Genomic DNA, 65,741 nt, shown 5'->3' with positions numbered 1-65,741 from the left:
ACAGATAAAATGCAATCCTGATCCAAATTCCAATGACATTTTTTAATGAGATAGAGAAACAAATCACCAACTTCATATGGAAAGGAAAGAGGCCCTGGATAAGTAAAAGATTGCTGAAGAAGAAGAACAAAGTGGAAGGCCTCAAACTACCTGATTTTAGAACCTATTATACTGTCATAGTAGTCATGGTACTGGTACAACAACAGATACATAGACCAGTGGAACAGAATTGAGAATCCAGACGTAAATTCATCCACCTGTAAGCAGCTGATATTTGACAAAGACCCAAAGTCCATTAACTGGGGAAAAGATGGTCTCTTTAACAAATGGTGCTGGCATAACTGGATATCCATCTGCCAAAAACTGAAACAAGACCCATACCTCGCACCATGCACAAAAACTAACTCAAAATGGATCAAAGACCTAAATATAAAATCTAAAATGATAAAGATCATGGAAGAAAAAAGAGGGACAGTGCTAGGAGTCCTAATACATGGAATAAACACCGTACGAACCGTAAGTAACAATGCACAAACACCAGAAGAGAAACTAGAAAACTGGGAGCTCTTAAAAATCAAACACTTATGCTCATCAAAAGACTTCACCAAAAGAGTCAAAAGACAACCTACAGACTGTGAAAAAAATTTTTGGCTACGACCAATCCAATTAGCGTCTAATCGAAAATCTACAAAACATTAACAACAAAAGGACAAATAACCCAATTAAAAAATGGGCAAAGGATATGAACAGGCACTTCATCAAAGAAGACATTCAGATGGCTAACAGACACATGAAGAAATGCTAGCGGTCATTAGCCATTAGAGAAATGCAAATCAAAACTACAATGAGATACCATCTCACCCCAGCAAGGCTAGCAATAATCCAAAAAACCACAAAATAATAAATGTTGGAGAGGTTATGGAGAGACTGGAAAACTTATACACTGTTGGTGGGAATGTAAAGTGCTACAACCACGATGGAAATTGATTTGGTGCTTCCTTAAAAAGCTAGAAATAGAAGTACCATATGACCCAGCAATCCCACTCCTTGGTATATAGCCTAGAAAATTAAGAGCCATCACATGAATACATATATGCACACCCATCTTCACTGCAGCATTGTTCACGATAGCTAAAATATGGAAACAACCTAGGTGCCCATCAACAGACGAATGGATAAACAAATTATGGTATATTCACACAATGGAATATTATGCAATGATAAAGAACAACGATGAATCTCTGAAACATAACATGGAAAAATCTGGAAGGTATTATGCTGAGTGAACTTAGTCAGTTGCAAAAGGACAAGTATTGTATAAGACCACTATTATAAAAACCCAAGAGAAGGTTTAAACACAGAAGACAACATTTTTTGATGGTTATGAGGGTAGGGAGGGAGGGAGAGGGTTATTCACTAACTAGAAAGTAGACAAGAATTATCTTAGGTGAAGGGAAGGACAGCATACACTACAGAGGAAGTCAGCACAACTGGACTAAACCAAAGCTAAGAAATTTCCTGAATACAACCAAATATGTCAGGGGACAGAGTCACAGGGGCGCGGGTCTGGGGACCATGCTTTCACGGTATAGGGACATGTAGGTCAGTTGGCATAACAAAGTTTTTTAAGAAAACGTTCTGCATCCCACTTTGGTGAGTGGCATCTGGGGTCTTAAAAGCTAACGATCGGCCATCTAAGACGCATCAATTGGTCCCAACCCACCTGGAGTAAAGGAGAATGAAGAACACCATGGACACAAGGAAAGTATTAGCCGAAGAGACAGAAAGGGCCAAATAAACCAGAGACTTCATCAGCCTGAGAGCAGAAGAACTAGATGGTGCCTGGCTACCACAATGACTGCCCTGACAGGGAACACAACAGAGAGTCCTTGATGGAGCAGGAGAAAAGTGGGGTGCAGAACTCAAATTCTAGTAAAAAGACCAGACTTAATGGTTTAATTGAGACTGCAGCAACCCTGGAAGATGTGGCCCCCGGGCTCTCTGTTAGCCCAAAACTAAAACCGTTCCTGAGGCCAACTCTTCAAAGATTAGATTCCTATAGGACATAAAATGATACTCGTGAAGAGTGTTTCTTAGCTCAAGTAGATACATGAGATTAAATAAGCAGCTCCCATCCAGAGGCGAAATGAGAAGGCAGAGAGGGTCAGGAGCTGGTTGAACGGACAGGGGAAATCCGGGGTGGAAAGGAAGAGTGTGCCGTCACAGTAACAGGGAGAGCAAGTAGGGTCACAAAACAATGTATGTATAAACTTTTTTATGAGAGACTAACTTGAATTGTAAACTTTCACTTAAAGCACAACAATAAAAAAAAAAAGAAGAAGAAGAAAGGCAGATTATTAAGGAGTGTGTGAGACATCGGGTAAATTTGTAGGATTTTGTACCCCCAGAATTATTCTTTCTCAAACACTACCTTGCTTTTGGCTCCCTGTCTTGATTTCTTCTACTATGTCCACCGGGAAAGCTGCTTACCCCTCATTCTCTGTACTCAACTCTACAGCCCCTACCATTTTGCTATTGAAATTCTGCTCATCCTTTAAGTCTGCTATATCATCCATGAAGTTATTCCTGACCCTCCCTACAGGGATAGAATTTGTTCCTATAGAACTTCATTTATAGTTCTTTTGGGCCTTGACCTTCACCGTACACCATGCTGTCTTAGGTCATTAATAGAGCTGTGTACCAGGGTATAAATTCTCCAACAGGTGGGATGGAGCCTTCCCCAACTCTATTCTAGGTAGCACAGTGTAGTAGAAAACACACAATAAATGTCTGCAAATTGCATTGAATATTTAAAGAAAGGAAGGGTCTATGTGAAGGAAGAATAATAAGTTTTTGTACCCTTTTAGGAATGTGCTAATGCATCAATTGCAATTTCCTGAATTTCCTAAATATAAACTCATTTCAAAACATTTGAACATTGCTAATAATGCAAACCCTTTTGAGAGGGCTAATTTGGTGGAATTGTTTTGCTGAACAAATCTCGGTTGCTTCTCATTTCCCAGGTCTTCTTAAAAGCTTTTGCTAATAAAACAAATATTAAAATTATTAAAACAGACAAAAGCCAACAATAATTAATATCAGCCAACATGTAATGAATGCGCACTCTATGCCAAACACAGGGTTAAGCATTTCACATAGTGTCTTAGGCATCTAGTGCTGCTCTAACAGAAATACCACAAGTGGATGGCTTTAACAAAGAAAAATTTATTTTCTCACAGTCTAGTAGGCTACAGGTCCAAATTCAAGGTGTTAGCTACAGGGGAAGGCTTTCTCTCTCTGTCGGCTCTGGAGAAAAGTTCTTGTCATCAATCTTCCCTTGGACTGGGAGCTTCTCCAGGCAGGGACCCGGGGTCCAAAGGGTACGCTCTGCTCCCAGCACTGCTTTCTTGGTGGTATGAGGTTCCCAACTCTCTGCTTGCTTCCCTTTCCTTTTATCTCTTGAGAGATAAACGGTGGTGCAGCCCACACCCCAGGGAAACTCCCTTTACATTGGATCAGGGATGTGACCTTAGTAAGGGTGTTACAATCCCACCCTAATCCTCTTTAACATGAAATTACAATCACAAAATGGAGGACAACCACACAATACTAGGAATCATGGCCCAGCCAATAGATACACACTTTTTTTAGGGGGGACATAATTCAATCGATGACACATAGATTATTTCATTTCATCCTTTCAACAACCCCCATCAGGGGGGACTGAGGCTTAGAGGGGTTAAGTAACTTTGCCAGGTGAGCATCAGGGTGGAAGTACGGAAGTACGGAATAGGAATGTTCATGTGACTGTAAATCTATGTACTAATTCTTTTTTCATAAAATCTTATGTAAATCATCTTTTTCACCTCTCTGAAGTCTCCTTTGGTAGATAAATCCTGATACTACCCTCATTTTATAGAAGCAATGGAAAGCCTCATTAAAAAAAAATAATAACTATCCTCAATCCACCATCGGAAATAAATAACACTTCTATTGTTTGTGAATTATTAATTTTGTACACTCTATATTTGGCATTAGTGGCATCTTAGAAAACAATTCCTACTGTATAACTTTTGAATAGGAAACCCTGGTGGTGTAGTGGTTAAGGGCTATGGCTGCTAACAAAAAGGTTGGCAGTTCGAATCCACCAGGTGCTCCTTGGTAAACCCTATGGGGCGTTTCTACTCTGTCCTATAGGGTTGCTATGAATCAGAATCGACTTGATGGCAACAGGTTGGGTTTTTTTGGTTTTTTTTTGTATCTTTGATTAATCCATGCATCAATTTAAGGAACTCATTTGTAGTTTTCTGTGGATTTTTTTTTAACACAGTGGCACAAACCCTATGGGTTTCTGGTAATCAACACTGAAAGATGATGATACTGACATTCTTTTTATTCAAACAAAGAAATAAAAAACAATCCTTTCTCGATATTAGGTAAGGAAGATAATTTGAGTGTGTATTCTTTGAATAGATCAATTCTATTGTATCGTATTTGTCACCCTGTATTTGGTAACACCCAGAGCACTTTTAAGGCTCAAAAAATGTTTGTAAATATTGATCATGACATGGATTCTTTGGCCCTATGAAATTAGAACCTATGCCTATATAAGGTATTGGATTTCATAGTTTGGGATGTTTTGCCTTACTTTGCCTTGCAGAGGCCAACACAAGTACGCCCAAGTGTACAGCAACTTTTTCTATTGCTAGAGCCAAATTTAATTGTTAGATCACTCTCGACACAGAATTGAGCAATGCCAGCACTCCATCAGTTATCACCCACATCTCTTAAATCTTCAGCTTTCTCTTCTCTAGAAACTCTTTTACCTCTATCTCTAAACATCTTAAAGTTTCTCTCACCCTTAAAAATAAAAATCACTTCATCAGTGCTGCAATTCCTCTTTAGCTACACTTTTTATCTTCCCTTCTCACATTGGTCAAGCATCTCCACTTGAAAGAACAGCCTATGCTCTACTTTCACCTCTTCTTTCATTGCCCAACTCAATACTCTCTGGCTTCCACATTCAACCAAACCACAAAAGTCAGGAAAACCACCATCTCTCTACCCCTACGCACTGCCAAATCCAAAGGACGCTTTTCACTCCTTATTTTAATGGTAGTTCGAACCCACTCAACAGTACTGTGGAAAAAAAGGCCTGGCAATTCCATTGAGATTATAAACAAGAAAACCCTATGGAGCAGTTCTAGTCTGCAACACATGGGGTCACCATGAGTCAGAATTAATGGCAATTAACAACAACAACAGATGCATTTGACATTTGGCTCCTCTTTCTCTAGGTCTTTGTATTAAATTCTGGTATTTTCCCAGCTTCCAATCTGTTTCCACCGCTCTTTTTTCTGAACACTCTTCCTGGGTTGAGTTTATGCACTATCATGGTTTCACCCACCAAAATATGTAACAGCTGTCATATCTGACAGTCTCCAGAGCTATGGACTTCAGTATCCAACTGAATCACATGGACATCTCCACTTTGACTCTCAGTTCTTAAACTCCGTATGTCCAAAATTCAATTTAGCATCTTCCCACCTAAATCTGCCCTCTTCTCATAATTTCTGTCTCTGATTAATGATTACCCAGCCACTGCAGCCGAAAACCCGAGAGTCATCGTAGCCTCCTTCTCAATTGCCAGTTTCTGTGAATCCCACTTAACCTCCTAAGCAGTACTTCCATCTATCATTCCCACTCAATCCTTACTTCCACTGACCTAAGTCAGGCCCCCAGCATTGTCTTCCTGGACCAATAGTTTCTTAACTCTCTGGTGTTGATAGGTCATATTCATTCACTGAATTGTATTTCCCTTTGTCTTAGTCATCTAGTGCTGCTGTAACAGAAATACCGCAAGTGGATGGCTTCAACAAATTTATTCTCTCACAGACCAGTCGGCTACAAGACCAAATTCCGGGCGTCAGCTCCAGGGGAAGGCTTTCTTTCTCTGTCAGCTCTGGAGGAAGGTCTTTGTCATCAATCTTCCCTTGGACTAGGAGCTTCTCCAGGCAGGGACCCCGGGTCCAAAGGACGCGCTCCGCTCCTGGCACTGCTTTCTTGGTAGTATGAGGTCCCCAGCTCTCTGCTTGCTTCCCTTTCATCTCTTTTATCATAGAATTTTCTTATTACAGTGTATTGAAATAATCTGCCTAAACTGCTAAAATGGGAATGTTGCCTTCTTCCTTTGTAGATCCCTAACGCCTGGAAATTTACGTCATAAGCACTGAATAAGTAGTTGTTTAACTGACTGAACTCAATTCACTTGTACTGAATTGGAGACATGGCAAGCCAGCAACAACGGTTTTTATAAATATAAATCTTACAGATAACTTGAAGTTGACTGACTATTCTTTCTCATATTAGCTTTTTAAAGGTTTGCATGAGCATTTTTATTTTCGATTCACTTGTACCGAGTTGCAGACATGGCAAGCCAGCAACAAGTTTTTATAAATATAAAGCTTACAGGTAACTTGAAGTTGACTATTCTTTCTCATATTAGCTTTATAAGAAGTTGCATGAGCATTTTTATTCTCCAATTTATGAAGTAATGAAAGAAAATATTCTGTGGGCCTCCCCGTCGGGGAATCGAACCCCGGTCTCCCGCGTGACAGGCGGGGATACTTACCACTATACTAACGAGGAATTGCACGAAAAGCAGTTTCCTTAGAAGACTCTTATCTATTTTCACCCCTCCTCCTCCTATCTCCAATATTTGACTTTTTTTTATTATTGCAGCTTCCACTGATGTTAAATGAAAGTAAAAGAGAAACGTTCAGTAAGACCTCCCCGCTCCATTTATCATTTCCCTCAGTACACCCTTTCTCTAACTGCGCGCGCGCGCACACACACAGACACACACACACACACACACGCGCACACACACAGACACACACACAGACACACAGACACACAGACACACACACAGACACACACACAGACACACACACACACACACACACAAACCTGTCTCTCCCCCCTCTCCCAGGTAGCAAAGCGCACTCCTTGTCGCGCTGCACCGTGGAACTTGTAGTTCCATCCATCGCGCTTCCCAGTGTTCTCTAACGTTAAGAAACTTCCTTTCCCAGCGTGCACTGCGAATCCCTCCGCCGCTTCTTTACCTCCCTCCGTCCTACTGTCGCTCTCAATCGTGTAGTTTGGCAGCCAAGTTGGGGTGCGGATCGGTGTGCAGCGGAACTTCCAGAGCCATGCCGGAGGTAGTGGATACCTGCTCTTTCGCCTCTCCGGCTTCTGTCTGCCGGACCAAGCACCTGCACCTGCGCTGCAGCATCGACTTTACTCGCCGGGCGCTTACCGGGACCGTGGCGCTCACTATCGAGTCTCAGGAGGACAATCTGCGCAGCCTGGTACAGTGAGGACGTGAGCCCCGTGCCCTCTTCGCCCTGGCCGCCAGCCTCTCGTCCCTCGCCCGCGGCCCCGGGGACCCCCGGCTCACCCCGTTGCTGCCCCTTCTCAGCCCCACGCATGCTTCGTTGCCGCCCCGCAGCCCGCAGCCCATGTTCTGCGCCCAGTCTTCAGACCTCACTCTTAGCGCCCTCTTCTCCACTCCACTTAATGTCTTTTGCATCCCTTCCCTCAACCATCTCCTACGTGTACTTAAACGCCCTTACTCCCCTGTGACCCTCTTCCCAGCCCCTGAACACGTCCTAGCGCCCCATCCAAGCATCGCTCCTCACCCAGCCCTCACGCAGGTTTCATTTTTGCACCAATTCCCCTTCACCCTACAATCCTAGTTCCCAGCGGTAGCCCCAGAGTAGCCTCCTCATTTCCTCAGGCCGCAGCCCAGAGCCCCCTTCTCAGGCCCCAGACTTCTCTCAGACCCCGGCGCACCTTCCTTAGTTGGCAGTCTTAGGCAAATCTCAGATCCTATATTTTGCTCATCCCTGACCCTCCTCTTCCCTCCTGGGCACCTTTATTTCATTCCGCAGGTCTGCAGGAAACGACAGATCGCCCTGTTTTCTCGACTTCAATGCTAGTCGTTCTCCTCCTCTTAGAATTCCAGCCCCAAACCCCTTCCCTCTGCCCTGCTTTAATACTTCCATTCTCTGCCGTCTAACTCTGGCTGCAGCTCTCTCTCTCTCTCTCTCTCTCTCTCTCTCTCTCTCTCTCTGTCTCTCTCTCTCTCTCTGTCTCTGTCTCTGTCTCTGTCTCTCTCTCTCTCTGTCTCTCTCTCTCTCTCTGAGGTTATGGTTGTTCCAGCCTTTGAGTCTTATCACCCTTATCCTCTATAATTTAAGGGTGGGTGGGGCACTCAAAAGGAGCTAGTGGCTCAGTGGTTAAACACTTGGCTTCTAAGCTAAAGGTGGGCGGTTCGAACCCACCAGCCGCTCTGCGGGAGAAAGATGTGGCAGTCTGCTTCCGTAAAGGTTACAGCCTTGGAAACCTGTCTTGTAGGGTCTCTGTGAGTCGGAATCGGCTGGATGGAAACGCATTTTTGGTTTTGAGGCACTCAAGCTTTCTAAGGATGACTGAATACGATTTATTCATACTTGGTGTCAAGAAGCGAGTAGTTACTGTGCTTCTTAGATAATACTCCTGCAAGCTCTCCAGCCATTTGAATAACTGAAAATTTTAGATTCATGGAGTGTTATTCAATTATATTATCTGTACACCATAACCTGTTTTCAGTGTTCTTATTCAAGTTGTCTAGTAGTATTTGGATTGTACCTTTCACCTGAAGAATTGAATGAGGGACATGAAAAGACCAACCATAGTTGGTCTCCTCACCAAGTCAGGATGGGGTTATTTTGCACAGTGTAGCATGGTAACATCTACTAAACCACGGCAATAAACAATGGGAAGATCAGGTATGTTGTAGGCTTGACTGAGAGAAATTAAAAACCCATTGCTGTAAGTCAATTCCGACTCTTAATGATTCTATAGGACAGAATGGAACTGCCCCATAGGGTTTCCAGTGAGTGACTGGTGGATATGAACTGCCCACCTTTTGGTTAGCAGCTGAACACTTAATCACTGTGCCACCAGGGCTCCAAACAAGTTTCTGGGAGGCAATACCAGACTCTCCAACCGGTGACATCAATAAATTACCTTTCCAAACAGGAAGGGACAAGAGAAATTAGTGGGGTCAAATAATTGGGCGAAATAATAAGTATAGATAAGAATTGGTGGCTTTCATACCTGTTTTTCTTACTTGTGCAAGAGGTCTGTATTTTGAGTTCAGCAGTGTGAACTAATATAGTACATAACTTACTCTTTGTCCTTTAACATTTTATTAGACTAATTCTCATTTAGAAAATAGGTTGACCCCTCTAGTAGTCAACGAAAATGCTATAAGAAAGAAATAAAAGTATTATAAGCAAGAATGTAAATGTTTCCCTGTAGGTTGTACTTTGGTCCACTTGAAGTACCATGCTATCTTTTATTGCAGCGGCAGCTTTTCCTGGGCAGGGCTGAAGTGAAGTCCTGTTCCCCTGCAATCTTTCCTTTTATTAAAAGAAATTCAATTTTGATAGCTTTACACTGTTTAATATGACGTTGCACTCTCATCTGTTTTTTTAAAATGAAAGCTTTACATCTGTTCTATGAATAAGTAACAGTCAGAATGCTTCATTTTTTAAAGGAATGTCCTTTCAGTGTCCCCTTTACTCTAAAAACCTGTGCATTGTTTTTACATTCTCCAAATCTAGAGAAAAATAAGATATTTAAAATTATTATTTCTAGTTGGTATGTTTGTTTAGTAAATTAGAGTCTGGAATTATAATAATATTAGATTCTATACAAGAAAGGCTATTTTTCATACAAAGCAGTGTTTGTTTATAATTGCTTGCTTATTTTATGACAATAACCCAAGCCCAAGAACGTGGATTTATTTATTTTTATTTATTTGGAGTTAGCTTGTTTCTTTCCTCCACTAGATTATGGACTCTTGAAGGTAGGGACTCTTTGTATCTCCAGTTCTTAGTATTGAACCTGGCACATAGAGGACACTCAGAAATTTGATGAGCTGATTAATGGATGAATTCAGTTAGAAAACAGTGCCTATGCTTAATGCCATCTACACTGATAATAGTTCTAGCTGTATCTTGGAGGTGAGATAGCAACATACTTAACCACTAATGATAGAGAAGACCCGTGCCAGTGCTGGCTGAGGAGACATCCTGTGTTCCTTTTCCTCTCAATTCTTGGAGTTCATGATGCTGGGGAATGCCACAGGAGCTCTAATAGGACCAAGTTTCAGATATTTGAAAACTTCTTTTAAAGTGTTGGTTTATTTACACTGAGGTTTGGTAGTCAAATTTGTGATAACTCTCAAGCATTTATTTCCTTTATTGAAAATTTCATTTTTTTTTTTAAGTTATTGGCTTGAAGAAGTTTTAGTGACTTGCTCAAAATCATAGAGTTAGTAAGTGGCAGAAGCCAGGAATTGAACACACAACTTTCTGACTACAAACCCTTCAGTCTTCACTAAGCTGAGAATCAAATCAAGGTAGGTGTTTTTGTTTTTAATGCATAAGCCCGCAGTTTTTCTTTTTTTTTTTTTTCATTACAGCACCCTGCAAATAACAAGTAGAAAATGTAAATAAGGATATAATAATGAGACATAAGGCTTTTTTTTTTTTTTACCCTGCTTTGTTCCAGAAAGTATTTGAGACTGCTGAAAACAATATATATAGTATAACAAGATTAAAAATAAGTAAAGAATTTGAAGGAAGAGAGAATAAGGATAGGAGAAACAAAACACATGATATAAAGTCCTGTTTATATACATAAAAAGAAGTGGGCCAGCAGGCTGACATGGAATTTCCCAGAAGGCTGGACAAAAAGGGAATCAGTTGTGTATACGCCATAGCAACAGTTCAGCTGTTTAGAATTACAGCCCATTTTGGGGATGTTATTCAAAAAGAATACCATGAGATGCAGTAAGTTATATTCTCAGTAGCTTCCTACTGTTAGGGCTGTTTCTTATTTTAACTGTGTGTGCATATCTTGACCTTACACATAGTTGATACTCACTCAGTAAATGTTTTTTAAAAAGTACTAACTTTAGACTATCCAGGTCCCTTACATTTTTCTTTCTGATTACTGTTTTTGAGCAATTGTTTAATAACATTAATCAGTGAAATTTGAAGGGAAATTTTGCAAATAATTTGGAAATCATAACTGAGGCTTAGGACTTGAGATATGTAGCTTAAACATTGCATTTTTAAATTTTCTCTTGGTCCAGGATTTGCTTCATGCATTAATTGACACCCACTATTTTTCAGATATTGTGCTAAGCCCTATGAATGCAAATCTGAGTAACATCTCCTGTCTTTTTAAGAACTCTAGTCTTGTGGAGAGAACAGATCATTATAATGTAATACCATAAGTGCTGTAGGAGAGGGTTGGACCAACTGCTGTAACGTATACCAAACCCCAGAACCCATTGCTGTGGAATCGATTCCAACTATAGTGACCCTACAGGACAGAGTAGAACTGCCCCATAGGATTTCTAAGGAGCAACTGGGGGATTCAAACCGCTGACCTTTTGATTAGCAGCCGAGCTCTTAACCACTGTGCCACCAGGGGTCCATAACATATATAGGGATTAGGAAAAAGGCTTCACAAAGGTAGTCAAAACAATAACTTGACTCCTTACTCTGAACAGATTGAAAAGTTTAGACAATACAGAAAATAGAGTATGTTCTGCAAGGAAATGACCCAATTAATTCATCTTTATAGCTATAAAATCAATGTAAACATGAGTAGTAATAAACATGTATATTCAAATCAAATTCTTAAAACAAATCAGATATTCAGAAATAGGTGCTAGAATATGAAGGAACAAAGGAGTAATTATTATTATTCTTGATAAAATATAAACCTAATAAAACCATATTCTAAATCTGTAAGTGCAGAAAGATAAACCAGTTCTACTAGTTTAGAGCAAGGGCAACAACTGAGGTACTCCAAAGGAAAGTAAACAGAAAATGACTGCACATTAGGAAGGAAACAGATGGTACCCATAACTGCTGTTTTAAAAAAGAGAGAAAAAATTAAACCAGGATGGAAATTTCTTACGAACCAAAATTTGTTGAATCCGGAGAGGTTAAGAGCAGTTGGAATCAAATTAGTGATTGCCTTTGTGACATTTTCTGAGTTTATCACCTAAACTTAATCTATCATAAAAGGAGGTGATTGGAAAACAGGGCTTCCAGCCAGTTACTCCCGGTTCAATCATGGCCGAGGAAGCAACACAGGAACAGACGCGAATTTTTTTAAAATTTGAGTGAACAGGAACCATTACTGGAACGGGAAAAATTACGAGTGGAAGCCCTGATAGAAATTTAATCTCCCTCTTAGAAAACAAGGGCAGCATACACTTTGCAGAGCAACCAAATCTCTTGCCCATTGGATTTTGCACAGAGGCAGAAACAGTGGTGCCCCATTCAAAGATGGGGGCTGACCACACCGCTTCGAGTGTGTCGCTCTCCTCAGTTACGGCAATAATCCAGTCTCAAGCATCAGGCTCCTCAAAGGGCTCGCTACGCCTCTTCTGAGTCTTCTATTCCAGGGCCTCGGCCTGTAATTTTTCCTGTTCTGGTTATGGTTTTGGATCACCCAAACTTAAAAATTTGGATCTGTTCCGGTTTCAGTTTGTCGGCCGTGATTGAACTGGTTTGAACCAGTTTAAAGCCCTCCTTGAAAATGGCTGTTTCCTGGCTTTCTACCTCCTCCTGCTGTTGAGGCCAGAGGTAGGGAGAACAGATAGTAGGCATTTGTAACAGTGGTCCTGATCTAGGGTGGTAGCAGAAGGAAGGAAACCAAAGGATGAAGATAGTGTAAAAGAAAAATTTGCTAATTGGCTTGGTAGGATAGGTGGTGGGATCCACTGTGGATTACTTGAATGTTTCAGACCTGAGGTACCTGGAGGATGGTAGCACTATTAACAGAATAGAGAAATCAAGGGCATAATGATGGATTCCTTTTTCGAAATTTTAAAAGCCTATTGAATAGGTGATATTTCCCTTGAAAATGTCTAGCAGGCAATTAAAGATGTTAGGCTTGTCATAGGAGAAAAGACCCCAGACTCAAATTTGATTAAAAGATATATTTATTAAGCCAAGACAAAGACAATCGTTGCAGTGATGGTTCTGCTAGTGTGCACCAGGCACAAGAGACTAGCAGAGTCCATTGAATCACAAGCAGGGAGTCTTTAATATACTGTTACAGAAGGAAGTAAAGATATATCATTGTCAAAGGTGTGATAACAAATGGGACCTTAACAATGATTGGTTTACAGAGTTTTGTTGACTAGTTACCTACTTACTGACATTATATTGATTGGTGGCTTACAAGTTTTGTTTTAAGATTCCTTAGGAACAAAGCATAGGGACAAGCCGATTGGGTTAAGGTTCCTTTGGAAACAAGCTAACAAAATTCTCACTGGTGCTTGGTGAGGTAAGGTAGCTACTACTTGGTGATATCGGTACTTTGTTGGTTAGTTACCACTGAACAACCATAGGAGTTCACAGAGTGGTCACAGGACATTCTTCTCTGGAACTGTTGTTGTTAGGTGTTATCGAGTCAGTTCGGACTCATAGCAACCCTACGTACAATAGAACACTGCCCAGTCCTGCGCCATCCTTAAAATCCTTGCTCTGTTTAAGCCCGTTGTTGTAGCCACTGTGTCAATCCATCTTGTCAAGGGTCTTCTTCTTTTTCTCTGACCCTCTGTGTTACCAAGCATGATGTCCTTCTTCCTCCTGATAACATGTCCAAAGTACGTGAGACGAAGTCTCACCGTCCTTGCTTCCAAGGAACATTCTGGCTGTACTTCTTCCAAGACAGACTTGTTTCTTTTTCTAGCAGTCCATGGTATATTCCGTATTCTTCACCAGCACCGTAATTCAAAGGCACCAGTTCTTCTTTGGTCTTCCTTATTCATTGTCCAGCTTTAGCATGCATATGATGTGATTGAAAATATCATGGCTTGGGTTAGGCGCACCTTAGTCCTCAAAGTATCGTCTTTTTTAACACTTTAAAGCGGTCTTTTGCAGCAGATTTGCCCAATGCAATACATCATTTGATTTCTTGACTGCTATTTCCATGGGCATTGATTGTGGATCCAAGTAAATTGAAATCCTTGATAACTTCAATATTTTCTGTTTATCATGATATTGCTTATTAATTCAGTTATGAAGATTTTTGTTTTCTTTATGTTGAGGTGTAATCCATATTGAAGGATGTAGTCTTTGATCTTCACCAGTAAGTGCTTCAAGTCCTCTTCACTTTCAGCAAGGAAGGTTGTGTTATTTGCATATCACATGTTGTTAATGAGTCTTCCTCCAATCCTGATACCCTGTTCTTCAGATAGTCCAGCTTCTCGGATTGTTTGCTCAGCATACAGATTAAATAAGTATGGTGAAAGGATACTACCCTGATACACACCTTTCCTGATTTTCAGCCACACAGTATCCCCTTGTTCTGTTCGAACAACTGCCTCTTGGTCTATGTACAGGTTCCACAAGAACACAATTAAGTGTTCTGGAATTCTCATTTTTCCCAATGTTATTCATAATTTGTTATGATCCACACAGTCGAATGCCTTTCCATAGTCAATAAAACACAAATAAACATCTCTCATGGATTTAATTATATCCCACCAGAAATGTATGTATCAATTTGGCTGGGCCATGATTGTATTGTGGTCCTCTATTTTGTGATTGTAATTTTATGTTAAAGAGAATTAGAGTGGGATTGTAACACCCTTACCCAGGTCACATCCCTGATCCAATGTAAAGGGAGTTTCCCTGGGGTGTGGCCTGCACTACCTTTTATCTCTCGAGATAAAAAAGAAAGGGAAGTGAGTAGAGAGGGGGGAACTCATACCACCAAGAAAGCAGTGCCAGGAGCTGAGCATGGCCTTTAGACCTGGGATCCCTGCATGGAGAAGCTCCTAGTCTAGGGGAAGATTGATGAGAAGGCCAGCAGAGAGAGAAAGCCTTCCCCTGTTGCTGACACCCTGAATTTGGACTTTTAGCCTACTTTACTGTGAGGAAATAATCTTCTCTTTGTGAGAACCATCCACTTGTGGTATTTCTGTTATAACAGCACTAGATGACTAAGACAGCATCTTTCTGGTATTCTCTGCTTTCAGCCAAGATCCATCTGATATCAGCAGTGATGTCTCTGATTCTACATCCTCTTCTGAATCCAGCTTGAATTTCTGGCAGTTCCCTGTTGATGTACTGCTGCAACTGTTTCTGAATTATCTTCCGCAAAATTTTAGTTGATTGTGATATTAATGATACTGTTTGATAATTTCTGCATACTGTTGGATCACCTTTCTTTGGAATGGGCACAAATATGGATCTCTTCCGGTCTGTTAGCTAGGTAGCTGTCTTCCAGATTTCTTGGCATAAATGAGTGAACACCTCAAGCGCTGAAATGTAGAAGTTTTATAGAGGCTCTCTGGCTTTATTAAAAGGAGCAACCACAGTCTATTAGATATCAGGTAACAGACAAAACTACCCTAACCAGTTTAGCTTACTTGTTCTACAGGTTTTCTACACAGAGTGAACTCCAAAACAAGACCCTACTTTAGCTTTGCTTACACAGATTGGATTTTAAACCTGAACCCTATTTTAGCTTCTTTTACTCCGGTCAGATACTTCTTTATAGTTTTTAGGATCTCTGTATCATTCCCTCCTTTAGATCAAGATTTTAATGGAACATCCTTATGGGCATGCTTTCTTCTGCATGGGTTATTGATTTGCTGCCCCCACATGGTGACTCCATCTTTATGGTTTATGTTTGTTTTATATCTGGTGTTAAACCTCTTTCTCCATAGTCAGGGACAACCAGTTCCCTGGTTGCCGGGCAGCTCTGGGAAATTTACAGTGCTGTGTGTGAGCAGCCATTTCAGTGATCTTATTATATGTCCTTATGGTGATCTTTATATCCTAGATGGCTGCTTATCCTGCTTCAGGCCTTTAAACTCACAACTTAGTTTCTTTGTTGAATACCATCTGATTCTCTGCCATGCGTCTTGTCTGGATGTTGTTATCTGGGAGGGAGGTAATGACTCAGAGACCTAGGCCATATTGGAACAATATTTGACCTTTTCATTGAAGCTAATCTGGGGTGCAGGATTCATCCACTGTGTTAAAAAAGTGAGTGAAATCAATGTATATAAGTTGTTTCAGTGGTGTTGAACTTCGTAATTTGGATATGCATTTGAAAACACATTTAATAATTCCAATAACAGTCACAATCAATGCTAATTAATCTAGTTTGTAAAAATGTTCTCAGTCATGACTCTATTCCTTGTGGTAACTAATTGAATAAATCAGAAAAAGAAAGTATAGCCATAGGAAGAATAGAGTGAAGCCAAACTGCTTGTTGATGTATTTTACGAATGTCTTCTATTTCCCCGGTGGTGTTAATCTAAGAGTAACAGAAGGTGTTTGCTATTGATTAAGCCAGTCTGACAAAGGCACTATCTTCTCAGGCCTCAGTGATTATTACGAGGTATAGTAGCAAAGAACTTAAGAAAGGCTTCATGATGGAGGAAGATTGCTCAGAAGAAATAAACAAGAGCAATTAACATACAAAGGACCAAGAGAAAAATATAAAGGGATGTTTTTTGGTTAAAACACACAGAAAGATTTACCTATACAAATCTGTCTTAACAATTAATAAAACCTAACTGATAGAACAAAGCTACTTTAAAACAATGAGGGTTAGGCACAAAGTAATAATTTCAATAACATTCATTCACCAAGAGAAAGTTACTAGTCTACAGACTTTAAAGCTATGTAAGACAAAAGGATAGCAAATATTAGAAAAAGAAATATGCAAAGTCCAAGAATTGTATTTCTATTTATGTGTTCCAGTGTTTGGGAATAAAGCGTTTACAAGCCTAGTCCTAGATCTTGGGATGAGTTGTCCATGCCAAATTTTGTCTTGATTTTTATTCTGGCGATTTTTGAATTTTAGTTTGAGTCTTTTTGCTGGTTGAACTATCCAAGTAGAAGCAGCAGCTTTCTTTAATTGAGAGAGGTGTTTCCCGGTCTTAACTCCCTGTAATTTAGCAGCACAGTGATTAGCAAGGAGAACTACATACAGTCCTCTTTAACGAGGCTCCAGGGAATCTTTTAACTGATGTCTTTTCTTATATATAGTCCTCTGGAACAATATTAAGCAGATTTTGGAATTTTGGTTGTCAAAAGTTCCTTTAACCTGTGAAAAAATTCTTTAGAATATTGGATTAAAATAACAGTATTTAACAACATTGAAGAATTACTTTTCTCATTATACTTATTTCAGCATTCATTTCTTGGAGTCCATGGGTGGAATCATTTAAGATATTCTGAATGTACTTAGTCCAAACTTTGACAAGAACCGTAACATTTCTTAATTCATAGGATATTCTGTAACTAACATTGTGTTATTAGTTCTTGAAATAGCTGATTCCTATATTAAAAGGGGGAAAGGAAAATAAAGTGATTTCCTATATGTAGAAATTAGAACATTGAACATGAGTAATATTTTCATAAAAACCTTATGGTAATTCTTTTAGTTTACTTAGTCCCATGTAGCCAGTTTTGGTTCCATAGTATTCTAGATCAGCAGCAACTTGAAAAACTCTGTCAATTTCTACATAAGAATTTTAAAATCTTGATTTAGTCCAATAGTAATTTATGTTCAAAATATTATAGTCCTCTTTATGAGTCTGATACAGTCTGTTGCGTTTTCAGTGAATTGGCAAAGTAAAACTTATTTGTGAGTGATAAATTTAAAAATGGCTATGGTTAATTTATAAAAATAATTCTTAAAAGTAAAAAGATTTGATGAGCATTAATTACAAAAGTAATATAAAGCCAAATAAAGTTAAATAAAAAGTTTAGATAAAAATATCTTCAAACATAATAATTATTATCATTCCCAAAGAGCTTTAGATATAACACATAATAATTTTGAGACATGGTGCCATATAGTCAGGATATAGCAAGAATATATTAAGCTAAATATTTGAATGGTAATTTAAAAAATTATGGTTAAACAGTGTGAATTCTTTAGTTGAAATCATTGGCTTTGATGATGCTAGATTTAAAGGAAACAAAGTTTGGACCAAGTTAGCAACTGAAATAATAAAATTGTGATGTAGTATGTGCTTGTTGTCCAGCATTAGATAAACATTATTGACATATAAAATTTTTTTAATTTAAAGTAAATTTGGTACTTCTCCTGATTTTGACAATATATTTTATGTGATTTATAACATATTGAATAAATCCTTTTTTGCATTTTTTTTTTTACAAAACAAGCAAATTGTGGCTTTCTGTGGAGTTTCAAAGTGGTCAGGAGCTTATGAGAAACAATACTTAAGTTATTTAAAGCAAAAGTTTTAAAAGTAAAAACCTTATTTTTTGTTTTATAACTATGTGGCTGTTTTTAATTCAGGAATTTATTTTATTGAACCTTTGTTTTTGAGGCAAATTGTACAAAAAATAAAATTAATCTTTCAATCTAGTAATTAAGGAAAATTGTTATTTTTAACAGTGAGAAAATTAATTCTTTGCTTTATATGTTATTTGCCATTAAGCTTTTTAAAAATTCTGATGAATTAACCCATTAAAGTTTTAGTTGCAATAAACTAGAAGCTTGATTATATTAAACAAAAATCTTTAGTAAGCTTTTTAAATTTCTTGTCTTTGTTACATATTTCTTATAGTATAACTCTTTAAGTAACATAAAATGAACATATTTATTATCAAATCTGAATATATGTATATATATCCTTTTTCTGTGGTATACAAGTAAGAGTGTATAAACTTTAATGAATCTCTGTTAACTTAGTTTAGTATTAGAAGTCAATTTAAGTATATAATATATTACTAATATATGATGGGCTCAAGCATAACAATTATGAGGGTGGCACAGGACTGGGCAGTGTTTCATTCTGTTGTACATGGTGTCGCTATGAGTTGGAACTGACTTGACTGCACCTAAGAACAACCACAAAACAATATATAATGTTATATATTACATACTAGTAATTTAAGTTTATATATTACAAAATTTAATTACTGTAAGCAGTTTAACCTTCTTGTTTTTATTCCTTACTCTAAATAAAACATTTTCTATACTACTCAGCTTAAGTTGTTTAGAAAGCTTTAGTTTTTAAGATCTTGTTTTTAAAGTTGGCATAAAAATATTTGTTGGAACAAAATTATTTTTTATTCTTGGGAATATTAGGACTATTTAATTTTCTAAGCACTTATTTATCATTAAACCAGTTAGAATGAGTTCTTAAAGAAATATTATAATACCCTTTGCTGTCGAGTTGATTCCAACTCATAGTGACCCTATAGGACAGAGAAGAACTGCCCCATAGAGTTGCCAAGGAGCACTTGGTGGATTCAAACTGTTGACCTTTTGGTTAGCAGCTGTAGCTGTTAACCACTATACCACCAGAGTTTCCTAATAATATCAATCAGAGGTAAGAAATTATTATATTTCCATAATTCCATTTTTTTTGCATGTTTCATAGGATCCTTCAGAGAGAGGAGTCTAGAATAATTTGATTCTTTTTAAGGCGTTGTTATATCAATCAAAATAATTCACCTTTTTTTCAGTATAATTTTTTTAAATCAACTAGTTCATATTAAAGTTCTTTAGAGTAGCTATTGGAAGCCTAATTCATAAGACAGATACAAGAAGTAGTTTTATTTGGAGCTGAGGCTTAGAGTGACCTCATGGTGGCACACAAAGGGAAAAAGATCAAATGCTGTCTCTAGATTAAAAGTGAAGTCCACAAGACAGAATCTTATTCACCTTTCTAGCTGACTTACCGCAGATTTTGTCCAAGTGGACACCATCTTGGGTGAGAATCACACACTCATTGGGTCTCTGGAGCCAGTTCAAATTGCATTATAAGGTCTCCGCTTGTATTTTTCCTTATGATTTTCCATTTTATGATGATCAGCAACAGCATAACATTCCTAAAACAGCACAACATAAAACAAGGCAACACATACATACACACAAGTAGCTATGCAGTTTCCAGCTGTTTCAGTCAGGTCGACCTATCTCAAAATTACTGGAGCTCTCCCTTGGATCTAGTCCAAGAACCCTTGCCTGAAACTTGGACAAGTAACCTTTACCCCACACCTGGAATAAATAAACCTGGGACCAAAACATCTGCAAGAGAGCAGCTAGAAAGGGAAGCCAAAAATGTTTGCTAGAAGCACAAACAAACGAAATCCTCCTTAAGCTGTACTTGCCTCTCGGCAATCAGAACAATGAGAAATTACATTGTTGGTAGGTTCAAAGAATTCCTTACTTTACTAGTATTTTTCTCATAAGAATTATTTTCTGTCTTCTTAAATGCAAGGGTAAATGTAAATTCTGAATTATGGGATGATGTAAAAAATATGGTAAACAATTCTGCTATTAGGACTTCACTAATGTTTAGTTGTTGGGTAGTGGTAGTATCCAACTTCCTTCTAACTTACAAGTTCTTTAGGGAGTGTTTGTTGATAATTTTTAAAAGGATCCAGCTAATTAAAGCCAAATTAATTAGCTTAGTAATGGGGAATTATTTCTTAGTCTACTCTGTAACGCTTGAATTAAACTAGAGTTATCAATAAGCAGTTTGGCTAAACTATAGACAGTTTTCCTTTTTTTCTCTTGATTGCAGCTCTGAACTTTTGTCCATTAATTTTTCTTTGGGGGAAGAAAAAAACCTTAGGGATGGCATTTTAAAAACTTAGGTACTGCTTTTGTTTAATCTATGAATTCAATGCCTATAGCATTGGGTTCAATCATTAATGACTTTTCAGGGTTGTTTCTTTTCAGTGTGTTTCTTCAGACTATTGTTGGGCTTTCCTAGGTCCTACTAACATATTAATTAATGAAAACAAGCCTTGACTGTAGGAGGTTTATCTTTTCTCTTCAGGACATTTAATTTTAAAAGGTATTTCAAAATGAGATTTTCTCCTTCTTAACATGATGCTCAGGTTTAGAATCTTAAACAGAATTCCTTTATATTTCTAGAGCTTCTTTAAGTATTTCTTCAGCCATCTTATTTTAAAGCAAGAGTAGCCAGGGCATCTTTCTAGCCAATGTGTAGTTTCTTGCTTGGCTGGGTTTGTGGTTGCTGCACAGCTGTAAGCCATTAATTTACTTGTCAAGGAGTTTCTTTGGTTAGAGCTAGTTTATGAGTCAAACCTGTTAGTCTTAGCAGGAGGAGTGATTTTCCGTAGACAGGTCGAGAGAGAGAGAAAGGCCAGCAAAGAAGCAAAAGGGAACTTTCACTTAGTGTCTGAAAACTTTGCTGATTATTCTAGAGCCTCTTTTTTTTTTTTTTCCCAGTCCACTGCACAGAAAAGTTAATTTTTACTGAGCTCAAAATTTTCCCAGACTTGACACTTGGTCTCAAAATTTTCCCAGACTTGCTAACGCTATCTCTGGCAAGTGCATGCCATTTTAATGTGGCCCATAAGTGGCATGTCCCCATGTTACCAGTTTCAGCGTGTGTAACTCAAAATTCGGAAATCTGCAGATACAACCATGCATCACTAGATGGCATGCAAACTTCACCCTTGAGCATTACCAGAAACAAACCACTTGTACAGATAATTACTTTCAGCTTCTTTCTTACAAACCACAAATAAATATTCTTTGAATGTAGATTTACCCCTCTATTGACTGCGATGCTCAGATTTAGACAACACAAACAACGAAAGCTTACCAAACGTCTGAGAGACTCTGAACAGAAAAACAAGTGAAAGCTTGCTGGAACGTTCGAGAGATTCTGGACAGAAAACCACAACTGAAAGCTTGCTGAAACATCTGAGAAAAGCCAGACAGAAAAACACAACAAACGGCTTAGTAAAAAATCTTGGCAAACTACTCCATAAATTACAGGGTTCGAATCCAAGAACGCTTACCTCCCCTCAGTATCCATAGAAATGGTAGGGCACAAAGGGCCCTGTCGCTGACCCGCTCCAATCCTTGACCCCTCGAGGATCCCTCTGAAGGAAGACGGCTTTGAATCCCATCCTCATTGCCAAAATGTCGTAGGGAAAAAGACCCAAGACTCAAATTTAATTAAAAGAGATTGTTATTGAGCCAAGACAAAGACAGTCATTGCTCTGAGGCTTCTGCTAGTTTCTTGTGCTGGTACACATTAGCAGAACCCTCATTGCAATGATTGTCTTTGTCTTGGCTTAATAACAATCTCTTTTAATTAAATTTTGAGTCCAGGATCTTTTTCTTTATGACAGGCAGAAGTCCTAGGGAGGAGATACAACTATAGAAATATACTGTTGATCATCTGCACTGAGATATTAGTTGAAAATGTGGGAGGGAGGGAGAGCTAACAGCGAGGAGTATAGTAAGAAAATCAGAGGACCAAGGCAAGAACACTGGAGCTTATTCATATTTAGGAGTTAAAAAGAAGAAAGGAAAGGAAAAGCATTAGACAAGTAGGAAAACCATTTTGGTGTAAAGGTAAAGAAGCTACCTTAGTTACCTAGTGCTACTGTAGCACATACCACAAGTGGGTGGCTTTAAAGATCAGGGATTTATTTTCTCACAGTTTTAGAGGCTAATAAGTCCAAATCAGGGTCTCAGCTGTGTTGATTTCTTCTGTGAACCTCACTCCTGTTTCTGGTGTCTGCCAATGATCCTTGGCATTCCTTTGCTTGTGAATGATCCTCACATGTCGTTTGTCTTCCCTTGTGTGTGCATCTCTGTCCTGGTCTTTCTATAACTCAGGAGTGATTAAATTTAGGACCCATCCTGCGCTGGTATGCTTGCTAGATTACATCACATTGGATTGCAGGATGGAAGGTGGTTATATTACATTAGATTACATTATAGAGGGTGATTACATTACATTAGATGTAAGGTAATTATATCACATTACATTATGGAAAATAATCTGGTCTACCCAAGGCCAACTGATTTAATCACATGTAACTACTCAATGATAGCAACTACACTAGTGTTTGGACAAACAACTTGGAACCATAGCCTCGCCAAGTTGACACATAAAATTAACCATCACAGAAGCCAAGAAAAGGATTTCAAACAGATAGTGTGGGCCATAAGGGCTATGAGTCAACAGAGATCAAGATGATTGGACAGAAAAGACCTTGTTGATTAGGAAGACTGCCGTTTCAGTAGCAGAGGAGTGCAAAGCCAGATTGAAGAGGGTGAAGGGAGGAATGAGTGATGAGGAACTGAAAGCAGCAGCCATAGATTGCCCTTGGAATTTAAGAAAGGAAGGAGAAAAATAGAATAGTTGTTGGAGTGGGCAGGAGGATCAAGTGAAGTTTTAAAAATAACGTGCCAGTCTTGTTCAGGTTTGTTTGGAAACAGTCTTGAGGCATAGGAAAGTTGAAAATTTTAAAGAGATAAGTTGAGAGATAATGGAAGGATATGGTTTTTAGGGTTTAGATAGGGGATTATAGGGATGGAAAATATTCAGACACTCTTGCTGTCACTCCCTTACTGCACAAAACAATTGCCCATAATCGGCTGCAGTAAGTAGATACGATGTTCCAATCCTCCTTAGGGTCATTTGGTCAGAGTTGCCATACTAGGTTGGGCTTTTTCTGGATACACAACAGCGACGAATAGTATGCTTATTTGTCTAAAAGTGCCAAGGTTTGTTTTAACTTTTGGCTATATGGCAGTATGTAGCAGTTGGACAATATGAATTCTAGGGAGAAATGTATGATAAGATATATTGAGGAATCAGAGTGAAAGAAACTTAAGTTTTAGGTGAGGTTTTTAATAGCAGAGAAGTTAAGTTTTAGGAGACAGAAGCAAGGGCATTTTAATTTGACTTTTACTTAAAGCCCAAAATTTGTGTGACTATATGGCGCCTCAGAAGACAGGCCTGGTGACCTGCTTCTGAAAGATCACACCATTGGAAACCCTATGGAGCAGTTCTACTCTGCACACCTAGGCCTGCCATGAGTTGGAATCTACAACGGCTAACAACAACAACAATCTTAGAATTATCTAACAATATATATGCAACTCTTACCCTGTAGGACAGAGTAGAACTGCCCCATAGGGTTTCCAAGGAGTGGCTGGTGGATTTGAACTGCTGACGTTTTGGTTAGCAGTCAAGCTCTTAACCATTGTGCCACCATGGCTCCATGCAAATCTTAGGATCCAATGATTTTCAGGAAACTCAGAGTTCTGAGAGATGGACCTATGCCAGCTTTTGACTCCTTTTAATCCCTGTAACTTCCCTCTGTATTTTACTGTCCACGAGCAACTAGTTCTACTCTACAGTCACTGTGGTTAACTGATGTTAATTTTCTCTGGTGTATAAAACTATTTTCTCATCGTTTAAAAATATTAATTTAATTGTAGATTTTGGATACGAAGGACCTTACCATAGAAAAAGTGGTGATCAATGGACAAGAAGTCAAATATGCTCTTGGAGAAAGACAAAGTTACAAAGGATCACCAATGGAAATCTTTCTCCCTATTCCTCTGAGCAAGTATGAATCTTATCTTTCTCTTTTATAGTTGAATAATTGGGACAATGTATTTTTAATTATTTTAGAAGTTTTTCTTTCTCTTTTTTAAGTTTGAGTATATGTAGCAATGGAGTCCTTGTGGCACAGTGATTAATTGTTCACCTGCTAACCAAAAGGTCAGCAGTTTGAATCCACCACGTGCTCATTGGAAACTCTATGGGGGCAGTTCTACTCTGTCCTATAGGGTCACTATGAGTCAGAATCAACTCAACAGCAATGGGTTTGGTTTGGTTTTGGTTTATATGTAGTAATTGGTACACTGCTCCTACTGAACTTTTGTTCAGACTGAAGCTTATAATGAAAATTATATATTCAAAAAGGATCCCTGGTGGCTCAGTGACTGAGCACTCACCTGCTAACCAAAAAGTTGGCAGTTCAAACCTACTGGCCGGGAGAAAGATGTGATAGTCTGCTTCTGTAAAGATGACAGCCTTGGAAAACCTATGGGGCAGTTCTACTGTGTCCTATAGGGTCACTGAGTCAGAATCGACTCGACAGCAACGGGTTTTTTGTTTTGTTTTGCTTGTCATGGGGGGGTGGTAAATATCGAGAAGTGAAATTGTTGGGTCATAGAGTTGGTGTATAATTTTATTGTTTTAAAATATTGTTATTGGGGCATAATTTAAACACAATGAAATGCAGAGATTTAAAGTGTATAGTTTGATTAATTTTGACAAATGTCTATACCCATGTTTCCTTGTACACCTCCCCAGTAACACTGACTGATTTCTCTAGCTATAGCCTAGTTTTGCCTGGAATGAGACATTAGATAGACTTGTGTCTCACTGATTTCATGCAACATGTTTTTGAGACTCATCTATGCTGTTTATGTATCAATAGTTAATTTTTTTTTTATTTATGAGTAGTATTCTGTTGTAGGACTATGCCACAATTTATTTATGGACATTTGAACTGTTTCTAGTTTTTGACTATTATGAATAAAACAACTGTGAACATTTTTGGCTAGTCTTTCGTGGACATTTGTTTTTATTTTTCTTGAGTAAATACTTAGAAGTGGAATCATCAGGCCATAGTGTCGGTGTGTATTTATAATAAACTACCAAACTGCTTTACAAAGTGGTTTGTACAATTTCACACTCCCAGCAGCAATATATGAGATTTCCAGTGCTCTACATTCCCTGCCAACATGTGGCATTCCTGGCAGTAGCTCATAGTGGTTTTGATTTGCATGCGTCTGATGAGTAATGATGTTGTGTACCTTCCTCATGCTTATTGTTCGTTTGTGTATCTTCTTTTTTAAATAATGTTTTATTTATTTTTGGTGGCAATATACACAACTATATACCTTCTTTTTGAAGTGTCTTTTCAAACCTGTAACACATGTAAAAATTTTTAGTTCTCTGTCTTCTTCTTATTGAATTGTAGGTGTTGTTTATATATTCTGGATACAAGCCCTTTATCAGATATATGTAATCTCTCCCTGCCTATGGTTTGCTTTTCATTTTCTTAATGCGTTTGTTAATAATAGTGAATAATTCTTTCAATAAAAGGACCCCTACATGTCTAACCATGGAAGAAAGATGTGGCAGTTTGCTTCCGTAAAGATTTACAGCCTTGAAAACCCTATAGGGCAGTTCTACTGTGCCCTACAGGGTTGCCATGAGTTGGAATCGACTCGACAGCAGTGAGTGTGGTTTGGTAAGACATGTCTAACAATGTTAGGCAGGACATGGGAAAATGCTTATGACATATTATTGGATTAAAAAAGAAGGACACAAAATTGTACTTGCAGTCTTACCTTAACTGTTTAAAAATATGCATTAAAAAAACTGTAGGAAAATACACAAAATATTGCTGTGGTTAACTTTTGGGGAGTAAGGTTATACTCTCCTGCCTTTTTGTTATTGTTTTTTTTTTTTTTAAATACTAAAGAAATGTGTTGTATAAAATACTCAAGAATAGGACTTTAGGTAGCTGTTACTTCTTTAATTATTCATCATTTTATTAATATCTAGAGTGGTGATGGGGGCATGCCATTGAAGGAGGCTTTTCAGGATCACCTGGGAAACGTTTACAAGCTGCACATCCTTCCCCATTGCCCCAGAGGCCTGCGACTTTTATTAATGGAATAATAACAATGACAAACATAGAATGGTTACTATGTACCAATCTTAGGATAAGTGCTTTACGTGCGTTCTTCTATCTAACCCTTACAGCAACTCTGTAAAACCTGTGTTTTACAGATGAAGAGAGGGAACCTCAGAGAAATAATGTAACTTGCTTAAGAAACTAGTAGCCAGAATTGTCATGACCCATTGCCGTCGAGTCAGTTCCAACTCATAATGACCTTATAGGACAGAGTAGAACTGCCCCATAGGGTTTCCAAGGAGCAGCTGGTAGATTCGAACTGCTGACCTTTTGGTTAGCAGCCATAGCTCTTAACCACTGCACCACCAGGGGTCCAGAATTGTCACTCGGGGAGTATATCACACTCCTTGTGTTTATTGGGAGCCCTGGTGGTGCAGTGGTTGTTAACTTGGCTGCTAACCAAGTTTGAATCCACCAGCCGCTCCGTGGAAACCCTACGGGGCAGTTCTACTCTGCCCTGTAGGGTCGCTATGAGTTGGAATTGACTCGAAGACAATGGTTTTGATTTTGGTGTGTTTATTGGAGAGGGAAAAAGGGTGGAAAACCATTGGCCTAGAACAAAGCTGATCTACCCGTACCTTTCAGTGGCCAGTGTTTTCATGCCTTCTCTTCCCCTTTAATAAATGGAAAGAAACACCCCAGCATAACTTGGGAGGTAGATATTATTAACCTCATTCTGCAGATGGAGAAACTACAGTATAGGAAGGTCAAATAATTTGCCCAAGTACACAGCACCAGTAAGCGCTATTCGCAGGATTTAAACACAGTCAGCGTCTGTGGGTCTCCAAAGTTCTCGTTATTTCCTCATTATCAGCATTCAAAGATCTCTGGTGATGGATCAGTTTTTGTTATTTCCAATCTCAGGCTGATAACTTTTGCAAAATACAATGAAAATGAATTAATAAGAAGAGATTTAAAAAAGAGAAACAAAATGTAAGCACACATTTTTATTATTAGAGTCAACAGACATAAAAATGACTACAAAAGTTTCTGAAAGGTTACTCTCAGTTTCTTGACTTACTGCACACCAGCAGCAGTTTGCAGACCAGCACTGCTCTAACACCCATCACTGAGGTAGTCAAGATTCCAAAATTATTTCTTTCACTTTCCCACTGTCGAAAAGGTGTCACACAGTGGGGTACTTGACTGATACCAGTTCCTGTTATGGCTTCATTAGCAGTTAACACAATAGGGTAGAAGAGACACACAGGCTGACATTTAGGTACGAACACCAGGAGACAAACAGCTACATTAGAAGGCGGCCTTCCTAGAGCTCACTTAGTCAGTAACAAATGACCCCCAGCCTTGAGACCTCCCACAGAATTGTTTATATTATTTAGTATTATGAATGCAAATCTTAGCTATCTTTTAATTGTCCTCAGAGATGGAATTATATTCTACTAATATATTTATTTGTTTCATACAGAAATCAAGAAGTCATTATAGAAGTTTCTTTTGAGACATCTCCAAAATCTACTGCTCTTCAGTGGCTCTCTCCGGAGCAAACTTCTGGGAAGAGACACCCGTATCTCTTTAGTCAGTGCCAGGTAAAAAGGATTCTGGAATGATTTGTTATACAGAAAGTTCCCAAGACATGTAGTTTAATGAAGCAAAATGGACAGTGGTCTTATATGGATATGTGAGTCTTACCTAATGGAGTGTTTTATATTATGTTATAAAAACAGTATATATGTATTCTTTATCTATATCTCTCAGTATTAACACATTCATATATTGCATTAAAAAATAAGCTTCCTTTACTTTGAGAGTATGTCTACCTAGATTGGACCATCCAGGGCATGATGTGTATCTTAATCGTATTTATATCTCTGGCACCTGGCATAGAACCTGGCACAAAGTGGGCACTCAAAAAAATGGTCATAAAATGGAAGGAAAAAACAAAAGTAATATGTATTTGTTATAAAAAACGCTAGCAGCAAAGAAGCGGGAAGTGAAAAATCATATTCCCCAACCCTTTCCAGGCACCATTGCCCAGAAGTAATCACCACTGAGTTTGGTATATAGCCTTTCCAGCTTTTTTCTTACACATTTACAAATGTATATATTATTTAAATGTATTAAATGTGCCTTTAAAATGAGATAATTTAAACTATTTTTGTTTTCTGTTTAAAAACTAAGGATAAACAGTCATATAATTAGAGGTAATCTATTACAAGGATAAAAAGTATCAAACTATCTTCTGAGGAAAAAAAAGACTTCCGTTAAACCAAACCAAACCCACTGCTGTCGAGTTGAATAATGACCCTGTAGGACAGAGTAGAACTGTCCGTAGGGTTTCCAAGGCTGTAAATCTTTATGAAGCAGGCTGCCACATCTTTCTTCCATAGAGTGGCTGGTGGGTTTGAACTGTTGACCTTTCGGTTAGCAGCCGAGCACTTTTAACCATGGTGCCACCAGGGCTGCTTAATTCTGTTAATAACTGAATACTTTACAGTTAAAGAAGCTCACTTCATTAAACATTTACTATATTTCCAAGTATTGTGCTAGGTATTTTGCATATATAATCCTCCCCATATTCATGTATGATAGATATTGTGGTAGGCTCAAATTTAAACGTATCTGTTAAAAAGAAAACAATATTAGCACATTAATTAGTCATGTTTACTTTCTATTGTCAATTAAAATAATCTAAGAACACTTAGTTCATTAATCTGGAAGAGATGTGATGCTCTTGGCAAGAATGTACAAATTGTGCACTCTCTTGTTTTTTTGTAAAATTGGATTTCAGGCAGTATTTCTTACAGAATGTCCACAAGCTAACGTTGGCAAGAAGTGAAAGATGCGTGAATCACAAAATATATGAGTTTTGAATATATTATTCCATTTCATATTTGCAGCAGTGTTGGAAATATAGGAAAGAGATCTCAGATAAATTAATGAATTATTACAGTTGGTAGTAAACATGTAGATGTGATTTTGTTCGATGACTTTTCTTACAGTTGTTCTCTATGTATACTTGGTCTCATACAATGAAATACATGCAGTGCCAAATGTAACTAGGGACAATTAAAGAATTCTAGAGACATGGTCCTAGAATTCTATTTTGGGAAAGAGAATCAAGTGGTCCTTCTAGTTCTATATAATCTATCAAGAGGTCATTCAGGAGCCCATACTTGTGGGGAATCTGCTAGATCTGAAATGAAAAGGGCTAGAGTTTAGGGGTTTTAAAAAAGTTTGTAGTGGAACGAAGTATGCCTAGGATTTCTAACAACTTCAGAGAGGGATATTATTATCAGTATTCCTTTAAACTCAGTAGAGCCTGTATAATGATACCGGGGTTCCTTAGCTCGCCAGCAATCAACACCGGCGTGTTTGTAGACTGGCCAGGGTATAAAATTGTGGCTGCTCTGGCCATTCTTCTTGATCGAACCAGTGTTTATGACAGTTTGATGTGGAAGCAGAGAAACACTTTATATATTATATGATCATGTCTAGATTATATTGAGGGAGACTGTTTCTTTCTCCTTTTCTTCCTTGTTTTTAGTTTCAAAGTTTGCTGCAAGGTTAAAAATGTCAAGACAGTAGCAATATTTCTCAGGTTGTGTTCCTTATAACACTGGAGTCCTGTTAAATGTTAGTAACTAACCAGAGAAAAATGGGTTTAATGTTAAAATAAATGTGAGAAGTCCAGCAGGTTTCTTTTCTGTAGGTCTTTTCAGAACCTCCAGCAGGCTAATGTGCCTAGTTACTCTCCAAGACAGGGAGGTACTATGCCATAGTTCTCAAATTTATTTGACTAAAGAACCCTGTTTTTTTCAGAGTTGCTAGGAGCTTCTTGTTGGACACTGCTGTTACTCAGAGCGTAAAATAGGAAACTCTGCTTACCAGTTTGCTTCATTCTTCAACTGGAAGTTGAGGGCTGAACCACTTGTTAAAATGGAAAATCAGATCTTGTTATTCACAAATCAACTTCCTGCTTTAAAAGATCTCACGAAATGTGAAATGTAATTTTTGTTTTTAAAAAGAACATATCTAAGAATAATGCTACAATTCTAATGATTTCCTAATGACTTGATTTATAAGAATGGAGACTAGCCATTTCTGTTTTTTTTTTTCTTCTCCTCCTAGGCCATCCACTGCAGAGCAATTCTTCCTTGCCAGGATACTCCTTCTGTGAAATTAACCTACAGCGCAGAGGTGAATATCACAAATTATTAACTGAATTAATTGATCCATACAAGTAAATGTGGCATAATTCATAAGGAGAGATAGTGATTGGAATTTTTACAGCTAGAAATATTTTACTCAGAGTCTATCTGGAATATGTAAAAAAGAGGCTGTGGGCCTCATTTTGAATTTCTGTGGAATGCAATTTTGAACACTGTAAGTGTAAGAAAAGGAAATGGATACCGTTCTGATTTTAAAAGAAATTCAGAATTCAGGACCTAAAAGCAAGAATTTTGGAAGAACTTTTTTTAACTTTTAAAAGTTGACATTTGCAGGATTAAAGTTTCCATAAATCCACTATGTTGTTGTGGTGGTGGTGTGCCATCAAGTTGATTCCGACTCATAGCGACGCTGTAGGACAGAGTAGAACTGCCCCACAGCCTTTCTGAGGGGTTCGAACCCTCACCTTTTGGTTAGCAGCCGGGTGCTTAACCATTACACCACCAGGGCTATCTGGGTATCCTAATGTGCGTATGTTGCAGACTTTTGTGTATGTATTTCCAGCTTATTCCTGAGCTAACTTCTTGATAGTCCTTGCACGGTGGTTAAGAACTTGGCTGCTAACCAAAAGGTCGGCAGTTCGAATCCGCCAGTTGCTCCTTGGAAACCCTATGGGGCAGTTCTACTCTGTCTTATAGGGTCACTATGAGTTGAAATTGACTCAACAGCAACTGATTTTGTTTTGTATCCTAGACCTTGGACAGGTCATATAACCTCACAACCACAATTGTCTCATCTATAAAACATTTCACTACCAGATGAGGGGATGAGGCTCAACCAGATTAGTTCCTGAGTGTTTCTAGTTTTCAGATCTATGGTGGTTGTAGCACTAGTGCTTAACCTAATTATGTGCCTGCCTCAGTAATACCTCTGAGTCCTGGGCCGTGCAAGAAGAACGTGAAAGTCTGGCACTTACTGGAATGTGTGCTTGTTAGCACTTCATTCTGGCGTTTATTAGAAATAAAACTTGCAGAATCGTGGCTGCTAAATTAGAATGCGCGCTTAAGTGACCATATGGTTTGCTCCATAAGGATCTTTCCATATAAGTTTCCAGAGGAAATTATTTCACGGTTTTTGGCAACAAGTTTTAGTTTTCATAGTCATCACCCTTAAAAGTTTCTTCTATTTGTAGCTCCAAGTGTTTATATAAAATATAAAATTGTCCAAAACTGTATTCTGTGTCCTAAAATGAATATAGCATACTTTGAATCTTTTATGGAGGGTGTGTGTAGGAGAATGGGAGATGTCGCTACCATTACCAGGCACAATGTTAGGCTCTTCATTTACATTATTTGTTCCTTGCAACAAGCCTATGATATATTACCTTCATTTGATGGTGAATCTGAGGCTCAGCGACATCATTAGCCCATGGCCATGCAGTTAGTAAGTGGCAGAGCAGGACTTTTAACCCAGTTTTCTCTGAAACTCTGCTCTTAATATGGGTAGATAGGTAGTTTTACATTTTGCTAATTTACAAAACCGATGGATACTTACCCATTGAGTTCATTTAAAAAAAAAACAAAAAACCCAAACCCATTGCCGTTGAGTCAGTTCCGACTCATAGCAACCCTATAGGACAGAGTAGAACTGTCCCATAGGGTTTCCAAGGCTGTAATCTTTAAGGAAGCAGACTGCCACATCTTTCTCCCATGGAGCAGCTGGTGGGTTCAAATCATCAGCCTTTCGGTTAGCAACTAAGCACTTAACCATTATACCACCAGGGTTCCTTTTTGAGTTCATAGTTTGTGTATTATACACAAAGTCAAGAAGGAAAAAAAAAAAGTTATTTTAGATGTGTATTTTAAGATCCATATAACCTTCTGTTTATAACTGGAAATTGCTTTTCTTCTCAATTAGGTATCTGTCCCTAAAGAACTGGTGGCGCTAATGAGTGCTATTCGTGATGGAGAAGCACCGGACCCCAAGGACACAAGCAGGAAAATCTATAGATTCAACCAGAAAGTAAGATCACAGGGTCTAGATTTTTGTTTTAGTTAGTGGTGAACTCAGGTAGCTTGTACCCATTCAAAGAGCAAAATTGCTTTTGAAATATTTCAAAATTAAAAAAAAAAAAACAGCTTTTTTTTTTTGTTTTCTTTATTCCTTTTTCTTTTGTACTTTTAAAAGATTGTTTTCTACTAAATAGACAATAGATAAGTGGTAACTTTGGTGAAGGGTGAGACTGTGCACAACATTGGGGGAGCCAGCACAGCTTGTACAAGGCAAGGTCATGAAAGCTCTATAGATACATCCAAACTCCCTTAGGGACTGAATTACTGAGTGGAAGGCTGTGGGGACCATAGTCTCAGGGAACATCCTGCTCAGTTGGCATAACATAGTTTATAAAGAAAACGTTCTATATTCTACTTTGGTGAGTAGCATCTGGGGTCTTAAAAGCTTGTGAGCAGAAACCCTGGTGGCGTAGTGGTTAAGTGCTACAGCTGCTAACAGAGAGGTCGGCAGTTTGAATCCAACAGGCGCTCCTTGGAAATTTTATGGGGCAGTTCTACTCTGTCCAGTAGGGTTGCTACGAGTCAAATCGACTTGACGGCAATGGGTTTGGTTTTGGTTTGGCCTTCTAAGATACTTCACTGGTCTCACCCCGTCTGGAGTAAGGAAGAATGATAAAAACCAAATACACAAGGGAAAGATGAGTCCAAAGGACTAACGGACCACAAGTACTATAGCCTTCACCAAACTGAGTTCAGCACACTTAGATGGTGCCTAGCTACCACCACCGACTGCTCTGACAGGGATCATAACAGAGGGTCCCGGACAGAACTAGAGAAAAATGTAGAACAAAATTCTAACTCACACACCAAGAAGACCAGGCTTACTGGTCTGACAGAGCATTGCCCCCCGACACCCTTTTAGCTCAGCAGTGAAATCACTCCTCAGGTTCACCCTTCAGTCAAAATACAGGTCCATAAAACAAAATGAGACTAAATGGACACACCAGCCCAGGGGCAAGGACCAGAAGGCAGGAGAGGACAGGAAAGCTGGTAATGAGGAACCCAAAGTCGAGAAGGGGAGTGTCGACATATCATGGGGTTGGCAACCAGTGTCACAAAACAATATGTGTACTAGTTGTTTAATGAGAAGCTAGTTTGTTCTGTAAAACTTCATCTAAAGTACAAATGAAAAAAAAAAGTTTTTTACTTACAGAGAGTTTGCACTGGGGAAAGAGGTTACTGGATAATAATGGTAGAGAGTAAGTGCAGATTCCATTTTCTGTTCACTCCAGTCTGTAGCAAGCTTCCTATTCCTTTAAGTCACCCTGTCACCTGCGTAGGCTTGCAGGAATGTGACTGTTTAGAGTTTACAAATGGAAGAGCTATCTTATAGCAAAAAAGCACTTACTACAGTCCTTTAAGTTAAAAGTTCTATGTAGCTGGTAATTTGGCTTGTATCTTTGACCTCGAATGAGTGTGTGTGTGTGTGTGTGTGTGTGTGTGTGTGTGTGTGTGTGTGTTTTAATCCATCTTAATAGAACACGTAAGTGAACCACAATGAGCAAATTCTGCTCCCACCCCAGCTTCTTAAAACCCAGGAAAATTAGTTCCAGGCTCCCATAACCTAGGCATCTGCTTATTGCTGGAATATTTTTTGTGTCTCTAGAATATACCAGTAGTGTTTTAAAACCAAAGAAAAAAACACAGTTGCCTTCTTATGGGTTAATTTTTGAAAAATGCTTGAAATGTACCTTGTAATACTATGTGCAGTCATGTTTTTCACATGTTGGGAGTGTTCCTTCCTGGTAGAATAAAAAGAAAATAGATATTTTGAAATGTTTTACAATTTTGAATTATATGAGCTCTTGCAAATGAGTACTATTTGAGAAAACAAAAGGAAAGTCATCTATACTAATATTTGGAGATTTGAAAGGGAATTTACTTAATTTTAAATATGAATTGTCTTATTCTGGAACCTTTTTAAACACTAATGAAAATGTGCGGTGTGTGTTTGCCCCTTCTAGGTTCCGATACCCTGCTACTTGATTGCTTTAGTTGTCGGAGCTTTAGAAAGCAGGTGAGCTTTCGAGCATCTCATTTGGGTATTCCTCCAGATATTAAATAACAGCTCCAGAAAAACTCTAATTTAATTATAAAATGTGAGCAAAATGTAGAAAGTCTTTATCAATTACCCCTTAGATTTTCCAAGTATTGTAGAATGAGCTTGCTTTTCCCTTTAGTTAAAGATCTGGATTCTAACATAAGCTTAAGCAAGTCACTTCTTGGAACCTCCATTTCCTCATCCTCAAAGTTGTAATTGTTTCTGCCTTTACTCACAGAGTGGTTGTGTGAGACAAAGGGTATAAAACATCTTGAAGCATTTTGAAGCCTATAAATATTATAGAAATGCAAGATATTTTATTAAAGTTTTACCAGTAGCTAGAGTTCCCTTCCTTTTTAATTTTCTGTTTGTTCATATTTCTAAATGACTGAGAATTAAGAATGTCTGTAGTGGTCATATTCTTTAAATTGCCAGAAATGTGGAGGTGGCAGAAAAGTCAGGCAAACACGGATTCAGATTCCAGCTCCAGCAGTTACTACCTACATCCTTGGGCAACTCAGCAACCTCTTTGAGTTTTATTTTTCTTCCCCTGAGAAACAGAAATAATAATATATTTCAAAGGATTTTTGTGAGGATTAACAGACCTAGTATCTATAAAGCACCTAGTTTAGTTCCTGGCCTATAAAAAGTACTCAATAAATGATAATTATAATAATTATCAATAGCAACTGATGATATTGAGCTCTTATTATGTGACAAGTCCAGTGCATTTTCTCATTGAACCCTCACAACAACCCTGCGGAGAAGATACTGTTATTTTTCCCTATTTTACCAATGAAGAAACTGACGCTCAGTGGTTTTACTAATTTGCCCAGAGTCACACGGCTAGGAAGTGGCAGAGCCAGGACCCAAACCTAGGCCGTCTGACTTCAGAACCCATGCAGTATAGACTTGCGCTGCCCAATATGGCAGCCACCCACTACATGAGGCTGTTGAGCACTTGAAATTGAGGCTAGTCCAAATGAAGATGTACTGTAAGTGTAAAATACGCACCAGATTTCTAATGTTTTGTATGAATAAAAGAATGTAAAATATTTCATTAATAATTTATAATTTTTGCATTGATTGCATGTTGAAATGATAATATTTTAGTTACATTAGATTAAATCAAATGTATCGTTAAGAAGAATTTCATCTGGGGTTTGTTTTTTGTCTTTTTAAAAATGTGGCTATGAGACAATTTAAAATTACATGTGCAGCTCACATTTGTGGCTGTCAGTAAATTTATATTGGATTGCACTGATTATATTGCTACTCACAGTGTGGTTTGCAGATAGTAGCTTTGGTATCACCTGGGTATTGGTTAGAAGTGTAAATTTTGGGCCCTATCCCAGACCTACTTAGTCAAAATTTGCATTTTAACAAGTTCACCAGATAATGTATATGCACATTAAAGTTTGGGGAGCACTGCTGTAGAGACCACTGCCTCTCTGGGGCAGTATACCGAGGCAAAGTCTTCTTGTTTGGGGTTCAGTTTTGCATAAATTTTTTAAAAATGAAATTTAGATGAAATGATGTTTTTGAGTTGTAGCACTATACAAGGAGTCCCTGGGTGGCACAAACAGTTGGTTAAGCTCTCCACTATCAGCCTAAGGGTTGTCAGTGTGAACCCACCCAGAGGCACCTTGGAAGACAGGTCTGGCCACCTGCTTCCAAAATATAACAGCCTTGGAAACCCTATGGAGCAGTTTTACTCTGCACACATTAGGTCACCATGAGTCAGAATCGACTCGTTGGCAACAAACGACAAGAATAACAACAGCACCATGCAAGTGATATATAGTTCTACTTGTTTCTTCTGCAGCTTCTGCAGTTGTGAGATTGAGGGAGGAAACTAGATCCTTAAAGGTCTTAACTAGAGCCAGTAAGCTGACCTTTAGGGGCACTTTATATCTCAGTTCTCATTTAATCCAGACTGTGCCTCCTTTTAGAGCTGCATGTCTATTTATGCATTTAAAACAGCAGCATTATATCAAAGAAGTCTGCTAACCTCATCCCTTTCCCATAAGTACCTGGTAAATCACACTCCTACTGCAAGGGTTTATGTACAGTACTTTAAATCCTCCCTAGATCTAAGTGAGTAGCAATTGGCCTTGAATTTCTTTTTTACTAAGCTTTTTAATTTTGCAGGCAAATTGGTCCAAGAACATTGGTATGGTCTGAGAAAGAGCAGGTGGAAAAGTCTGCTTACGAATTTTCTGAGGTTGGTCACATAGTTATCCTTTTTAACAATTGTAGTAGACAATAGGTTTAAGATTTTGAGCATGGGAATAGAATCATTTTAAGTGATTTAGCAAAAGAATCAAACAAACATATTTTATATGAATTTCTAGTTGCTAGATTCCTATCATTTTCATTTAAAATAAACATCATTAATTCATAAACTTCATAGAAATCAATATACACTTCTAAGAAATTTATTATGGTAATAATTAAGACATACATATATACACATTAATTTTTCAGACTGAATCGATGCTTCAAATTGCAGAAGATCTGGGAGGACCGTATGTATGGGGGCAGTATGACCTATTGGTCCTGCCACCCTCCTTCCCTTTTGGCGGCATGGAGAATCCTTGCCTTACTTTTGTAACTCCTACTCTACTGGTAAGTGTAAATGTTTCTTCATTTGAAATAAGGCTTCTCAAAAATAACCTAGGCCCGAAGAACCTTAGACTCCTAATAATGTAAAAACAAATCTTTTCTCTTGTTCGTATAACCCTTGTTTCTAATTCTTATTGCTTATTGTGGTTATTATCATCATCTCATCTTTCAAAAGAAAATAAATTGGCCATTTGAGGGGAGAGAATATTATGTTCAAGGTGTTTTGGATTTTGATGTTTTGAAGAGGGAGGAGGCTATGTAACCACCATTGACTGATGAATTATGTTTCTAGACAAACAACCTGTACCATTTATACTTGCCATATACCAGTTACCAGTTGCTGTGGAGTCGATTCCGACTCATGGCAACCCTGTGTGTGTCAGAGTAGAACTGTGCTCCATAGAGTTTTCAATGGCTGATATTTTGGAAGTAGATTTCCAGGTATTTCTTCTTAGGCACCTCTGGGTGGACTCGAACCGCCAGTCCTTTAGTTAGCAGCTAAGTGTGTTCACCATTTGCACCACCTAGGGACTCCACATTTGCCATGTAAGCACTGGTAGAAAACTCACTATGCCACATATAGGAAAGGATTAGGCACAAAGGAGCCCTGGTGGCACAGTGGTTAAGTGCTGGGCTGTTAACTGAAAGTTTGGTGGTTTGAACCCACCAGCCACTCCAAGGGAGAAAGATATGGTAGTCTACTTCCATAAAGATTACAGCCGTGTAAATTCTATGGGGCAGTTCTACTCTGTCCTATCAGGTCGCTATGAGTCTGAATCAACTTGACGGCACTGGGTTTTTTGGATTTTCTGTTTTTTTAGGCCACAATAGGTTGATGTATTTTATATGCTTTTGCAAACTACTTTAAATACTTCCTAGAATCAGGAGAGTAATAGGTTAACAGCTAAATAAATAAACCACAGGAGACATAGGAAACTATAATCTTTTCTTTAGTATTTTGTGGATAATAAGGAGAGAAAGAAATGGAGGAGAAATGTTTCTCAGAAGTTAATTAGAGACAACTATACTGGCCCTCCTTGTACTGGAAAAAATTCCCTAGGGTTACCTAGAGAAAGAGTTCTGCTCTTTTTGAGTCCTGCATTTTTTGTTTGTTTGTTTTCTGAATATACATCTCTTTTGAATGTTTTGGAGTGTCATAGTAGATATACAGTGGGTCATTAATGCTAGATTACTAGATTAGACATTGAAATAAATAGGTGGTCTTTTAGATAAAGTCTGTAATATGTTTACTGAAATACTTAAGTAATTTCCTTTTTTTGTTTTAGGCAGGTGACAAGTCACTCTCCAATGTAAGTTAAAGTTTCTTATTATGTATGGCCTTACTCTCAACAAGTATTAAATCAACTGATTTTAAAATATTCATTGTATTGTTATGTTGAGGATATGGTTAAAAGAGATAATTTGGGGATCTTTGTTGTAAGGTATTTTTAGATTAACAATTAATTAACAGATTTAAGAAAATTGTATGGTTCAATCTTTTCATATGTTTATGAAATATTTTCTAATGGAGTTATATATCCATTTAATTTAATATTTTCTAAATAATTTTTGTTTCTAATTATTTTAACTAAGCCATATGTTCTTGTCTTTGGCTAAATTATAATTTTTTTTTTTTTTTTTTTTTTTTGCTAAACTGAGTAACCCCTGAATATCTTAGCTAATGTTTACATGTTTAAAAAATGGAGTAACAATGGAATTGAAAGAACTAGAGTGCCTAAAGAATGGATTATTTTAAGTTAATAAATTTTCCCACTAATCACTTTCTCTTTTTCCTTTAGGTTATTGCACATGAAATATCTCATAGTTGGACAGGAAATCTAGTGACCAACAAAACTTGGGATCACTTTTGGTAAGTTTTTTTTTTTCCTTTTTGATTCATGTTATTGATTGATTTTATTCCACCACTCCTAACTGTGTATATGTTGTTATTCTGTGTTATCATCAAGATAGACGGAAAAAAATTTTTTAATACTGTACCAGTTGTCACAGTATTAGGTACATTGTAGGTGTTCAGTTTATGCTTGTTATTAGTTTCTGAGGAAGGTACATTTTACTACCTAGACACATAAAAAACAGAACCATGGTTTAATTTTCCCTGTTGCCCTCTGCTGGGCTGGACTTCCCATTGTTCTGAACTAGCTGCAGGGGAAGCACATAGGCCATCTGCTCAGACAATTGCTTTAATCTGTAGAAAAGCCCAAAAGAAAATACATTAGAAAACCAAAGACACAAGGGAAAGATTAGTCCAAGGGACTAATGGACCACAAGTACCACAGCCTCCACCAGACTGAGTCCAGTACAACTAGTTGGTGCCCAGCTACCACCACCGACTGCTCTGACAGGAATCACAATAGAGGGTCCTGGACAGAGCTGAAGAAAAATGTAGAACAAAATTCTAACTCACACACAAAAAAAGACCAAACTTACTGGTCTGACAGACTGGAGAAACCCTGCAACTATGACACCCGGACACCCTTTTAGCTTAGTACTGAAGTCACGCATGAGGTTCACCCTTCAGCCGAAGCTTAGACAGCCCCATAAAACAAAATGAGACTAAATGGGCACACCAGCCCAGGGGCAAGGATGAGAAGGCAGGAGGGGACAGGAAAGCTGGTAGTGGGGAACCCAAGGTCAAGAAGAGGACAGTGTTGACATGTAGTGGGGTTGGCCAACCAATGTCACAAAACAATATGTATATTGTTTAATGAGAAACTAATTTGCTCTATAAACCTTCATCTAAAATACAATAAGAAAAATTTTTTTAATAAAAAAAAGAAAACATCTTGTTGGTTAAAATGCTGCCTCCCCTCAGCTGTGTCAGTGTTTTGATTTTGTTTGTTTCTTTTCCAGGTTAAATGAAGGACATACTGTGTACTTGGAACGCCACATTTGTGGACGATTGTTTGGTGAGAAGTTCAGACATTTTCATGCCCTGGGAGGATGGAGAGAACTACAGAATACGGTAAATGAGTCATATTTTAAAAAGCATTCACCCAAAATTCATAGACGTTAAAAATTTAGTTTGTAAAGCATCTTTACAAAGTAGCAGCAAAGTCATTTTTATAGATGTGGAGACCAAAGCACATGCTAGTATCAGTATATTACTGTATCGGTAAATGTCATTCATTATACCTGTATAAGATAGTGATCATTGTCTGAATTGGGAGCTGCAGGACCTCTTTGGGTCTTTTGCTATTAATATCATTAGTTACTATGTTTGAATTTTATTTGAGAAATATATATATATATTTATGTATATATACATATGTATGTATATGTACGTATATATATTTGCTGACCAGGCATTGCAGACCTTTTCCTAGTCTTTTATAAGAATAAAGGCTCTTATTGGGCAAGAAATATCAGGGAACAAGTAGCCATTCCATTAATAGACTTCTGGAAATTTATGCCAACATATCCTACTATTTCCAGTCTCTTAAGTTTGTTCAAGTTCTAGACTTCTCAAAAAGTTATGCCACTGAGTGAAGTAATACTGCGTATTAGCTTGTTTGTGTGGTGACACCAGTCCTCATATATGAACATTCATCCACTTCTATGTCTTGCAGATAAAGACTTTTGGGGAAACAGGTCCTTTTACCAAACTTGTGATTGATCTGAAGGATGTGGACCCTGATGTAGCATATTCTTCAGTTCCCTATGAGAAGGGCTTTGCTTTACTCTTTTATCTCGAACAACTTCTTGGAGGACCAGGCAAGTAGTTGGCATTTTCAGATTTTTTTGTTCTTTTTGAAAGTAATGTAAAAAATAAGGAAGGATTTTAAACTGGTGTTTTTTATTTCCAGTTTATTCTGTATGTGGCTGCCAAACAAATCTTTTTTGTGTTCTAATACCACGTCTCTACATAAAACCTTGAATAGAACCTGAGTTCTTCGTTTTGCTTCTTGACTCTTTAGAAACCTCATCTGTATTTTAAAAATCAAAAAAGTAGCATTTGCTTACTGAAAAAATTTGTACAGTATAAGACTTTACGAGTAACAAGGGAAGGTCCTTCAGCCCGAGGGATAACCAGTGTCAGCATTTGTGTGTGTGTGGCTCCAGATCTTTTCTAAGTCTAAATAAACAAACAGACAAATAAATATTATAGTTATTTTAATTACAAAAAAAGTCATACTGTATGTTCTGCATTTTGTTTTTTTTACTCAACAATAATTTCACATACTTCCTTCCATGTCAGTACATGAGCTCCATTTCATACTTTTAAATGCCATTATAGTATATCATTATATAGATGTGCTGAATTTATGTAATCCGCCCCTACTGATGGGCCTTTAAGTGTTTTCCTTTGTTGTTTGACTTTGAATGTCCTCCGTGAGCTGAACCCATTCCTCCTACCTAGTCTTGTTCGACTCGAAGGCAGTGGGTTTGGGTTGTTTAGTCATGCCTGGGTCATCGCTTTTAGAACTTGCGTTGTTCGTTCCTTTTCTGCCTCTTCATTTGTGTCATCCCTCTAAGTTGGATTAGTTAGGATTTCTCTTCTCCTTTCCACCAAATTATATGTATTCTTTAAGGCCCAGCTTAAGTCCTACCTGCTTCTTTGAACATTCTTTACTCTTATAGCCCTCACTGGTTTTCCTAGTCTTTGAATATTCTCTGTTCTCCATGGTTAATAGCATGATGCCAAGCACAAACATGCTAAATAATTACCTTTACCTTTCCATTAATTGATTTTTTTTTTTTTTTTTTTTACACTCTTAGAGGTTTTCCTAGGATTCTTAAAGGCTTATGTTAAGAAATTTTCTTACAAGAGCATAACCACTGATGACTGGAAGGATTTCCTCTATTCTCACTTTAAAGATAAGGTTGGATTTAAAAAGCTTTCTTATTTTTCATGCCCATACAGCTTTATTTGTTAGCTATTTATTATGCTGATTTGAATTACTTAATAGTAATATTGGTATAAAATTTGTTTTAAGACTCGAGCTCTCATTTCTTCCTGTTTATGAACTAATGTGTAGAATTTTCCTATTTTGTATAAAATTCGGTATATACATTTTGTGTATGCCTAATTTTCCTATTTTAATTATTTAACAGAACACTACTGATCAATACATATTTATTTTAGAAAGGAACTTAGAAATTATCTTGACATACCAGTGTAGACAAAATTACAGATCTGAGGACCTAAGAGCTTGCTTTAGATTTTTTTTTTCCGACAGAAAGGTTTGTTCTGTGGCAAACTGGGTATTTTTCTTACTGTTCACAGGTTGATATCCTCAATCAAGTTGATTGGAATGCCTGGCTGTACTCTCCTGGACTGCCGCCTGTAAAACCCAAGTAAGTACTTACTTGGTAATACTTTCCCTCTCATTCTCCTAAATCTTGTTGTTGTTAGTTGCCATTGAGTCGATTCTGACTCATGGTAACCCCACGTGTGCAGAGTAGAACTGTACTCCATACGATTTTCAAGACTGTGACCTTTTAGAAGCAGATCACTGGGCCTTTCTTTTGCGGTGCTTCTGGGTGGGTTTGAACCACCAACCTTTCTGCTAATAGTTAAGCCCTTAGAGCGCCTCAAAATATCTAAAAGGATTTTATGCCTTGCTTAATCTGTTACTAGTTAGTGATTAGAGTTCTTAGGTGTTTGGACCTTAACCCTGAGGCCAAAAGAATAATTTCCATGATAATGATAAGCATAAGTTAGTTCAATTTATTACAGATAATTAAGTCAAGTAAAAGATTTTCTATTTCCATTGCTTGGAGTTCTTTACTTTGAAATTTAAGTACGTTCTGTAACTTTAAAATTGCATTTATGTGAAAGCATGTGCATTTTATAAAATTTAATCTTTAGTATTTTTTCATCTTTGCAGTTATGATATGACTCTGACAAATGCTTGTATTGCCTTAAGTCAAAGATGGATTGATGTGAGTAGTAATGTGGGTTTTTTTTACTCCTTTTAAATAGTACAAATATGTCTACTCGTGAAGATGGGGAAGGAGTGTACCTTACTCATGAACAGCTGTATTTGCAAAGGCTATTTCTGTCCTGTTTTTAATGTTTCCAGGGTGATACTCTACAAGCCCCCAATGTATTAAGTTTCATGGGGGGAAAAAAATTGACATTGACAGCAGTAGTTCTGATTTTTCTTGCTTCTTTTCATGCTTAAAAAATAATGCAAAAATATGTGCATTTTACCTTTCTTATTTTCTTCATAAATCATTTATAAGATATTACTTCAAATATAGCAGTTACAAATACCAGATAAATACAAAACAATCTTCGGTGACCTCTAATGCCAGCTGTTAGTGTGGGAAGAATCGAGGCAGTTTTGTTCTGACACGTAACTTTGTTCACTTTTATGAAGCTTCCTAAACAGATACTGAAGCATAACCCTTTAGGGAAATTAGAGTGAGTATGTGTCTTGGATAATTCTCTAGTGGAAAACAAAAAATTTAGGAATAATCCTATTATCTACAGCGAGTTTAGGTGTTACCTTTTGAAACTAAAGTTTATCCAACCATATTTCTTAGCATCCTCTACATACAAAGATGGCTGGGTTCTGATATTAAGGGGAGGAAGATGCAAAATAGCATGTATTTTTTAAAGTAAATTTTCCGTAAGACTCTTGTTGTTGCCGTTAGGTGACATGGAGTCAATTTCAACTCATAACAACCTCTTGTGACAGAGTAGAACTGCCCCATGGGGCTTTCTAGGTTAAAGTCTTTACAGAAACAGATCGCAAGGTCTTTTTCCAACAGAGCCACTGGATAGATTTGAACTGCCGGCCTTTCGGTTAGCAGCCGAGCACTTAACCATTGTCCTACCGGGGCTCTTTGGTAAGGATATGCAAGGAACTATTAATATTGGTTACTGAGGAATAGGACTTGGAGATGGAGCAAAAACAAGGGAGCTTTTCATTCTATTCTATTTAATTTTTTTAACATTTGCATGTATCTCTTATAAATTAAAAAAATAATAGTTTGAAAAAGCTCTTAACTGAAAAGATTTTAAAATACTTATTTAATATTCCTTAATCATATCCTCAGATATCTGTGGCTGTAAATCCTAATTTTGAAAAGCACAGACCCACTTTTATTTTTCTTAGATGATTTCCAAGATTAAATAGGGAAAATAGAATGTGTGGGGCTGAAAGGAAGCATCAGTTTGTGGCCTTATCAATTTATTAGTGTGATATTGCAAAGAATATGCAATTTGATCCTTTATCCAAATTTATTAATTGACCTATAAATCAGTTGTCATGCTTTTTATAATATTTTCTTTACTTTGGAAATCTATATGTCTTGAATGGTACAAAGGATGTCAAAAGTTTCCTCCAGCCTTTATTAATAGTCTAATTTTTCTTAAGTAGTGCAGATTTTAGGAGTCATATCCACTTTTCTAAATTACAGTAATTCAGTCTCGGGATTATGATTTAAGTAGCTAAGGATTAAATTTATTTATTTTTTTTACAACCTTACACAGCCATGTATTTCTGTATTTTTCCTAATTTTTATATATTACTTTTATGTCAGATAAACCAATAAATATTATTAAATTGTACAAGATTGGAAATAACCAGGTAACATTTATTTTAGGCCAAAGAAGATGATTTGAATTCATTCAGCGCAGGAGACCTGAAAGATCTCTCTTCTCATCAGCTGAATGAGTTTCTGGCACAGATGATCCAGAAAGTAAGTACTAGCTCAACACATTAGAAATCTAAATGGGCATAAAGGCACAGCATTTACAGTGAACCCAACCTGAACAAAACTAAATGGAAAAAAATAATTTATAAAATTCATTTATTTATTTAAAAAAATATTTGTTGAATTCCTATGCCTACTATGTTTACTGTTGTTCTGAATACAAAACTATATAAGAAAAAATAGACCTTATCCTCAAGAAGCTTATAATCTAGTAGAAAAGATAAGACATGCAAAATTTATTAATAAAAGGAGGTATATTTTAGGTGCAGCGCCCTGGTGGCATGGTGGTAAGCCCTTGGCTGCTAACCGAAAGGTCGGAGGTTTGAACCCACCATCAGCTCCTCGGAAGACAGGCGTGGCAGGCAGTCTACTTTTGTAGCATAAGATCTACAGCCTTGGAAACCCTATGGGGCAGTTCTGTTCCATCGTATGGGGTCTCTATGACTCAGAATCAACTCGACAGCAATGAGTTTGGGGTTTTTGTTTTGGTATATTTTAGATATCACTTGAGAAAAACAGCTAATTAGTGAAGAAAGAATTCCTTCCAACTGTAGTAATCAAGGAAAAGTTTCTGGAGGAATGGGACTTGATTTGAGCAGAGCAGTGTTAGCTGGGGCGTAGAAATTCAAATTGCAGGGAGCAGCAAGTGAAGGAATCTGCCCAGTGTTGCAGGAGGAAACATTAAAGCAAGGTAGAGAGGTTAAGGCTGGTAGGGATCAGATGTGATGAGTCTTGAATGCTAAGCTAAGAATTTTAGATCTTATTCCAGTCAGTGGGAAAGGATTTAAGATTTTTGACAGGAGAGTCATTTGATGAAGTGGTAGGTTGTGAAAACCACTGGTGATGTGAAGGTTGGATTGACATGAGGAGTAGTAGTGGTGAAGTTAGTAGTTTGGAGACTTGCAGTACAGGATATGATGTAGTGAGCTGGTGGGAGTGGAAAGAACCAGACAGATAAGAGATTGGATAAGATGAAAGCTTAGCGTTTTATAACTGACTGCATTTGAGGGTTAATGAGAAGGAATCCAAGTAGATTTTAAGGTTTTAAACCCAGGTAATTGAAAGAGTACGTGAAGGTGGAAGGACATGCTGCATTCTGAGAGGGAGATAATGACTGAGTCTTTAAGTATTACATTACTTAAAGGGTACGAAAACCTTGAGAGAGATGGAGAAGATTTGGAACAGAATTTCCTATATAATTGATGTCAAATGAGGAATAGGGCTTTAAAGTAACAGGGGCCCACTCGAAATAAGAGAGAGTCAATGTTAGTGAATCAGGTCATCACAGTTTAATTTCTGTACTACTGCTGTGTGGCCTGGGAACAGAAGAAAGAGAACATGATGAGGATGACTTGGTAATAAGCATGGCAAAAACTGGGGAAAGTAGGGAAGCCTAGGATGTGGCTTTAACGGGCTGCCCTACCATGGTGAACTTGGAGTTGAGCGTGCCCATAAGGAGGCTTATAGACTAAATAATTTGGGAAACAGTTAATGAGAGCAGAGATGGTTAGTTAGCGTGGGGTGAGTGTGTTGTACAGCAAAGAGGTTGTGGTTGGAGGGGAGAGTTAACATCTCCTTAGCGGCACCTCTGCCTGCATGCCGCAGGCGCCTTAGACTCTCTGCTTGGTCCAAACTAAACTCATCTTCTTTCTTTCTTTCACCTAGACTTGTTCTCCTATTTAGCATGGGTTAGGGTGAGCATAGGACATTCATGAACCCCCTGAATTGTATATAAAAGTTTGTGTTTATGTGGTAAATGATATATTTTTTCTAAGGAAAGGGTCCATATTATTCATCAGATTCTTAAACCATGATGACCTGATTCACTAAGCATTGATTCTCTCTTACTTCAGCCGGGCTCCTGTTGCCTTAAAATCCTATTTCTCATTTTGCATTGATTCTCAGAGTAAATGCATAACATAAACTGGTGTACAATACAATTATTATGGGATTATTTATCATTACGGAAGTCCTTTTCAAACATACCTGTCATATCCCGCCGTTTCTGTAATACAGAAGTTTAAGAACTGCTGTTTTTTAGGGATGTAGATAATTTAAAAGGAATTTCAGAGGAAATATACAAAAATAAAGGTGGGGAGGATCAATGAGGGAAAAATTAAAGAACTATGATTTAATCCGGAGAATGTAAATAAATTGAAGCTACGTAAAGTATAAGGGAGAACTTGAAAGACTCTGGAAAGGGTCTAAAAGTTAATATTTATATGTACCAAAAAGTCTTGAGGAGAGCAATAAACACAATATTCTCATTTAATTCTCTAAGTACCTCACAAATTATCCCTTTGCTTTCAGTAGAACATCTCTATCCAGAATAAGTTTGCACAGAATTTCCTTTAGTGTGCGTTTGTTTCTTTTACTTTTATCTAACTTATTTCTGTATTATAAAATATTTAGGATTTTAATCTGGCTAAGAATTTTTCTCCAGCTCCTTTCTTCCCAGGAATCCTGTTGAAATGATATGTTATGCTTCTTTATTTTGCTCTTAGGCACCTCTTCCATTGGGGCACGTAAAGCGAATGCAAGAGGTGTACAACTTGAATGCCATTAACAATTCTGAAATACGATTCAGGTACATCATTTTAACTTGTCTCTGTGGAAGAAAGTAGAAAGCTAGTTTAAAAGATGGAGAAAGGGAAAAGAGAGTGTGAGACATGTGAGTCTTGAGAAATCCTTGTCAAATAATTTTTTGCGTCTATATAAATAATTATAGTGGTACTTAAGGAAGAGTTGGAATGTCTGTAAGATGATAGTATTCATCTTTTTGTTAGAGTTTGTTCTGAACTTCTCTTGCCTTAAAAAATAGAGTTAGGCAGTCAGTGGTAAATAAACTGTCTTCCACAACCAACTGAATGACTCATCAGTAGAAATCATGAGAAAACTTTGGTTCTGCTTTATGTTCATCTTTATGGTCTGGGGCTTAAGTCAAAGTTTAATTCATTCAGAAATTGCATTTCTAGGGTACGTAAGCACTTACAGAATCCGGACCTGTTAAAACTTACGGTCTGTTTCAAGAACAAACTCCTCGTCCTTCTCTTCTCCAATTGTAAAGTTGTATATAGAAGGGTTTGAGATTCTCAGAGTAAAAATATAATATAAACTGGTGTGCAATATAATTAATAGGGGATTACTCATCATTACACAAGTCCTTTTCAAACGTACCTGTCGCATCCTGCCCCTTCCTCCTCACTTCCTACGTCATGCGCATTAAAAACCCTCCTTTCAGATGGTTACGGCTCTGCATTCAGTCCAAGTGGGAGGATGCAATTCCTTTGGCCTTGAAAATGGCAACTGAACAAGGAAGAATGAAGTTCACACGGCCCTTATTTAAGTAAGAACCAAATCAAGCTCTGTGCTTTTTAATTTATAGAAGGAGTGGGGAAGAAAAATCTTAAATGGATTTCATTGTTGTTGTTTAGAAAATGTAATCTATGTGATGGATATTTTTAAACTTGTTAAAGTTTATAGATAGAATTGTGGAATAGGAATTAATGCTTCTAAATATTTAAAATTGGACATAGTTTTTTAGCTTTTTTAGAAGCATTATATAAAAAGTCAATGAAGCATGAATGCTATCGGGGAGCCAATCTTCCAGAATTCCCAAGTGAATTCCCACAATTATTTAGGAAATAAGATCAGTCTGCCTAATGGGTCTGAGTCTCTATCTAAAATAGCGCTATCCAACAGAACTTTCTGTGATGATGAAAATGTTCTAGATCTCCACTGTCCTGTGGGGTAGCCACTAGCCACTTGGAGCTACTGAGCACTTGAAATGTGGCCAGAATGACTAAGGAGATCAGTTTTTAATTTTATTGTATTTTACATAATTTGAAATTTAGTGGCTAGTGGCTGTTGCACTGGACAGCCCAGGTCTAAAAGTAATTTTAATCTCATACTGTGGATTTGTGGTTTTATTGTCTTAACCTTAGTCACTCCCAAATATAGATGAGGATTATTAATACTGTGCATAATGAACTCTGAATGAACTGTCCATCCTCCTAGTTAAGGCCACCCTTCTACACTACTCAAGTACAGTGTTCCAACAAGTCTCTCCTCCCCTCTTGTTCCTGAATCAGTACTTTTGTTAAATATTTGGCTACCACCTCTGTCCTCATCCATCAATTTAATCTGAGATGTTGGCTGTTCTTTCTTTCGAAGGGATCTTGCTGCCTTTGACAAATCCCATGATCTAGCCATCCGCGCCTACCAGCAGCACAAAGCAAGTATGCATCCCGTGACAGCCATGCTGGTGGGGAAAGACTTAAAAGTGGATTAGGACCTGCCTATGGCTGACTTCAGAAAGGTTTCTTTTTTAAATTGAATTCATAAAGAAATATGACGTTTCAGCTCACACTGTAATTAAAAATGTCTTTTTGGTTTTGGCTTTTTATTGTGTTGTCAGTGATTTTGCTAAAATAAAGCTGAGCCACATTTTTTAAGCGGTATGTTCTTTGTAAAATAAGTTTTAGCCACATTTAATCTTTTGATTTATAAATTGTATCTTGCAAATGGGCTTCATATTAGTTTTCTCCCAGTATAATCACAAAATATGTCAATATATTATTGACCTGATATTTTGTTCTTTCATTTGAATGTACTGCAAACCAAAAAATTCAACATGAGTAGGTTTTTGCTTTTTAAATAACTTTAAACGTGAACTCTCAATTAGATTTGCTCATCACCTGCCTGATGGACACAGGATGAACTCCCTCACCAGAGTGTATACACTGTAATGGGAGCCCTCTGCTCCCTGATCCTGGATCCCCCACTGGACTCATCTGGTCCGTTCGTCAGATGGTCACCCTGAACTTAAGTACTTCTCATCAGTCCCTCAGGTATCTTCCTGAGAGTCTCTTCAGTCTGCCTCGTCTGCTCCTCCTGAATGGTCAGCCAACAGTCTTCACCTACACAGAGCATGCAGCATGCAGAAAGAAACATATTGAAAGTGTAACAGCAACTTGACCAAATGAAAGAAGAGAGTAACTAGAAATAGAATCTAGTATTTCTAACTAGAGTAACTGGAAATACTCAATGACGGAATTACAGAGATTCCCAGATTTTCTTAGTTCCCAGCACCGACTTAGTGTCTTGATAATTTTTTCACCACACCCCTTGGCCAAAAAAAATACCTAACTATTTCATTTATTTAGTTAGGTGCAGACTTGATAGTAATCATGTAGTATCAAGCAAATGGCACGGGTTTTCCTCAAAAGTTTAAAATACCCCAGAGCACTCATGAGTGCCCCCTGGCACGTCAGCACACAATTTGGGAACAACAACTATATTATCTAGGATTTTTTTTTACAAGTAACAACAACCCAAGTGACTGGAAGTCAGAAATAGAAGAGGAAGATTATTTTAAGGATATTGGAGTGGGGGAGGGTATGAGAACCCAAGGGCAGACAGCAGAGGCCTGACACCTGGGGTCTTAGAGCCATCAGTACTCTTGTGTCTCATCTCTGCTTCTCTGGTCCAAAATGTACAGTCTCCCTCCCCTCCAGCTTTACTGGTACAAATAGTTCTTAACCACATGGAGAGATTATCTCAATTCTGAATTCCCAGAGGAGATACTCTGGCCTAGCTTGCGTCTACCACTGGCCAATAAACTCCAGCCAACAGGAATAGTGTCTTATAAAGGTGGGTGAGGGTGTGTCATCCTCAATGCTAATACAGTGCCTAAAATCCTAAACTAGATAGGAGCAAACACCCAAAAGGTGTGTTTCAAAGGGACATGTTCCTGTTCATTCCTGGAATTCTGACGCTTGTCTCTTGCTCCCTCTCCCAAGCAGTTATCTCCTTTTGGACACTTACCTATGCCATAGTGTGACTCTGTGTCTCAAGCTTCCGATCCCACTTGTCTTTCTTATGAGGAATACCAGGGTTCAGCTCAAATTCCTGGTATCTAATCACTTGGAAGTGATTAGACTTTAGCAAATCCATGTCCCCAAATAATGCTTTTAAGTCTTCTCCTGCTCTTTAAGCATACCCAACATATGCTAAGCTACTGTCATTTTTCAGTTACCACTGATCAGTAATACTGGAAGTGAATTGGGACAAGGAATGCTTGAAGAGTGGTGTGGAAGAAGACAGGGGCCGCTGAAGACAAAGTTATTCTACTTTCAGATTGACCTAGGGCTGGCTCAAAGGACTTTGCATTTATCCGATTTAACCAATGAGCATATGTTGAGTGTCTTTGTGCCAGGCTAGATGTACTCATAATTACTGGATGAACACAGATAAGTTATTTCTATATAATACTAAAAAAGAGAAGTGCTAAAGCAGCCAGAAAGTGGCCACTTAAACTAAGGATTTAGGGAAGTCTCTGGATGGTGCAATTGGTTAACACGCTCAGCTGCTAACCGGAAGGATGGAAGTTCAAGTTCATCCAGAGGTGCCTCAGAAGAAAGGCCTGATAATCTAATTATGAAAAATCAGCTATTAAAAACCTTGTAAAGCACAGATCTACTCTGACACTGATGGGGTCACCATGAGTAGGAATCAGCTGGATGACAACTGTTGTTGTTTTTTCTGGTTTAAGGGTTGCTAGGTGCAGAGGTATGCTATATCTTTTTCACAATCTCCCTAGCTGCTAATGGACATAATAGCTATGAGTGGACATAAAGTACGTGCTTTGGGGGAGATGATTGCCCACTAAGAACTCTAAGTGGGCTAAAGGAGGAGGGCTGTTCTCTGACGGCAGTACATCTAGCCCACTCTGAACAGGGGCAATAAATGATGTCCATTGCTTACAGGGGACCTTCTACTTTTATTACCCCCCTTTTAACTTTTATTGCCTCTTCTACCTACTCTCTGTATATGCTATCTGTCCTGTTAGCATTTAATCCCGGGAAAGAGAAAGGTGTTCTCCTCCCAAGACATGAACTGGGGCATGCTTGGATGTGATCTAACTCTGTCGACAGGAGCCTAACTTCAGAGAACTTAGGCTGATGATGATGCATCCTGTTCTGTTCATCCCTGTCCTGTTTATTCTGTAATTACACCATTAGAAGTGTCTGGTCTGTGCTCTGCTCCAAATACTCCTTCACTAAGAGCTTGTGAATATAGTGACATTGCAAGTGTTTAGGGAATGCTTCCTACAGAAGAGAAGGTCTAAACTGAGCCTTTAGAAATATCTAGCCAAGCAAAGAAAGTTGGAAAGTGCGTTCCAGGCAGAAAAAGAATAACATGATCAAAGGTATAGATTGTTTAGGTCATGAATTTGGACAGAGCCAGTGGAGACAGCTTGTCCCTGCTCCACAGTGTCTAACGCCTGAGCTTGGAATCCTCAAATGGCTGTGGGTGACTGAAGTCACTGGGAGCTGGAATCAGCTGGAGTCTTCTTCACTCACATGTCTGATACCTGGACTAGGATGATTCAAAAACTGGGCTTGGCTGGGGTTGTCAACTAGAGTGCCCAGCATGGTGGTAATTGGAAGTATGTGTCCACCAGCAAGTAAAGCCAATGATGGCAGAGAATGTATCATATTTATTTCACCCCCAGCACCTAGCATAGTGCTTGGCACGTGACAGACGTTCAAGAAAAACGTGTCGAATGAGTGAATGAATGGAGAAGGGTAAAAAGGTGGTTCATATCTAAGGACTTCAGTTTTCTCAGAGATGAAGGAGGCCAGATATTCCTCTGAGAGGAGGTGGATATTGAGAAGACACTTGAGGAGGTAAGTGAAAGTTTGAGAAACTCACTGAGGGAGATGGACAAGTTAAAGGGCAGTATCATCACCTACACAAGCACAGAACTTTCTGGCGCAGAGCCTTCCCCCTGGGGAACAGAGATGGCAGTATTGTGATGACCCAGGATCAGGTTTTACTTAGAATGTAGGCATAGGTTTAGGGTCGTAAAGGAATTTCAAACACTGAAAAAGGAGTCATTCAGGTGAGCAACCACAGGGACCAGCTTGCTAGGGAAGTAAGTGAGAAAGCTGTTGGGAAGTGAGGGAAACAGGGACTGAGCAAAGGTCAGGCCTGAAGGTAGAGATGACTGAAGTGGGTGGAGAGCTGGAAGACTAGAAGATCGTAGTCAGAAGGTGCAGTGTTGGAATTTAAGATTTCTCAAGTCTATTAATTTCAGGTGATAAATTCCAGGGTGAAGCCCGGGTGTGGGTGGCTGAAGTGCAAGTTCTAATAAAGCTCAACTGGGTGTAGCTCTTTATTTGTAGTTCTTTGTACACTTACCCTGAAGCTGTCAGAGAAAGACTCTGGACTGGAGTGTGGGTGTGAGTGTTTTCTGTGAGCAACTGTGTCTTTATTCCCAACAGGGATTTTTCTTTTGCAGTAATCAAATATCTAGACACTGGCTTACTACCAAAGTGCTGCTTTGTTAAAATAGTGCCCATATTTCTTTGTGATTCCTTTTGCTTGCTACTCAGAGTTCCTTAATACTGGTGGTAATGAATTGGCTGCAAGGAGCCATTTTTCTGTGTTGAAGAAGCTTAATTAGATTAGGGATATCCATGTGCTAAGATGAAAGAACATTTATAAAGCAGAATATGCATACAGAGTATTAAAGTCCCAATCACAGTAATCACAAACACTTCTGTTGCATTTCCAATATGCCAGGTGCTGTTGTAGGGATTTATATATATGAACTCAGCTAATTCTCCCAACCAAAACCAAAACCAAAACCAAACCCACTGCCATCGAGCTGATTCGACTCCAACTCATAGCAGCCCTGTAGGACGGAGTAGAACTGCCCCATAGGGTTTCCAAGGGTGTAAATCTTTAGGGAAGCAGACTGCCAAGTCTTTCTCCCACAGAGCAGCTGATGGGTTTGGACTGTTTACTTTTCGATTAGCAGCCAAGCACTTAACAACTGCACCACCAAACCCAAAACACCCACTGCCATCTAGTTGATTCCTATTCATAGTGACCCCCTAGGCTTTCCAAGGCTGTAAATCTCTGCGGAAGCAGACTGCCACATCTTTCTCCTGCAGAGCTGGTTTCGAACATCCGACCTTTCAGTTAGCAGTTGATCACTTTGACCACTGTGCCACCAGGGCTTCTTCACTACACCACGGTTCCCTAATTCTCCCAACAGCCCCTTGAAATAGGTACAGGCAGTCCCAGATTATGAATGAGTTCCATTCCCAAATCTGTCTTCAAGTATAGGTAAGTTGGAACAGTTAGGTATGGTTTGTATCTAATGTCAGTTAATCAAATGTTTGTCTTAGTATATAGTATACAGTGTACCTTTCTATGCACAGAAAATGTTAAAGAAACACTTTCAGATACACTAAAACATCTTTAACTTAATAATACAGTAATAATAATAATGTTTTGATGTGTGTCACAAAGTAAAGCCCGTTTATTATTACAAACCATGTACCTCAAATTTTCAATATAATAGGCTTGACAGGGGTTGGTTCATAACTATAAGGGTTGTATGTAAGTCGGCCACTCATAACCCAGGGACTGCCTGTGCAATTATTAACTTCATTTTACAGATGAAGAAACTGAGGCCCAGAGAAGCTAAATAACTTTCTTAGAGGTCACATAGCTAGCAAATGGCAGAACCAGGATTTGACCCCAGACAGATAGCGAGAATACTGCAATGAAGCAGTTAACCCCTTTATCTTTTGATGAGGAAAGAGAGGCTAATCAGTAACTTGCCCAAGGCAGGGGCTAATAGTGGAGCTGGGTGTCCCACCCATGGCTATCTGAGCTGTTAACCTCCAAGTCATGGGGTTCATTTGTCCAGATGATGACCTTCAGTTGTGAAAATGATCTCTGGCCTCTGCAGTCTTCCTTTGTAGAAGGACCTTACCAGTGACAGGGAGTAGTTGCCCAATGCTTGTTTGTGGAATAAACAAATAAATGAAGATTGCTACACTCCGTGGTGTCACAGTTGGCCAGCAGGGTGCATTTTACCATTGAGTAATTCCAGATAAAGACAGGAACACGGTGTTAATATAAGCTGCCCGTAATGCAGGAGAACAGAGGCAGAAACCTGGGGTGAGGAAGAAGTCCGGGACCCTGACGAGAGGGGGCCAGTAGAGGGTGCCACGCAGGAGCTGGAACTCCTAGCAACTCAGAGACCCCAGCCCTTTCTGCCAGCAGGGGCTGGATGGCAGGTGGACAGGCCACTCATCTGCATGCATCCCCCTCTCCTGCACGTAGGTAGGCCGCAAAAACAACCCAAAGGGGCCCTCTATACATATTTGTCCAACACGTGAATGAGTGAATGCGAGGGAGGGGGCATGTTTTGAAAGTCCATATTTGCCATCCACACCCTGGCAGTCACTCCTGGATAGAACTCTCCCTTCCCATTGACTGTCACCGGCAGAAGGGCAGGCACAGCGCAGCCTGGTTAAGGTGGCCTAATTGTGGCCGCGGCGAAGGGGCCATGCCCAGATACACGGTACATGTGCGCGGGGAATGGCTGGCCGTGCCCTGCCGGGATGCTCAGCTCACTGTGGGCTGGCTGGGCCGGGAGGCAGTGCGGCGCTACATCAAGAACAAGCCTGACAACGGTGGCTTTGCCTCGGTGGACGCCGTGAGCTTCCTTGTGCGCCGATGCAAGGGCCTGGGCCTGCTAGACCATGAGGACACCCTGGAGGTGGCCCTGGAGGATAATGAGTTCGTGGAAGTGGGTAAGTGGTCAGAGGGAAGAAGTAAACTGATGCCTCCTGGTCTTACTTGGTCCTCAAGTCCCTAGGAGGGAGGTTCTATTGTTCTCCCCTTCTCGGCCTTGAAAGAACCTCACCAGACTAGAGACCAGGAGCCAGAGACATAAGAGGTTAAGATTTAAAACAAAGTGAAGCTGGGAGTGGGGAGGGGGTCTATATATTTTGAACTTCATTTAAACTCGTGTCTCCACCCTGCCACTTGGATGTCTGCCTGTTGCTCTCTTCCTATGTAAAGATGCTAAGACCACTTTCAAACACCTAATCTCCGTTTTCAAGCAGCCAAAAACCTGGTGCAATTGAACAGCCCTTTCTTGGTTTAACAAAACCAAAAATCCCAACTCATTGCCATCCAGTCGATTCTGACTCCCAGCCACCCTATAGGACAGAGCAGAACTGCCCATAGGGTTTCCAAGGAGCGGCTGGTGGATTCAAACTGCTGACCTTTTGGTTAGCAGCCAAGCTCTTAACGATTGCTACCTCAGGGCTCCTTCTCCGTTTATAGCAACACCACATGTGGCCTCATGTTGTGATCTGTAACAAGAGTCTCTCTTGCATTGTTTCAGTCATAGAAGGGGATGCAATGTCTCCAGACTTTATTCCATCCCAACCAGAGGGAGTTTACCTGTATCCTTTCCTGTGGCTCTTTGGTCTGCTCTGTGGGTTACCCCTGCCAGATGATGGGGCTGGGGCTTTTCCATATTATTTTCCTTTACCTGGGCTTCAGATACAGCAAATACCGGGAACCTGAAAAGGTAAGCTTCAAACCACTTTCTTTTTGTTAAGAAAACTAAGTCAGGTCTTTGCAGCCCTCACTTAAGGAGAGAGAGGGCCAGCAAAATTGATGAGTAAAGACCATGAATTGGGATAGGGTTTGGTCCAGCTTCAATTTGGAGGGAAAGAGAGCTGGCAAAGGCATTGTGCTTTTGAGTTTCTAACTTTTCTTACCCAGCCTCCTCTTAAGCAAGTTGCCTTTTTAATTAGCACACTAATGTTTCACCAACCAAAAAAAAGACCCAAACCCACTGCCATCTGGTTAATTCCAACTTTTGGCAACTCCAGTGATGAAATCTCTGAAGTGTCAAAGTTTAGTTCTGTTTGGGGTTTTCCTATGTTTGTGCCAGAGTAACTAAGCTTTTCAAATTCACTGAAATTCCCTTCTTTTGTGCAGTGCATTGACTTAGATGGGGACAGTCTGACCACAGAGGATCTGGTCAACTTGGGAAAGGGCCACTACAAAATAAAGGTATAGGGGAGGGAGCAGAGGGATGTCATCTTTGGCCATTTTCGCCACACATAGAAGCCTTTAACGTGCTCAACTCTGAACAACATTTTTCTAGCTCACCCCAAGTGCTGAAAAGAAGGTACAGAAATCCAGGGAAGTCATAGACAGCATCATAAAAGAAAAAACTGGTATCTTTTTCTCTTTGTGTAATAAAATTCTCTGTACGGGTTTAAAAAAAAATTGCTTGTGTCTAATTTTGTAATGTCTGCTTTTTTTTTTTCCTAGTTGTTTACGGTATTACTACAGGTTTTGGGAAATTTGCCAGAACTATAATTCCTATCAATAAGCTAGAGTAAGTTTGATTTCACTCCTTCCCACCCTGTCTTTGAGGTTTCTTTTAACAAGGGAAATGATTAACATTTGAATTTCGGTTAAGGTGTATCTCAATCAATCTTCACAGCTCTGAAATTAGGGGTCATCCCAATTTTCAGGTGAGGAGGATCAGGTTTGAGTTAACTTGCACACAAGTTGGTATTGAAAACACACACTTGATAGCTTCTTCCACTGCATCACACTGCCTCTTTCTATCCTTCCGAACTATTCTTCCCTCATTGCCCCAGCTAAGTGAACATTTTCACTACAAGATATCTAACAGGATTTTTTCCTTTCTCTTCCAGGGAGCTCCAGGTAAACTTAGTACGCTCACATTCTTCAGGTAATCCATTCAAATTGTTGGGGTGCCTTCTGATGACAGAAGCTAACCTAGATCTTGTTTGATTAGATGAATAAACTGCAACACAGTGTGATTCATCCTATAAAAGCCCCAAGGAGGGTCTAGTGCATTCCAAGGACTAGCTGCCAAATTCTGCTGCAAGGGTGGAAGGGAAGCAGAAAGCATCATACAAGACCACCTTTCAGCTGAATCTCAGACGAAGGAATGGACCAGGTGGAGGGATGGGGTTGAGATAGGAGCACATGTAACATCATGCTGAGAGAATGGTGCATTCAGGGAACTAAATTCATGGCTGGAATGTGGGGAATGAGCTGCAGGTTGGAGAGCAAGATGAAATGAGAAAGCCTGTCAAAAATCAGTTCCCATCAAATTGTGAAAGAGCTTGTGCTGAGTAGTCTCGACATTTGGGATGGTGGGGCCCCACTAAAATGTTCCATGAAGGGGAATTGAGAAGGTGAAACTGGGGCTTTACATCTGTCTGGAAGATGGGGCCTTGAGAAGTGAGACAGGCAGGAGGGAGAACCACCTGGGTCAAGAGGAGAAAGGTGCTAGGAAACTGAACTAAAGTGGAGAACAATTTGAGAGATCAAGATAGCCTTGAGGTGGAAAGGGGTTTGGCTTTCTTGGAGAAAACATCAGTTCTGTTTTATAGGTGTTGGGAAACCACTAATCCCTGAGAGATGTCGGATGCTCCTGGCTTTAAGGATAAATGTCTTAGCCAAAGGTTACAGTGGCATTTCCTTGGAGACCCTCAAACAAGTTATCGAAGTATTTAATGGTAATGCAATGGACCCCTGGGTGGACCGTCCACTGAGGCTGGGCATGTACCACAGGGTAGAATCAATTGATGGGTTGGTGAGGAATTGGATGAGAAAAAAGATAGAAACTAATTGAGATGAATGGAAAATGACCTTGGCAAGAAGAATAGCTAGAGATGGGAGTGGGTAAATGGGACAGGGATGCTTACTCCCATGTACTTTAATCCATTCTACATCACCCTTCACTTAGTATTTGGCGTCTTTAAGATCAGAGCAAGCTCCTTAGTCTGGCCTTAAGTTCAAGCTGAAGAGACCCCTTTATCCAGTGGTACCCAAACGTGGTTAGTGAAGCATCAAATCATCTGGGAAGCGTAATGATTTCTGGACGTCCATCGCAGAGACACTCAGTAGTTCTGGTTGGTGCCTGGGAACCTGAAATCTTAATGCTCCCCAGACTTGAAAAATTGAAATCCAGCTTCTTGCATAAGGTAGAACAGAAATGCAAAGAGGTTAATGACTTGTTTATGATCACAAAGCTAGATAATGGCAGATATGCAGCTCAACTCTTTAGAGCTTACTTCTTGAGATAGGGAAATTCAAAGATTTGAAATGCTTGGAGACCACTGTCCCTTCTTACCAACCCAGATACATTTTCTAGGTCAGCAAAGGCTCCAAGGCTCTTTGTGAGAAAGGAGTGGGAGGAGAAAGGGCTGGGTAGTCACACAGAGCAATCACCCCACGCTGTGGATACAAGTGGCCCATAAATATATGCCAGTTGGTGATTATCAATTTGAATGAACAATTTTTAGTATATAGGGCCATGCTAAGCAGACTTGTAGTGATTCTAACACCCATTTTTACTCTCACCCTGGTCTGCCTTACTTATGAACCTAAAATCTCAGATAATACAACTTTGGCCTTGAACCCAATCTGTGCTTCATGGATGAGTCTAAGGCACCTAGGCACCTAGGACTCTGAGAATTCCCCAAGGTGAGCTGCTATCTGGAAATTGACCTGTGGATGGCACTGCTTTATCCTACGGACATTATTTAGCAGTTGGAAGAAATACTGATACCAGGAGTCTCATTAGACTTTAGAACAATGAAGCCTCCTTCTGGTAACTTATTGGAACTTTATTACAAAATAGTACATGCTCATTTACAAGTGGTAGATGGCAGATTAGGTGATTTGGAAGCTGGCAAAAAAGAAGAGACTAAGTTACCTATGACTTTATCTCCCCAGAGAACCTCTGTTAACAATTTGGTGTACATATCCTTCTAGAACAGTTTATATAATTTTCCTAAAATATTACCTTTTGCTTTGTAGTATAAACATGTCTCCAAACATTCTTCAACAGCTTTGAATGACTATGTACTGTTTAGTCATATGAATGTACCTTAATTTCATATTTAGATAATTTCAAATTTTTTGTTCTTATAAACAAGGCTGTAATGAACAACAGGTAGTTATTGATCAAGCCTTTAAGACACATTGCTAAAATTTCTAGAAATTGAAGTATTAGGTCAAATTAGAACATGTACATTTTGAAAGCTTTGCTACTGGGAGGGTTCGCCTTCCCTCCCTTTCTCTCCTCTTCCTTACCTCCCTTTTCCTTCCTCCTTCCCTCCCTCCCTTCCTCCCTCCTTCCCTCTTCCCTCTTCCATCCTTCCTTCCTCAGTTCCTTCCTTCTTTCCTTTCTCCCTCCCTCCTTCCTTTCCTTCCTTCCTCCCTTTCTCTCTCTCTCTTTCTCTCTTTCTACAGCAGCTCAGCCAGGTCCCTTAAGCATTACTGTGCTTGAGAAATTATCTCTCTCCAGGTCTTTATGCCATAAAGTGATACTAGATGGAGTTTTGGGTGGGGGGGGTTCACTGGCCAAACAAGAAGAGCCAGAATGAAGTACTCGTGAAGTAACTCGTGCCTACTGCTCTCCTAGCTTCCTGCCTGCCCTATGTTCCAGAGAAAGGAACAGTTGGCGCCAGTGGAGACCTTGCCCCACTCTCTCATCTTGCTCTCGGGCTAATTGGAGAAGGGAAGATGTGGTCTCCAAAGAGTGGCTGGGCTGATGCTAAATATGTAAGTCTTTAATAACAGCTTCCGTCTATTATTGAAGTAATTTCCTAGATTAATTTCCCTAGGCTGGTCCCTGGGTATACTTAATCACTTAATCCTTATTAAACAAAGAAAAAAACAAAAACAAAACCTAAACCCACTACTATTGAGTCAACTGTTTAGGACAGGGTAGAACTGGCCCAAAGGATTCCCAAAGTTGTAAATCTTTACGAAAGCAGACTGTTCCATCTTTTTTTTCCTGAGGAGTGGCTAGTGGGTTTGAACTAACGACCTTTAGGTTAGCAGCTGAGCACTTAACCACTGTGCCACCAGGGCTGTTTTGATCCTTATTACTTATCACTTTACCCTTACAACAGCGCAATGACGGAGGCACCGTTGTTGTGTGCTGCCAAGTCAATTCCGACTCATAGCGACCCTGTGAGGGAGGGACTAATATCCCTATTTTATAGATGAGACAACTGAAGCTTAGAAGTCAAATTAGGCAAGAATATGAGCTTCTATACCAGACTTTCTGTGCTTGGTGATGACCTTGGTGAGAAAGTGCAGCTGATAGTGTTCAATGAGGCGTTGGTGGCTCACCGGTAGAACTCTTACCTCCAGGCAGGAGACCAGGTTCAACTCCCAGCCAATATCCCTCATGCCCAACACTACCCATGTGTCAGTGGAGGCTTGTGTGTTGCTATGATTCTGTACAGGTTTCAGAGGAACTTTCAGACAAAGATGGACTAGGAAGAAAAGCCTGCTGATCTACTTCTGAAAATCAGCCAGTGAAAACCCTATGGATCAAAATAGTCAGATCCACAAGTGCTTATGGGGGTGGTGCAGGACCAGGCAGCATTTCATTCCATTGCATACGGCATCACCATGAGTCAGGGGCCAACTCAATGGCAGCTAACAATAACAGCTAGTGCTAATCCTGGAGATTTACTCTGTACCTAAAATACATCCAGTGCCCATCAATGGTGTCACACAGCAATGTAAGTTTATTTAGAAGCTGGTCTCACCGAGGCAGAGCTGTGGATCATAGCATTACTGTGTGGTCTCTGAAAAGCAGGTCCCATTTTCCCTGGTGACACAGTGGTTAAAGCTATCAACTGCTAACTGAATGGTCAGCAGTTTGAAACCACCAGCCCCTTCACAGGAGAAAGATGTGGCAGTCTGCTTCTGTAGAGGTTTACAGCCTTAGAAACCCTATGAGGTCTCTATGAGTCAGAATCCACTCGACTCTTATATCATCTTACCATTTTCCACTGTACTCTATCCACTCCCTGCTTCCTCGGGCACTTAACATACTATAACTACAGTTGCCCCTTGGTTAGTCTGTCTCTGTTTTTCTTAACCCCAGTCCCAGCCTCAAGTTATGAGTCAGAGACTGCTCCTCTCTTCGCTCTAACACCCAAAACAGAATCTGGTATGTAATACGTGTTCAAACATACCTGTCAATGGAATAATAAGTGGTTCTGATGCTGTTTTCTTCTTTAACTCCCCCTTCATTCTTCCATATTGTTGTTATTAGTAGTTGCTGTCAAGTAGATTTCGACTCATAGAGACCCCATGTATTACAGAGTAGAACTGCTAGGGTTTTCTTGGCTGTAATCTTCATGGAATCAGATCGCCAGGCCTTTCTTCCACAGCACCAATGAATGGGTTCAAACCACCAACCTTTAGGTTAGCAGTCAAGTGCAAACCATTTGCATCACCCAGTGACATTTCCTTCCTCCACAGAGGGACCTTAACTTAGTGGCTGTTTTTACTTATTTTATTTCAGGGAAAGGTTAGTTGCCATTTCTGCTCAGGATTCTTTTTCTATTAGGCCCGTAACGTGCTCTTCATTAGATGTCACGCATTTGCCACACAAGCAAGGAGCCCTGCTCTGAGGGCTGCCAGTGTTTGTTGTTGTTAGTTGCTGTCAAGTCAGCTGTAACTCATGGCAACCCCATGTGTAACAGACAAAACATTGCCCAGTCCTACACCATCTTCACGATTATTGGCAAGTTTGAGTCTATTGCTGCAGCTACTGTGTATTCTGAGTGCCTTCCAACCTAGGGGGTGCATCTTCTATATTGGACTATATTGGACAGTATTCTATTGTGCTCCATAGAGTTTTCATTGGCTAATTTTTGGAAGAAGATCACCAGGCCTTTCTTCCTAGTCTGTCTTAGTCTGGAAGCTCTATTGAAACCTGTCTACCATGGGTGACCCTGCTAGTATTTGACCTTCCAGCATCATAGCAACACGCAAGCCACCACAGTACGACAAACTGACAGACAGGTAGTGGTGCCAGTGTTTAGATAATTAGAAATGACGGTAGAGGGCATTTTAGGTCAAGCTCTGGAGGCAGGAGAGTGGGCAGGTGGGAGGAGCCCAGCCTTGTTTCAGGAAAGGGGTGTGTATGTGTCAGGAAGGAGCAGCAAAAAAGATACATCCGCTAAGGTGGAAACTGAATACAAAGGACCTGTTGTTGCTGCATGCTGTCAAGTCAATTTCGACTCATAGCGACCCTATAGGACAAAGTAGAACTGCCCCATAGGCTTTCCTGTGGCTATTATCTTTATGGGAGCAGATCACCAGGTCTTATCTCCCACAGAGCTGCAGGTGGGTTTGAACCTCTGACCTTTTGGTTAGCAGCTGAGCACTTAACCATTGCACCACTGGGGCTCCTACAAAGGACCTATAAACCAAAATTTAGGGTTGTTCTGTAGACAATAGAGCCCCTGATTTTTTTTAGTACAAAATTTATTTGAAAGATAAGTCTGCTTTCAGGCTGAAAAACAGAATTAGAGAATAGACAAGAGGCCACGAACAGAGCCAATTCGTGTACATCTAATCCTTTATAAGACTGCCCTTCGGGCTTAAACCTTTATTGGGTTCCATATGAAATTAGAACTAGGCTGATATTTCACTTGATAAACATTTTTATCTTTTTAATCTTTGTACAGGTACTGAAAGCCCATGGATTGAAACCAATTGTTTTGAAACCAAAAGAGGTAAGGAAATTAAAGGAAAATTTATTTCTATTAGCACTTCTTTATATTTGTACTATTTTCATTCTTAATAACAGATCAATGATCCCTTAAAACAAATGTAGCTTAATGCTTGTTGGAAGTTGGTCATTGAAGAAAGAGGCTCCTTAAACAAATAATTTCTTTTATAAGGATCAGCACAAAGCTGGTTCCTGTGAGACAGAGGTCAAAGATGTTCCAAATGTCCAACTTTTCCAAGCTGCTGTAGCACTACATCATCTCTAACGTCAGCTACTCCCTCTCCCCTCCATACTCTCCTCCTTCTTTGGGTTCCTTAATTTGTTGCAACATCCCACAGAACTCACCAACCATATAAAGGAAATGGCTCGCATGGTTGTGGAGGCTGGCAAGTCCCAAATTCATGGGTCAGGCATAGTCTTCTCCCTGGCCCTCAGTCTGTGCCCAAAGGCAGTCAACTTTCTTACTCTGTGAGCCAGGAAGCCTACTGCGCCAAATCCTGTGAGTTTCTGCTGCAGGCCTCTGCTGCCAGCCTCTCCCTCCGTGGAGGTAGTGGGCTCTTCTCTCTGCTCTGGAATTGGCTCTCTTTTAAGGCAAGACTGACCCATCCCCTTGGTGGGCCACAGGTATCTTATTTGCATAGCTCCACCCAATCACCTGGGTGGGAGTTACAAGACCATGGCGAGAAAGCCCTTAATAAGTAATTCATCACACCGCACTCCTCAATAAACATTTAAAAATTCTTCATGCCACAAATGCTTAAGGGAGTCTCGTACAACTTCAAATTGGAATCTGGGATGCTCTAGCTAACAGGGCTGGACCAGAATTGTCTTAGGGTGTCTTGTCTACAATGGTGACAAGTCAAAGAAGAAATGTAGCATGATTAAGAACTAGAGATTTTATGTGTAGTCTACACTCTGAAGCTACCATTCCCGCCTTAAGAATGGGAATAAAAACCAGTTGCTGTCAAGTTTACGCCAACTCATGGCAACCTCATGTGTGTCATGGTAAAACTGTGCACCATGGGGTTTTCAAGGCTGAGTTTTCAGAAACAGATCACCAGGGCTTTCTTCTGAATCACCTCTTGGTGGATTCAAACTGCCAGCCTTTTGGTTAGCAGCTGAGCACGTTAACCATTAGCACCACCCGGGGATGCCTAAGAATGGGGATAAGTAACAGGTAACCCATTTGCCAGATTTGTGCTAATGCTTTCACATGGGATAGCACTTAATCTCAAGTGTTTAAATAAACATTACTGTCCTGCGTGTTAGAAAACATAAATAAACACAGTTCAGCTGGTTTATTTTTGGGCTGGTTTTTCTCTTATGAAAGCAAATGACACGAAATCAACTTGTGTGTTGGTTAGTTACAATAAACACTGTAGGAAACAATTCTCTCCCTCCGGATAGGGTCTGGCGCTAATCAACGGGACACAGATGGTCACCTCGCTGGGCTGTGAAGCTGTGGAGAGAGCTAGCGCGGTGGCGCGGCAGGCTGACATCGTGGCGGCCCTGACTTTGGAGGTGCTCAAGGGCACCACCAAAGCCTTCGATACTGGTCAGCATGGTTCTTCCCTTTGGTTGCTACTCATTCAACCAGAAGCTGGTGGGGTGCTATGGTCCAGGTCTTTAGATACGGGAGTGGTAGGGTGGGTGGTAGGGAAGAAGAGGAGAAAACCCAAGTGCTGGTGGCATGCCTACCATAGCTACAACTTCATCTAAGTTACGCCACCCTTAATCCTTGAAATGGCCATGTTTTACGGACAGAAGCTGACCCTGAGAGTTAAATGGCGTGCCCCAGCACCCAAACCCAACGCCCATCAAACTATGTGTTGTCTTAGGAATCTGTTCATGGGATTTTAGAACTAGAGTAGGATTAGGGTTGGTCCCCATTAGAAAGTTGGGAGAGAAAAACTATAGAAATGGTACCTTATCTAGAGTGCAGTGAGTTTGAAAGATTCCCTGTTATTTATTATAAGAAGTAGGACAGAAAAATTACTTAGTTAAATTAGGTCACCATAGAGCCCTCTCCCATTCTCTGCCTAAATCTCGTAAGGGTAGACACATTGTCTTGAGTTGAATTCCCAGTGAGTTCAACACATAGTTTGCACTCATACAAGTAAAGG

At 39.2% G+C, this 65,741-nt stretch overlaps 2 protein-coding genes and 1 non-coding gene across 4 annotated transcripts in view; 2 read left to right on the top strand and 1 right to left on the bottom strand.

Annotated features, from left to right (window-relative positions):
* Positions 1–6,576: 6,576 nt before the first annotated feature.
* On the bottom strand, positions 6,577–6,648 carry TRNAD-GUC (transfer RNA aspartic acid (anticodon GUC)). Its single transcript has one exon. It is a non-coding gene; the product is annotated as a tRNA-Asp (tRNA).
* A 380-nt stretch (positions 6,649–7,028) lies between these two features.
* LTA4H (leukotriene A4 hydrolase) lies at positions 7,029–49,647 on the top strand. 2 transcript variants are annotated; one of them, XM_023735730.1, is made up of 20 exons: positions 7,241–7,370; positions 10,340–10,471; positions 24,367–24,497; positions 28,072–28,192; positions 30,735–30,803; positions 32,691–32,795; positions 34,810–34,862; positions 37,038–37,110; positions 37,374–37,514; positions 38,798–38,821; positions 39,311–39,381; positions 40,383–40,494; positions 41,099–41,243; positions 42,249–42,352; positions 42,757–42,827; positions 43,361–43,415; positions 45,087–45,182; positions 47,702–47,784; positions 48,439–48,543; positions 49,371–49,647. In XM_023735730.1, exons 3-20 carry the CDS (start codon positions 24,466–24,468, stop codon positions 49,486–49,488), a joined length of 1,578 nt encoding a protein of 525 aa, XP_023591498.1. In that variant the 5' UTR covers positions 7,241–7,370; positions 10,340–10,471; positions 24,367–24,465; the 3' UTR covers positions 49,489–49,647. The 2 variants fall into 2 exon arrangements, with proteins under 2 accessions (XP_004381299.1, XP_023591498.1); XM_004381242.3 differs by lacking the exon at positions 10,340–10,471 and having other exon boundaries at positions 7,029–7,370.
* A 5,922-nt stretch (positions 49,648–55,569) lies between these two features.
* Positions 55,570–65,741, top strand: part of HAL (histidine ammonia-lyase) — a 30,941-nt gene continuing 20,769 nt past the window's right edge. The window contains exons 1-11 of the mRNA XM_004381241.2: positions 55,570–55,816; positions 56,416–56,476; positions 56,577–56,604; positions 57,021–57,095; positions 57,190–57,262; positions 57,360–57,426; positions 57,752–57,789; positions 58,460–58,585; positions 60,499–60,638; positions 63,575–63,622; positions 65,026–65,173. Of these exons, the coding sequence (XP_004381298.1) occupies positions 55,570–55,816; positions 56,416–56,476; positions 56,577–56,604; positions 57,021–57,095; positions 57,190–57,262; positions 57,360–57,426; positions 57,752–57,789; positions 58,460–58,585; positions 60,499–60,638; positions 63,575–63,622; positions 65,026–65,173 (1,051 nt within the window). The remainder of the gene's footprint in view (positions 55,817–56,415; positions 56,477–56,576; positions 56,605–57,020; positions 57,096–57,189; positions 57,263–57,359; positions 57,427–57,751; positions 57,790–58,459; positions 58,586–60,498; positions 60,639–63,574; positions 63,623–65,025; positions 65,174–65,741) is intronic.

The sequence above is a fragment of the Trichechus manatus genome, unplaced genomic scaffold (assembly GCF_000243295.1).
Source record: "Trichechus manatus latirostris isolate Lorelei unplaced genomic scaffold, TriManLat1.0 scaffold00081, whole genome shotgun sequence".
NCBI lineage: Eukaryota > Metazoa > Chordata > Mammalia > Sirenia > Trichechidae > Trichechus > Trichechus manatus.
The sequence above is the reverse complement of the archived record's forward strand: the minus strand, read 5'-3'. Positions and strand labels throughout refer to the sequence as shown.

Coding starts and splice junctions, on each gene's coding strand:
- LTA4H (XM_004381242.3), top strand. CDS start 7,212: ATGCCGGAGGTAGTGGATACCTGCTCTTTCGCCTCTCCGGCTTCTGTC. Junction 28,193..30,734: donor ATCTCTTTAGTCAGTGCCAG/GTAAAAAGGATT, acceptor TTCTCCTCCTAG/GCCATCCACTGCAGAGCAAT. Junction 30,804..32,690: donor AATTAACCTACAGCGCAGAG/GTGAATATCACA, acceptor CTTCTCAATTAG/GTATCTGTCCCTAAAGAACT.